The following is a 72,089-nucleotide window of genomic DNA, read 5'->3' as shown; positions in this document are numbered from 1 at the left end:
GGGCTGGGCTTTTAAAGCTGTATAGGAGTTTGCTAGGTGGAAAATGAAGAAAGGGAATTGCAAACAGAGGAAATGGCACAGACAAAAGTATGAAAGTGTGAAATAGCCTGCTGTGTTAAGGGATGTGCTGTGGGTGGAACTTAGGGTTCATGAGGGAGTGCTGGGGTGGAAGCCTGAAAGGTACTATAAGTTAGGGCTCAGTCATAGGTAGCCTTGAATGCCAGGCTAGGAACAAGGGTGCTCTCCTTATAGCTGTGAGGGGCGTATAAATAAGTATCCTTTAAATAAATATTCATTGACACTAGATGAGGTATAGTGGTTACAAGAAAACAAGACAGTCCCATTCCTACAGAGCTGGCCTGCCAGGGTGACAGCCAGATATCAACCCACATATAAATCAGGTTATTTCAGAAGTAATAAGGGTGACTACATTGGTTGGAGCGTCTGTCCTGTATACCAAAAAGGTTGCATGTTTCATCTGCAAATGGTGCGTATGGGAGGCAACCAATCAATGTTTCTCTTTCTCTCTCTCCTAACTCCCTCCCTTCCTCCCTCCCTCTAAAAATCAATAAACATATCCTTGAGTGAGGATTAAAAAAAAATGGAGAGACTGGGAAAGATCCTCATGTGGAGGGGACATTTGAATTGAGATCAAAATAAGAAGTATCTTCCCTGAAGCGTAAAGTTTCCTAGAGGAGTTTCCCAGGCAGAAGGAAAAGTTAGTTCAAAGGCCCTGAGGTGGGGATGCACCTAATATGTTCAGTGTGGCTGGAGCTGAGCAAGTAAGCTGGGAAGGGTGGGAGACACCTAGGAAGGCCTTGGGAAGGAACTAGAATTTACTGTTAGCCAGTGGGAAGCCATGTTGGTTTTAAGACCACCAAGATGGAACAAGTAGAAATAGGAAGCCAGTTGAAGAGACTCTGGTGATTTTCCTGGGCAAAGTGGATGGGGCTTGCTCTGGGCTGGCTACTCTGGAGGAAGTAGAAGTGGGTGGCTTCTTTGTTGCTCTGAAGACAGAGCTGACATGACTGATATCCAAGAATGATCTGATCACATATTTCCATTCCACATGGTTTGTGGAATTCAGCATGGAGTCTAAATTTCAAATTCAAGTGGAGAGAGCACTATTTCTCTCCAAAAAAAAATAAGGCAGATTTGCTTTTACTTATGAAGGGTTTGTCAGCATGTTACTTGCTCAGCCTGATCACCAGAGGTCATGTCCTTGACCCAGGGGCACATAGGCCACCTCAGAAGGCCTAGGTCACCAGGGGGCTGAATGGGTTAGGGCAGACTCAAACGGCAAGGCCTGGCGCTCCTGCCTATCTGGTCTTACAACATAGCTCAGCTAGAACTTATTAACCAGAAACTTGTGTCGTAATCTTTGCTTACCAGAGTGGAAATCATCCTTGTTTTCCCGAAATGGTGAAATCTCATCTCCCATGCAACAACTTACACCATCCCCATATAAGAGAAGTTGGGGATAACCCTTTCCTTGGGGGGAGTTTGCAAGGACAATTTGCCTGGTTTCTCTGTGCGGCACTTCACCGACTGGTCTGAGGGTGCTGTCAATCGGGTTGCAGGGTGGAGTGGGTGCCTGAGAGGCAGGATGGCATGGCTTGTATTAAGGACGCACATATGCTGTGGCCTGGGGTAAAATCCTCTTTCTGGCCCTTACTTGCTATGAGGCCTCAGCCATGTTTCTTTGCTTCTCTGATTTTTGGGTTCCCCATCTGTCAGATGAAGATAATAATAGTTACTACCCAATAAGAGAAAGCATCAATGTTCACAAATCAGTGAGTACAGTGCATGGTGCCCACTGGGAATTCTGGGGGCTTGGCTCCCCTAAACAGGCCAAAGCCCAGCCTCCCTTACTGACTGCTATGCAATTATAGTAGCTTCTGACTCACATGCAGTGGGCACCACAGGGTTTTGGATTGACCTTCATGCTGGCCCACAGGGCTGGGACCACAACTTATCTGCAAGTCTGGGCTGCATGGTGTCAATGGCCTGGAAGCCATGGGCATAGGCCCCTGGCTGTCCCAGATGGCTGGCAGGTCATTCCCTATTGCTTTCTTCCTCTTCAAACCTAGCTAGTTTGTCTGAGCTATTTTTAAACCTGCTGTTTCACTGCTGTTCTCTCTCTGATTCTGTCTCTGTTTCTCCTCCCAGTCTCTGCCTGTCGTGTGCAGCTCTCTCTCTGTTTCAGTCTCTCTGTCTTTGGCACCCCAGTCCCTCTTTCTCTCCTTCCTATTTCTTTCTCCCTGTTGTCTCTCCATAATGCCCTGCTATTTTTGTTTCCTTTTTACAAAGCAGAATGCCCATGTAGTTTTGCCTGTGGCTGCTCTGAGCTGGCAGTTCTTTGGCTTAGGCCCAGGACCCTCTCTGACCACGAAACTGAAGCCTGCCCACCTGGCTCTTCCTGGCCTGTCTGCTCCACAGTGTCCTGGGCAGGGGCCCTGGGATATGGAGCCCAGTGGAAGGGCTAGGGGGAAGAGAAACAGGCCAAGTGGAGACCTGGGTAATAGCAGTGGAGGTTAGGGGAGGCCTCAGGGTGGCCCTCTTTGGGGCCAGTCCTTACTGAGAGCCCCAGCCTCTAGCTTTCCAGAGTTGGGTGCTGGACCCTGGGATCTTTAAGGCATTCCATTCTGACCCCCTAGACCCATCTGTGCCTCTCTGTGGCCAACTTGCCCATCCTGGTGGACCTGGGTTCCTCTGATCTGTGTGGTGGGCTGGGTGGGGATGGCCCAGCCCTATAATCACTGGCCACAGCTATTCTGGGCTTTTCTTTGGTGCTGGTTCCCTCTTATACTCCACCCACTGGCCACTGGGATCTGGTATGGGACCCACTCTCCTGCAGGCTGTGGTCTGCCCAGGAAATGACAGGCCTTACTCAAAGGCTGTTTCTGGAAGGCTCCGAGTTATAGGCCCTAGAGTAAAGACAGGCTGAGGTTTCTTCTGTGTCACTTGGTGTTCCTCCTCCCACAATTCCAGGTGGGCACCAGCCCTTCCTCATCCCAACTTGGTCCCAAGAGGAGCTTGTTACTGGGTGATCTTGTGCCAGAGGTAACAACTCTCGGAGCCTCTACTTTTCTATCTGCAAAATGGTGAGAAATGTACCCCTCCACTCAGGGCTAGGAGATATGCTATGCCATGGTGTTACCAGCAGCTCCTAGTGGCTGCTGACACACCTAGGCCCTAGCCTGGGGCCCTCCTTACTTTAAGGGACTAGCAAACATTGCTGCCCCCTCCTGTCAGCTCAGTTTCTGATGACAGTGGCATTCCTGGGTCATGTCCAACTGCCACAGAGATCCCTGGGCCTGGCTTTATAGACAGAAGTTCAAGTCCTGGGACCACTGATGAACCCCAAGACACAGGCAGGTCCTGAACACCTCACCCCTTTTAACCACAATTCCAGAACATTAGCCATTATCAGTCTTTTCCCATTTTCCCAGTGTCCACCCATCTCCAGTCCCTGGCAACCACTAATTTACTTTGCATCTCTATGAATTTGACTACTCTAAGCACTCAATAGCACTTATGTGTTGATTTATTGATGGTAGCCATTTCAACAGAAGATACCTCATTGTAGCTTTAATTTGCATCTCTCTGATGATTAGTGATATTGGGCATTTTTTCATATGTCTCTTGGCCATCTATATGTCATCTTTCAAGAAGTGTCTTCTCAGGTCCTTTGCTAATTTTAATTGCAGTATTTGTCTTCCTTGTGTTGACTTGTATAATTCTTTATATATTTTAGAAATTAACCCCTTATCAGATGTATCATTGGTAAATATGTTTTCCCATACAGTGGGTTCCCTTTTTATTTTGTTGATGGTTTCTTTAACTGTGCAGAAGCTTTTTAGTTTGATGTAGTCCCAATTGTTTATTTTTTCCTTTGTTTCTCTTGCCGTAGGAGATATATTGACAAAAATACTGCTACATGATTTATCTGAGATTTTACTGCCTATGTTTTCTTCTTGGATTTTTATGGTTTTGTGACTTACATGTAAGTCTTTTATCCATTTTGAGTTTATTCTTGTGTATGGTATATGTTGGTGGCCTAGTTTCATTTTTTCTCATGTACCTGTCTGGTTTTTCCCAACACCAGGCTTTTATACTCTTGCCTCCTTTGACAAATATTATTTAACCATAATTGTATCGGTTGATTTCTGGAGTCTGTTCTGTTCCATTGATCTATGTGCCAGTACCCTGCTGCTTTTTGTTTATTTTTAAAATTAAATTGCATTAATTTTTTTCCATCACCATTTATTTCCTCTATGCCCTCTTCAATCTCCACCCATCTCCCTCCACCCCCAAAATCACCACACTGTTGTCCATGTTCATGAGTTTTTTTATTTAATTAAAAAATATATTTTTTCTTTATTGATTTTAGAGAGAGAGGTAGGGAGAGGGAGAGAGAGATAGAAACATCAATGAGAGAGAACATAGATTGGCCGCCTCCTGCATGCCCCTCACTCGGTATTTGGCCCACAACCTGGGCATCCCTGACCAGGAATTGAACTGGCAACCTCTTGGTACATGGGTTGATGCTCATGCCTATGTTTTCTATTAGGATTTTTATGATTTCAAGTCTAATATTTAAATCTTTAATCCATTATGAGTTTATTCCTGTGTGTGGTGTAAGAAAGTGGTCTAGTTTTATTTTTTTTGCATGTATCTGTCCAATTTTCCCAACACCATTTATTGAATAGACTATCTTTAGTTCATTGTATGTTTTTGCCTCCTTTGTCAAATATTAATAGACTGTGAAGAAATGGATTTATTTCTGGGCTCTATATTCTGATCCACTGATCTATATGTCTGTTTTTATGTCAGCACCATGCTGTTTTGATTATTATGACTTGTAGTACAGTTTGATATCAGGTAGGGTGGCTCCTCCAACTTTATTTTTCTTTCTCAAGATCACTGTTGTTTGCCATTCCATGTTTTTGTGGTTCCATACAAACTTTTGAAAAATTTGTTCTAGTTCTGTGAAATACTCCATTGGTATCTTGATAGGACTTGCGTTGAATCTGTAGATTGCTTTGGGTAGTATAAACATTTTAATTGTGTTAATTCTTACTATCCATGAACATGATATATGCTTTCACTTATTTGTATCTTCTTCATATATTCTTTCTGATTGATGTTTCAGTCTTCTTAGGATATATTCCTAGAAGTGGGATCACTGGGTCAAATGGAAGTTCAATTTTTAATTTTTTGAGGAAACACCATATTGTTTTCCATAGTGGCTGCACCAATCTGCATTCCCATCAGCAGTGTACTAGAGTTCCCTTTTCTCCACACCCTCACCAGCACTTGTTCTTTGATGATTTGTTGATTGCACCCATTCTGGCAGGTGTGAGGTGATACCTGATAGGTGTTTTAATTTGCATCTTTCTGATGATTAGTGACATTGAGCATTTCTTCATATGTCTTTTGGCCATTTGTATGTCATCTTTGGAGAAGTATCTACTTAGGTTCTCTGCCCACGTTTTAATTGGGTTTTTTGTCTTTCTTCTGTTGAGTTGTATGAGCACAATATATATTTAGGAAATTTACCCCTTATCTGATGTATCATTGGCAATTATGCTCTCCCATACAGGAGGTTCCCTTTCCATTTTGATGGTTGTTTCTTTCACTTTGCAGAAGCTTTTGAGTGTGATGTAGTCCCATGTGTTTATTTTTTCCTTTGTTTCTGTTGCCTTAGGTGATGTATCAGTGAAAATTCTGCTGTGTATAATATCTGAAATTTTGTTGGCTATATTTTCTTCTGGGAATTTTATGGGTTCATGGGTCACATTTAAGTCTTTTATTCATTTTAAGTTTATTCTTTTATATAGTGCAAGTTGATGGTCTGGTTTCATTTTTTTTCCATGTAGCTGTCCAATTTTCCCAACATCATTTATTGAAGAAGCTGTCTTTATTCCACTGTATGCTCTTGCCACCTTTGTCAAATATTAATTGAGCATAATGTCTCAGGTCAATTTCTGGGTTCTCTCTTTTGTTCCATTGATCTATATGCCTCTTCTTGTGCCAGTACCAGGATGTTTTGATTACAGTCGCTTTGTAGCATAACCTGATATCCCGTATTGTGATCCCACCTACTTTGTTCTTCTTTTTCAAGATTGCTCTGGCTATTCGAAGTCTTTTTTGGTTCCATATGAACTTCTGAAGTATTTGTTCTAGTTCTGTGATATATGTTGTTGCTATTTTGATGGGAATTGCATTGAATCTATAGATTAAATTGGGTAGTATGGACATTTTAATGATGCTAATTCTTCCATTCCAAGGTATGTGCTTCTACTTTTTAATATTTTCTTCTGTTTCTTTTTTTTTTATCCTCACCAAAGGACATTTTCCCATTCTTTATTCAGACAGAGTGGGAAGGAGAGAGAGGAAGAGAGAGAGAGAAACATTGAGATGAAAGGGACACAATGAATGTCTGCCACCCGCACGACCAACCAGGGCCGGGGACAAACTGCAACCGAGGTACATGCCCTTAGCGGGAACCGAACCTGGGTCTCTCCGGACCGCAGGCGGATGCTCTAACCGCTGAGCCAAACTGGCCAGGGCTTGTTTATCTTTTCAAAGTAGCAGCTATTTGTTTTATTGATTTTTAAATTGTTTTTGTGGTCTCTATGTCACTTATTTCTGCTCTGATCTTTACTATTTCTTTCCTTCTACTTGCTCTGGGGTTTTCTTTTTGTTTGTTTTCTAGTTCTTTAAGTTGTAAGGTTAGATAGTCAATTAGAAATTTTTCTTGTTTCTTGAGGTAGGCTTGTAGTGCTATGAACTCCCCTTTCAGGACTTGCTGTGTCCCATAGGTTTTGTGTTGTTGTGTGTTCATTCTCATTCATTTCCAGGAAGTTTTTTATTTCTTCCTTGATTTTCTTGGTAACCCATTCACTGTTCAATAACATGCTATTTAGCCTCCATGTTTTCAAATGTCTTTGCATGTTCTTGTTGCGATTGATTTCTAGTTTCATGCCACTGTGATCTGAGAAGATGCTTGATATGATTTCATTCTGCTTGAACTTTAGAGACTTAGTTTGTGTCCTAACATGTGATCTATCTTTGAGAATGTCCCATGTGCACTTGAGAAAAATGTGAATTCTGCAGTCTTGGGGTGTAATTCTCTGTAGATATCTATTAAATCCATTTGATCTAGTGCCTCATGTAGAGTCTTTGTTTCCTTGTTCATTTTTTGCCTACAGGATATATCCAGTGATGTCAGCGGGGTATTGAAGTCCCTTGCTATGATTGTATTGCTGTCCGTTTCTCCTTTGAAGTCCTCCAGATAATTTTTAATATATTTTGGTGCTCCTATATTGGGTGCATATATGTTTACCAAGGTTACATCTTCCTGTTGGATAGATCCTTTCAATATCATGTAGTGGCCTTCTTTGTGTCTAGTTATGGCCTTCATTTGAAGTCTGTTTCATCAGATTGCAATATTGCTATCCCAGCTTTTTTTCCTTTCCATTTGCTTAGAAGATTTTTTTCCATCCCTTCACTTTCAACCTATGTGAGTCTTTTGTTGTGAGGTGGGTTTCTTGTAAACACATATATATGACTCATGCTTTCTTATTCAATCAGATACTCTGTGTCTTTTTATGGGAAAATTCAATCCATTTACATTTAAGGTGATATTTGATATGTATTTATTTTTTTTCCTATTTTTGTTTATTGTGGTTCTATTTTTCTTTCTATTTCTTCTGCTAATTACAGCAGTCCTTTCAACATTTTTTGCAGTGCTATTTTTTTGCTAATATATTGCCTTAGCCTTGTTTTGTGTATTTGTCTGGGAGGCTCTTTATTTCACCTCCTATTTTGAATGATAGCCTTGCTGGATAGAGCAATCTTGGATTCAGATCATTTTTTTCATTACCTTGATTACTTCATGCCATTCCCTTCCGACCTATAGTGTTTCTGTTGAGAGGTCAGTTGATAGCCTTATGGAGGTTCTTTTGTAAGTAACCCGTTGCTTATATCTTGTTGCCTTTAGGATTCTCTCTTTGTTTTTTATTTTTGGCCTTTTAATCATTATGTGTTTTGGTGTTGGCCTGTTTGGGTTCTTACTTGGGGCTCTCTGTGCTTCTTGAACTTGAATGCCTTCTTCCTTCACCAAGGTAGGGAAGTTTTCTGTCACTGTTTCTTCTAATATATTCTCTAACCCTTGCTCATTTTCTTCTTCTTCTGGAACTCCTATGATTTGAATGTTGTTACATTTTCAGTTGTCCCACAGTTCTTTTAAACTGTCTTCCTGTTTTTTCCTTTTGGTTTTCTGATTGGTTGATTTTTCCTACCCTGTCTTCTAATTCACTGATGCAGTCCTCAGCTTCGTTTACTCTGCTGGTTATTCCTTCCAATGTGTTCTTTATTTCTGCTATGTCATTCTTCATTTCCACTTGGTTGATTTTCAGTGTTTCTATATCTTTACTCATGGTGTTGAGCTCCTTACTCATGCTGTTGAGCTTCCTCAAGATCTTTGCTCTTAACTCTACCTCTGATAACTTGCTTAATTAACTCCATTTCATTTATCTCATCTTTAGTAGAGTTCTCTTGTTCTTTCACTTGGGATTTGTGTCTTTGTTTCACCATTTTGGCGATCTCAGTGGGTTTTGAAGCCTGCCAAATTTTCCCTGTAGGTGTTGGTGTTCTGCTGTTTGTGGCTCCCTCTTCTTGGTTTGGATGAGTGTGGGAGGACCACATTAAACACCACTGTCAAGTCTTACTTTTTGGGTAGATTTGCAAGCCCAGGAAAGGTTCATGTATCCTCTAGCCTTTTGCCTGGAGGCCATTAGTCTCAGTTACTTGATGAGCCTTGGGTTGTAGCCCTCAACTGAATGAAAAATTCCCTCAGGTGTTCAAGGTAAGAGGATTTCCCAAGGGTGGGGCAGATGCTGCTTGTTAATAAGCCTCAATTTGCATTTTTCTTGCCCAGCTGGGTGAGGTTAAATCTCTGAGTGAGGAACTGTCACTTCTCCCCAGGGCTCTGGAAAGTGGCTCCCTAAGGCAGATGGCCCCTGTCCTGTGAGGGCGTGACTCAGCAAAAAATCTCAGTGCCCTGCAAATCCCAAGTCCCCCCACACAGTTCCAGTCCAGTTCTCCCTCCCTCTGCCAGAGCCCAAGGTGAGTGGCTGTAGCTAATTTAGTGCTCTCTCCCAACCCTCTGGCTGTGGAGCCAGCTTGGGATTTTAACCCCAAGGGAGCTGCTCACAACAAAACAGCTGCTGTCTGTGGGCTCCCAGCCCACCCTCTCGTGTCTCTTCAGACCTACCAGGCTCAATTCAGTGTCCTTTTTTTCTGTCCCTGGTTATATGGGTCCTCTCCAGCTGCTTTTTTGTTGCTTTTCCCCAATGATTTGTCTTTATTTTCATTGTAATTCCAGTTTAGTCCTGGGAGATGGTCTGGTTAGCTTCCATTCACTCTGCAGCCATTTTGTAATCCTCGAATTAGTATTTTTTAAAAGAAAGCCATGCTGAAACTTGTAGGAGGGGCAGAGACCTGAAATGGTTTGGTCTCACAACCACGTGTGGAAGTTAAAAATTGGTAGAGATATCTTGGCTCTGGAGTTCCCCAGTGAGGAGTATGAGGCTCCCAGCCTCACATCATGCTGTCTAGCCTGGAGCACCAGTGCCAGGAAGAAGAGTCCCCACAACATCTGGCTGTGAAAATCAGCAGGGCCTCTGTCTGGTTAGACAGCTGATGTAGATCCAGGTGTCCTTTTAAAAGGCCTGAGCACAGACTCACTCATAAATACTTGCCCTTGTTGTAATCCAGGAGAATCAACCTCACTCAGACACAAAGTAATTTTGAATATTAGGAGCTCTATTACCTGTGCAGGAACTGCAGCCAACCTACACAGAGGAGAACTGCAGCCCTGAGCTCAGGGGGAGGGTTGCTTGTATAGGACAGGTGTTATTCACGAGTTTAGCAGAGCAAGCAAGCTACGTGTACAGAAGCAGAGGCAGTTAGTGATAAGCAGGAGGGAATGGAGGTGGGAGGGAGCTGAGGCAAAAGGGAACTGGGTGAACTGGGTCAGCATACATCTATCCTGCTATTTATTCTATTATCTAAGTTCTAAAAAGTAACAAATTTGCTTAGAGGACACATTCATTTAGAGGAGTACCAGGCCAGTTGGTACTTCCACAGGTTGCCTCTGAAAGCTTCATAGATGGCCTTTTGTTTATTTAATCAGGACAAAATGATAGGAGCAGGTTATTACATTCTCCACTGGTTTTCAGGGGAATCAAATATTTGATTCTTGTTCATCTAATGGCAACCTTTGGTAATGAGAGGCCAGGACTAATAATTTTACAGAAGAGTAGTGAGCTGACATCTCAATCGAGACAATGATAATAACTTACCCTGGGTCCTAATAACACCTGAAGGGACTTGGTTTGTATATATCTTTGGATTTATCCACTGCCTAACATCCTTATTAGACCCTTGTATAGTCATAATCAGAAAAATTAGAGTCCTGATAAATGTAAGGGATCTGGCAAGGCCTGCATCATCCATTTTGCTTTTTCCACCTTCAGCCAGGAATGGTGCAGCAAGACTGGGATGCCGTTGACCTTGACAGCCATTGGTGCAGGCAGGATGACAGTGTATGGTCCCTTCCAGGCCGGAGTTAGTCCCTGGGTGGTGAATTTCTTTATTTATATAGAGTCCCCGGGCTGGAAAGGGTGTACAGGGTTCGAGGTGGGTACAAGCAGGGCATCACAGGTGTGTTTATGGATGGCCTTCTGGGCAGACTACAGGGACTGTAAGAACTGTAAGAGGGTGAAGGGGAGTAGAGTGGTCCAGTTTTCACATTTTATTTTATTTTTATTTATTTATTTTATTAATTTTTTTGTTACAGATATTTCTCCTTTTTAACCCCATTGGAACCCCCCTCCCCACCCCACCCCGGCCTCTGCCCCGGCTTAGTTGTCCATGTCCATTGGTCATGCATACATGCATATAAGTTCTGTGGTTTATCTCTTCCCACCCCACCCCCGCACCCCCTCTTCTGAGGGATGTCAGTCTGTGGCCTACTTCCATGTTTCTGGATCTACCGTATTCCTCAGACTGTTATGTTCATTATATTCCATATATAAGTGAGATCATGTGGTATTTGTCTTTTTCTGCTTGGCTTCTTTCACTTAGGATAATACTTTCCAGGTCCTTCCATGTCATCTCAAAGGATAAGAGATCTTTCTTTCTTACCGCTGCATAGTACTCCATTGTGTATATGTACCACAGCTTTTTTATCCATTCGTCTACTGGTAGACACTTGGGCTGTTTCCAGATCTTAGCTATTGTAAATAGTGCTGCTATGAACATGGGGGTACATATATTCTTCCTGATTGGTGTTTCAGGCTTCTTAGGGTATATTCCCAGCAGTGGGATCACTGGGTCAAATGGAAGTTCAATTTTTAATTTTTTGAGGTAGCACCATATTGTTTTCCATAGTGGCTGCACCAGTCTGCATTCCCACCAGCAGTGTATTAGAGTCCCCTTTTCTGCACACCCTCGCCAACACTTGTTGTTAGATGATTTGTTGATGGTGGCCATTTTGACAGGTGTGAAGTGATACCTCATTGTTGTTTTAATTTGCATCTCTCTGATGATTACTGATGTTGAGCATTTCTTCATATGTCTCTTGGCCATTTGTATGTCCTGTTTGGAGAGGTGTCTATTCAGCTCCTCTGCCCATTTTTTAATTGGGTTCTTTGTCTTCCATTTGTTGAGTTGTATGAGCACTCTATATATTTTGGAAATTAATCCCTTATCTAATACATCATTGGCAATGATGTTCTCCCATACAGTAGGTTGCCTTTCCATTTTGATGATTGATTCTTTTGCTGTGCAGAAGCTTTTTAGTTTAATGTAGTGCCATGTGTTCATTTTTTCCTTTGTTTCTGTTGCCTTAGGTAATGTATCTAAAAATTCTGCTCAGTATGATGTCCGAAATTTTGTTGCCTACATTTTCTTCTAGAATTTTTATGGATTCACGGGTCACATTTAAGTCTTTTGAGTTTATTTTTGTGTATGGTGTAAGTTGATGGTCTAGTTTCATTTTTTTGCATATAGCTGTCCAATTTTGCCAACGCCATTTATTAAAGAGGCTTTCTTTACTCCACTGTATGCTCTTGCCACCTTTGTCAAATATTAATTGAGCATATTGCTTGGGTCCATTTCTGGGTTTTCAGTTCTGTTCCACTGGTCTATATGCCTGTTCTTGTGCCAGTACCAGGCTGTTTTGATTACATTCGCTTTGTAGTATAACCTGATATCTGGTACTGTAATCCCACCTACTTTGTCCTTCTTTTTCAAAATTGTTGTGGCTATTCGGGGACTTTTTTGGTTCCATATGAACTTTTGAAGTATTTGTTCTAGTTCTGTGAAACATGTCATTGGTATTTTGATGGGGATTGCATTGAATCTATAGATTGCTTTGGGTAGTATGGACATTTTAATGATGTTAATTCTTCCAATCCATGAACAGGGTATGTGCTTCCACTTTTTTATATTGTCCTCTATTTTTTTTTTCAGTGTCTTGTAGTTTTCTGCAAATAGGTCCTTTATCTCTTTGGTTAAGGTTATTCCTAGGTATCTTAATTTTTTTGGCGCAATGGTAAATGGGATTGTTTTTTCAGTTTTTCTTTCTGTGAGTTCATCATTGGTGTACAAGAATGCTGTCTAGTTCTTGACATTAATTTTGTATCCTGCTACTGTGCCAAATTTATTTAAGTTTAGTAGATTTTTTATGAAGTCTTTATGGTTTTCTATGTATAATATCATGTCATCTGCAAATAATGACAGTTTTACTACCTCCTTTCCAATTTGGATCCCTTTTATTTTTTCCTCATGTCTGATTGCTGTGGCTAAGACTTCCAGTAGTATGTTAAACAAGAGTGGTGAAAGTGGACATCCCTGTCTTGTTACTGTTCTTAATGGAAATGTTTTTAGTTTCTGCCCATTGAGTATGATGCTGGCTGTAGGTCTTTCATATATGGCCTTCATTATGTCAAGATATGATCCCTCTATTCCCACATTGCTGAGCGTTTTTATCAGAAATGGATGCTGGATTTTGTTGAAGGCTTTTTCAGCATCTATTGATATGATCATGTGGTTTTCATTCCCCATTTTGTTTATGTGGTGTATCACATTTACTGATTTGCAAATATTGTACCAGCCTTGCATCTCTGGGATGAATCCCACTTGGTCATGGTGAATAATTTTTTTGATGTATTGCTGAATCCGATTTACTAGTATTTTGTTGAGGATTTTGGCGTCTATGTTCATCAGGGATATTGGCCTGTAGTTTTCTTTCTTCGTAGTGTCTTTCTGGTTTTGGAATTAGAATTATGCTGACCTCATAGAAAGTGTTTGGAAGTCTTCCTTCTTCTTGAATTTTTTGAAATAGTTTGAGGAGAATGGATGTTAGTTCTTTTTTGAATGTTCGGTAAAACTCCCCTGTGAAGCCATCTGGGCCTGGGCTTTTGTTTGCTTGGAGAGTCTTGATTACCTCTTGAATTTCCTTAGTTGTTATTGGTCTGTTCAAGTTTTCAATCTCTTCCCGGTCCACATTTGGGAGACTGTGTGTTTCTAGAAATTTGTCCATTTTGCTTAGGTTGTCGAATTTGTTGCCATGTAGTTGTTCATAGTAGCTTTTAACGATCTTTTGTATTTGTGTGGTGTTGGTTGTTACTTCTCCTCTTTCATTTCTGATTTTGTGTATTTGGGTTTTCTCTCTTTGTTTCTGTGTGAGTCTAGCTAAAGGTCCATCGATCTTGTTTATCTTTTCGAAAAACCCGCTCTTTGTTTCACTGATCCTTTGAATTGCTTTTTGGTCTCTATGTCATTTATTTCTGCTCTGGTCTTTACTATTTCTTTCCTTCTACTTGCTCTGGGGTTTCCTTTTTGTTTGCTTTTTAATTCTTTAAGTTGTGAGGTAAGAGAGCCAATTAGAAATTTTTCTTGTTTCTTGAAGTAGGCCTGTAGTGCTATGAACTTCCCTCTCAAAACTGCTTTTGCTGCATCCCATAGATTTTGTGTTATTGTGTGTTCATTTTCATTGGTTTCCTTGAAGTTTTTAATTTCTTTCTTGATCTCCTCAGTAACCCATTCATTGTTTAATAACATGCTATTTAGCCTCCATGTTTTGAAATGTCTTTGCATGTTCTTGTTGCAATTTATTTCTAGTTTAATGCCATTGTGATCTGAGAAGATGCTTGATATGATTTCAATCTTCTTGAACTTGTAGAAATTTAGTTTGTGTCCTATCATGTGGTCTATCTTTGAGAATGTCCCATGTGCACTTGAGAAGAATGTGAATTCAGTAGTTTTGGGGTGTAATTCTCTGTAGATATCTATTAAATCCATTTGGTCTATTGCTTCATTTAGAGTCTCTGTTTCCTTGCTAATTTTTTTGTGTTGAGGATCTATCCAGTGGTGTCAACTGGGTGTTGAAGTCCCCTGCTATGATTGTATTGCTGTCGATTTCTCCTTGGAAGTCCTCCAGAAGATTTTTAATATATTTTGGTGCTCCTATATTGGGTGCATATATGTTTATCAAGGTTATATCTTCCTGTTGGGTACATCCTTTCAATATTATGTAGTGGCCTTCTTTGTCTCTAGTTATGGCCTTCATTTTGAAATCTATTTTATCAGATATGAGTATTGCTATCCAGCTTTTTTTTGCTTTCCATTTGGTTGGAAAATTTTCTTCCATCTCTTCACTTTTAACCTATGTGAGTCTTTTGTTGTGAGGTGGGTCTCTTTTAAACAACATATCGATGAGTCATGCTTTCTTATCCAATTAGCTACTCTGTGTCTTTTTATGGGAGCATTCAAACCGTTTACATTTAAGGTGATTATTGATATGTACTTATTTATTGCCATTGTTGTTTAGTGTGGTTCTATTTTTCTTCCCATTTCTACTGCTAATTACAGCAGTTCTTTTAACCTTTCTTGTAGTGCTGGTTTTGTACTAATGTATTCCCTTAGCCTTTTTTTTTTTTTTTTGTCTGGGAAGCTCTTTATTTGATCTTCTATTTTGAATGATAGCCTTGCTGGGTAGAGTAGTCTTGGATTCAGATTCTTGTTTTTCATGACCTTGATTACTTCATGCCATTCCCTTCTGGCCTGTAGTGTTTCCTGTGAGGAGTCAGCTGCGAGCCTTATGGGGTTTCCTTTGTAGGTAACCTGTTGCTTATCTCTTGCTACTTTTAGGATTCTCTCTTTGTCTTTAATTTTTGGCATTTTAATTACTATGTGTCTTGGTGTGTGCCTGTTTGGGTTCTTTTTACTTGGGACTCTGTATGCCCCTTGAACTTGAATGCCTTCTTCCTTCACCAAATTAGGGAATTTTTCTGTCACTATTTTTTTTTAATATATTATCTATCCCTTGCTCATTTTCTTCTTCTTTGGGGACTCCTATAATGCGAATATTATTACGTTTCCAATTGTCCCACAGTTGTATTAAGCTGTCTTCCTGTTTTTTAATCGTTTTTTCCTTTTGTTTTTCTGATTGGTTGATTTTTTCTACCCTGTCTTCTAATTCACTGTTCTGGTCCTCAGCTTCCTCTACTCTGCTTTTTAAACCTTCCAATGTGTTTTTCATTTCTGATATGTCATTTTTTATCTCTTCTTGATGGTTTTTAATTTCTAATTGGCTTATTTTCAGAGTCTCTATGTCCTTACTCATGCTGTTCAGCTTCCTCAAGATCATGGCTCTGAATTCTAGCTCCGTTAACATGCCTAATTGCTCCACATTGATCTCATCTTTGGTGGAGATCTCTTGCTCTTTCATTTGGCTTCTGTTTCTGTGTTTCACCATTTTGGCTATCACTGTGGGCTTTGGAGCCTGTCATGTTCTCCCTGTGGGTGTTGGTGTTCTGCTGTTTGTGGCTCCCTCTCCTGGGTTTAGATGAGCGAGGGAGGACCCATGTTAAACACCATTGTCAAGTCTTACTTTCATGGTTAAAGTTTCTAGCCCAGGAAAGGTACTGTTATCCTCTAGCTTTTTGCCTGGAGGCTAGCAGTCGAGGTTACTTGATGAGTTTTGGGCTGTCAGTTGATTGAAAAACTCTCTCAGGTGCTCAGCATAAGGGGACTTCACGAGGGTGGGGCAGATGCTGGTTGTTAATGAGCTTCAATTAGCACTTCAATTGCCCACAGGGTGGGGTTGGATCTCTGAGTGAGAGGCTTCTGCCTTCCCCAGAGCCCTGGGAAAGAGCAGTATGGCCACCGTCCTGTGTGGCTGCCTGTCAGCAAAAGCTCTGAGTGTCCTCCAAATACCGAGTATCTCGACACAGTTCCAGTCCAGTCTGCACTTCCTCTGCCGGAGCCCAACGTGAGTGGCTGTGGCTATTTTAGCCTCTGTCCTGGCTCTGCACTGTGGAGCCACTTGGGAGGGTGCCACTCACAGCTAAGGCTGCTGCCGAGCTGCCGACCATGGGCTCCCAGCCCCCGTCTTGCACCTTCGCAAGCCTACCTGGATCGAGTCAGTGTCCATGGTTGTATGGTCCTCGCAAACTGCTTTTCTGTTGGTTTTCCCCATCGATTTGTCTGTATTATAGTAGTAATTCCAGTTTGGTTCTGGGAGACGGTCTGTGTAGCTTCCGTTCACTCCGCCACCGTTTTGGAATCCTCCTCACCAGTTTTTAAAGTCCTGTTTATGCGCTTTACCTGCCTGGAACTCTGTGGTTGGTATGCACACTGGAGCTTCTAATTTAAATTTAGTCTCTTAGAGCTATCCTGTTATATCTTTGTTATCAAGTCAGGGTCTTGTCTGATCTAAGGGTCAGGAGTAGCCTAAATCTGTTTTTCCCTTTAATATATTTTAGACTGTTCTTCTATTATTAGGGGCAAGTTCTCCCTCTCTCAGTGTCCTATTTTATTTCCTTCTTGAGTATTCCTCCACTGTCCTGTCTTCCTGTAATATGTATGTCCCTTTCTTTTATCCTTATCTTGTTATTTCTTCCCTCTCCACAATCCTTCTTCAGCTTGCTTACCCTCTATGACTTACACAATCTTTCCTCAACTTACATAGACCCTCTGCAACTTTTCTATTCCTTCCCCTGACATGAACCTGAGAGCTTGCTCAATCTATCTGCTGTCTGCACATCCCTTAGCCTTTTTTCTCCTCCTCTCTACTTAGACCTATATATTCCTGCTTCCTTCCACCTTCTCTTTTTCCCTGTGACCTTATTGGACATTTCTTGCCTCTCAGGAGTTCAGTAAGCTTGGTGTAACCTAAGTGGGTAGTCTGGTGCAGTTGGTTGACTAAAGTCTGACCTAGAGCCTCTGGGACCAATAATTTCCCAACAGGTAGTGTCTATTATTCGTTGATTTCCTTTATGACTTGTTTCTCCTTGGTTAAGTCATTTTCTGACCCAGTGTAAGTAGGAGTCAGAGGCAAACTTGGGTTTGGCATGGTGACTGATATCTGGAGAGGTCCCCACTGGTTTTAGGGCCATATGTCGAGCTTCTTTATTTGCAGCATGGTTTCCCCTTGTCTCATCAGAGAGCCTGGATTAGGGTTATGGGTTCAGCCTATTGGGCTGAAGTTACCCTATTTAATGGTACGGTCCAGAGTTATTGTTGCTGTCCCAGCATACCTGATTTCTTCCTGGACATAGTTGTTCCTGTCCGTGAACAATACCTCATCTGATTATGGCAGTGGGTCATCCCTCAGGTCTGGGCGGCCGTCTGCAGTGTCGATTGCCTCCAGGCCGTCCTGCAGAGGTTTCTCTGGGTCATCATCTGGAAGCAGGCTGGCAGGATTAATGGCCAACGTCTTGTGGAACTTTATGTGGTGGCTGGCCTGGAGTGGCAGTGGCCAGCAATTGAATGATCTCTGGAGGAGATCACGTCCGAGTAGGGGGTATGGGCATTTTGGCAGGAACAGAAACAAATGAGTCACAGTATTTTTCCTAAGGTCTATAGTCTTCTTTGAAGCCCTGTGGTAGGTTAGGGTCCTATTTGCTTGATCAAGACTGAGTCTGCTGCACCAGTGTCTACCAGGAAACTAACTAGTTTTTCCTTTATTATTTAGTATTATTCTGGGTTTCAGAGAGCTCAGTTGGAAGGAACCCTAGCCCTGTCATTTTCCTAAAGTAAGGATGGCTTTTTATTTTGTTCCTCTATACCTGACTTTGTCTTTGTCTTTTCTATCCCTAATTGGGACCTAGGCCTGTTGTCCTGACACTTCCTTATGTTTCCCTTCCTAGGGTGATCCTTTTCTATGGGCCCTGTGTCCCTTAAGGCTGTTATTATTATCTTTGCTAATTCAGCCAATTGGGCAAATAGGCCTAACAGGAGAACATGGTGAAAATTGTCTAAGGAAGCCCTTCCCCCGACAGTATGGGTCCTACTGTGGGCAGAGGAATGGGAATAGGTTTACAAAAGGATGCAGGAAAGGGGAGCGACATCCTAACATGTATGTTTACGTGGGGCAGAGTGTTTTTTAACTCTCTAAGAGCATTTTGTATCCGTGCCTGGGATCCCTATATTCAATTCCCCAAAGTTCAGAGAAGCCTGTTGGAAATTAGTTGCCATCAAACCCATTGTGGACGAAAAACCTAGGCTGGCATTTCAATGGTTAAACAGTTTGCCTGTGAGAATGTTAATAAGGCTTGCAGAGAGGGCTTGAGATCTCACCATAAAGAAGCCAGTACATCCGAATACATCCATACCATTCAGATATTGGGTCCTCCCATACATAGGGGACATAACAATTGAGGCTCTGAGAGAAGTTTTCCCTGCCAACAAGGCAGGAGAAAGCAGTAAAGAAACGTCATCTTTTATATTCCTTCATGTCAATTTTTTATCTTCTATCATTCATAAATCTTAAATCTTTATTATTTTTATAATTTTCTTTTCATAAAGCCCTTTTCAGGTGGAGACCCGAGTACATCAGAGGTATCATTTTATTTATGCTACAGTAATCATAGCTTAGATTTATTATTTTTCTTTTTATATGTAAGTACATTGTAGCATCATGAAAGAAAAAAACTTTCTTAGTTAAATCAAAAAGAGCTTGATTTTCAGGTTTCTGGGGCTTAATCATGTTCTTTCTTTAAATAATCCAAGCATGACTTTATAAACTATCTTATATTATATACCCCTTTAAAGTGAGGACTATTTGTATAACCCATAGCATTAGTAGAGACCTGTTGTAACCCAGGAGATCGACCAAACTCAGACACCGAGATGGGGTTTAATAAAAGGAGTTTATTGAGCTAAGTCCGCAGGCACCTGCAGTATGTCCCACACAGGAGTAACTGCGGCCCCGGAGAGCTAAAATGGCTCCTTTTTATAGGATCATGCAAGGGGGGTGCTACATGTAAGCAAGCATGTTACAGAAGCAGAATTTAGCAGTTAGTTAATTACCTGTTACTCAGTTTCCCAGACATCTCAAAGGTCAAGATGTTTTCAATAGATTATCCCTGGCGCCGACCCCAGGATTACTCAAGGGTTAGTTATTACCCTAGGGTTAGCGATTACTTAGTGATTAGTTAGTGAAGAATGTTCTTCAGTAAATGAGTAAACTGACAACCCCTTTGGTTGTCATGAAGGCCTCTGGGAGTTTGGGTCAATGGCACTGAGTTATAACATTCCCCACTTCTTCTGGTGAATTAATCAAATCCTTGATTTATATTAGTCATGGATTAGGGGTAAGCATTGGTAATGTTGCTGTTGGGCTAGTACCATAAGCTTAATTGATTGGACCCGCTCCTTGACAAATGCAGTGATTCTGTTAAGGATGATAGGTCTGCAGGCTAAGGCTATGAATAAGAGGATGAGCGGACCCACTAGAGCTGTGAGGAGGGCGGTCAGCCAGGGAGACCAATTGAACATACTCTCATACCATGAGGTAGAGGTATGTTCTTCTCTCTATATATCTCGTAATCGCTTTTGCAGCTCTTGCATAGATTGTCTGATGATACCTGAGTGGTTAGCATAGAAACAACAGGTCTCTCCTAGGGCAGCACAGAGGCCTCCCTGTTTGAGGAAGGCAGATCTAGACCTCTGCGATTTTGGAGGGCCACTTCGGCTAGGGAGTCAACCTGTTTTTCAAGGTATTTGACTTGGGTCTGGAGTAATTCAACATCGCGGGAAACCGTGGCTGACAGCTCACGAAGGGCAAGGTCATTCTTAATGAGGGCTGTCGCCCCTAGGGCAGTGGAGCCGGCAATACCCAGGGTAGCCAGTACAGGGATCAGAATGGGTACATGTTTCTGGAGTCTAGTATGATAGTCTGAGGCTAGAAAATGGGCTGCACCTGTGGGCCCTGCATATAGGTATACCTGGGGAACTATATAGATAACAACACAAAGATCTGAATGATTCCTGGGGCTAATGCAATGGTAGATACCTGATAAGCATGCAAACCAAGTCCCGCTAGGTGCAATCAGAGTCCATGGGGTTGAGCCTTCGGCTCGCAGAGAGGTGTTGGTCAGGCAGTTGTCCTTGTATGGCGAAGCTTGGAGGTCGAGGTTTCCAAGGATGAAGCAGGTCCCCTGTCCTTGAAGATCTCCTAGGGTGAGCTTGCTGGCTTGGGCACAGTTGGTAAGGGTTCCTTTCCCAGGTGAGTCTGAGTCACTAAAAGTTTGGTTCATGGGGGCTAGGGTACCTGTGGCATTTGCCCCAATACCAACATAGTAGGATGGTGCTGGATCTACACAGAGCCAGCAGTCTTTGGTGGTGTTAGGTTGAGAACTATTTAAGAGAGAGAAAACAGAATCTAACATGGTTAGAAGTGAGTTGCTAAAGGAATTGAGGGGGTGTGGTGTTGGCACCTGAAGGGGCCCAAAAGCTGGAGCTGTTGCCCTATTCCGCTCTCTAGAGACTGTGGGTGTTATTGGGTTGAGAATGTGGTTTGGTCCAATGGGAAGCCGTGGGGGTAGACCCCCGGCAGGGTTGGGCGGGTCCCTCCGAGAAGGAACCCAGGGAAGTCGCTGGATGGTGAATAAAGTACCAATGTCATATCCAGCGAGATATAGTCTCAATCCCCATGTTTTTCCAGTAAGCCAGGCTGAGTTTAGAGGCTGTTTTATAGTAATAGTGGTGGGGTTACAAGTTTGGTTCTTGCAAGTAGGGTCTATTCCATCTTGTCCCTTGTGGGTATGGGGTGTGGGGTCCCACAGGAGGGTTATATCATCATCATTGCCACCCCCTGGTGACCATCCAAGGGCTAGGGTCTCACAACCCCAGACCTTACAATAAAATTCTCCTGGTCCACCACATATAGTCCTCATATGCCTGGGGAATGGGTTCCCAGGACAACCATAATGCTGAGTGCTCCATAGGACATGGTTAAAGTGTCCCAGGTTACAGACTGAACTTTTACTTGCTGAGCCAAAGCGAGTTATTGGTTGGGTTGTGTGATGGGAACCAAATTCTCCGTGACAGAGGTTGTCATCGAAGAATTGTGAAAAGTCAGTCTTAAGGGTTACCTGGGAGGTTTGAAAGGTCTCATTGATGGCTAGCCTAGAGCCATCTCTAGTCCTGGTGAGGACCCAGGTATGTTTAGCTGGAATGCTTCAGAAGGTAGGGACCCACAACAAACTCAAGAGGATGCAGTAAACTTGAGTTTTAGAGGGTCTGTGGGATCCTTGAAAAGAGCCCATTTCTTTGGGTGTGCTGATCAGGGTGTGCTTTCTTTACCTGGGTGTGGTGAATCCACGGTCTCTTATTAGACACCTTAAAGGCTGTAGGGGTTGTCAGAATTACCAAGTGGGGCCCATCCCAGGTAGGTTCGAGGGTTTCCTTGTTAAACTTCTTGATCCAAATCCAGTCACCAGGCTCAATGTCCAGTGGGGGTGGTTCCGCTTCAGTGGGTTGTTTTCTTTCCTTGGCTGAGAGGCGGGCCTCTCTTCTGATTACTTCGATGGCCTGCAAAGACTTGAGAAGCCCCTGGTTAGATAATTCACCTATGTGGTCATAGTGAATCTTAGGGATAATAGGTGGTGGTCTCCCATAGATGATTTCATAAGGGTAAGGTTCTTGAGATATGGGGTGCATCGGGTGCGCAACAGAGCAAATGGCAAGAGGTTTACCCAATTATCACCAGTTTCAATCTTAAGTTTGGTAAGAGTCTCCTTAAGAGTTCTATTCATTCTCTCTACCTGACCTGAGCTTTGGGGTCTATAGGCACAATGTAATTTCCAGCCTATTCTGAGAGCTTCTGCTATTAATTTGGAAATTTTGGCTATGAAAGCTGGCCCATTGTCTGACCCCAGTACTAAGGGCAGACCAAATCTATGAATGATCCCAGTTAGGAGATGTCTGGCAACTACTTTAGCAGTCTCATGCCTTGTGGCAAAAGCCTCAGTCCATCCTGAGTAGGTGTCAACAAAAACTAGTAAGTACTTAAATCCAAATTTGCTGGTTGAAATCTCAGTAAAATCAAGTTCCCAATGCTCACCTGGTTCATGCCCTCTGATTCAGACCCCAAGTCCATGGGGTCTGGGAGGCCCTGGATTTACCTGTGCACAGGCAGAACATCGGGTAACCTCCGAAGTGGCTATAGTCTTGAGATCTGGAATATAGAAGTGTCTACTGACTAGAGAGATTAATTTTGATGTGCCTAGGTGAGTACTATAGTGGAGGTCTCTAATGAGAGCAATTCCCAAGGCTTTGGGGAGAAGTAGTCTTCCATCGGGGAGCCAGTTCCCCTTTTCTTTTTTTTTTTTCCTCACCCGAGGACATTTTTCCATTTTTTGTTCAGGTAGAGTGGGAGGGAGAGAGAGGAACAGAGAGAGAGAGAAACATCGATGTGAAGGGACACATCAAGTGGCTGCCACCCACACGACCAACCAGGGCCAGGGACAAACTGCAACCGAGTTACGTGCCCTTAGCGGGAACTGAACCCGGGTCTCTCCAGACTGCAGGCCGACGCTCTAACCGCTGAGCCAAACCAGCGAGGGCGCCAGTTCCCCTTTTCTGTTGAACAATTTAACTTCTTTCCCAGGTTGAGCTCCTCTTCATTGTAGGATGGCGAGGGGGGCAATTCCCAAAGGGGAAGAGCAGGGAGTATTTCTATAGGTTTTACCTCAGTTAGGGCAATTTGTTTAGCAGACCGGTCTGCTAGGTCATTTCCTTATTTTGTCTGACTAGGCTTGGTTTCGTGCCCTCTGCAGTGAACAATGGCTACAGCCTTAGGTTGCCAGATGGCTGCTAAGAGATTGAGTATTTCTTCTCTATTTTTAATTTCTTTCCCAGCTGATGTGAGGAGCCCCCTTTCTCGGTATAGGGCTTCATGCACATGAGCAGTTGCAAAGGCATAGCAGCTGTCAGTGTAGATGTTGACCCTCTTGCCTTTTGCCCAGTTGAGTGCCTGTGTCAGGGCAATCAGTTCTGCTTTCTGTGCAGAAGTTCCATGTGGCAAGGCCTGAGCCCAGATTACCTGTAAGTTGGTGACTACTGCTGCCCCAGCATACCGAGTTCCATCCTTGATGAAACTGCTCCCATCAGTATAGAGGTCATAGTCAGAGTTGGCTATTTGCTTGTCTTTGGGGTCCGGTCTGGTTCCCTCTATGGAGTCTAGTAACGAGTGGCAATCGTGGAGCAGTTCTCCTTGATTCCCGTCGGGGAGTAAGGTAGCCGGGTTGAGGGCAGTAGACTTGGAGAAGGTAACCTGTGGTGGGTTCAATAATAGTACCTGATTTTGGGTGAGGCGAGCGTTGGAAATCCATCTGTCAGGAGGAGACCCGAGTAAGGCTTCAGTGGTGTGGCCTCCGATGATTTGGAGGTCCTGGCCTAAGGTCAGCTTCTACACCTCCTTGACAAGGAGAGCGGTTGCAGCTATTGCTCTCATGCAGGACGGCCAGCCTGCAGCAACAGGGTCAAGCTGTTTGGAGAGATAAGCAATAGGGCGTTTCTATGGTCCCAGAGTCTGGGTTGGGACTCCTTTTGCTATGCCTTTGCGTTCTGCAATGAAAAGCTGGAAAGGTTTGGTGGTATCTGGCAAGGCAAGGGCAGGGGCTGAGGCAAGCGCCTGTTTAAGTCTTTCAAAAGCCTCTTCCTCCTTTTCAGTCCAAGTTAAATCAGGTTCCTTTCCCCCCGTACATGAATAGAGGGGTCTTGCAATTTCTGCAACCCCTAGAATCCACAGTCTGCAATATCCAACCGTGCCTAGAAATTCTCGTACCTGCCTTTTGGTGGTTGGCCTTGGGACCCCAAGGATTGCTTGGATTCTTCCTGAGGATAAGGTGCGTTTCCCTTCCTCTAAATGGTAACCCAAGTAGGTGGCTTTCTTGACACAGATTTGGGCTTTTCTCATGGATACCCGGTACCCAAGTTTGTCTAACTCAATGAGAAGGGCTCGAGTGGCAGCAAGGCATTCATCGGAGGTCTGGGCAGCTAGGAGTAGGTCATCTACATATTGGAGCAGGGTTACCTGTGGGTGGCTGTCTCGGAAGTTGAGGAGGTCCTGGCTCAGGGCTTCGTCAAAAGTGGTGGGAGAGTTCTTGAAGCCCTGAGGGAGTCTGGTCCAGGTAAGCTGTCCTGAGAAACCCCCTTCAGGGTCTGTCCATTCAAAGGCAAAGATGGGTTGGCTCTTCGCAGCAAGCGGCAGGGTGAAGAAGGCATCTTTGAGGTCCAGGACTGAGTAGTAAACCTGAGTAGGTAAAAGACTCAGGAGGGTATATGGGTTAGGCACAGTAGGGTGGATAGACTGAACCCTTTTGTTTACCTCCCGCAAATCCTGAACTGGCCTATAATATTCCATTCCTGGTTTCTTCATGGGCAACAATGGGGTATTCCAGGGGGACTGACACGGAATTAAAATGCCTGCATCTCTCAGCCTCTTAATATGTTTGGCAATCCCTTCCTTGGCCTTTTGGGGAATTGGGTATTGTCTGACTTGAATGGGAGTAGCAGTGCTGGCCAATTGCACAATGATAGGGGGCTGGTGAGAGGCTTCAGGGATCTGTATGGCTAATTTAGTCAAGACATCCTGTGAGTTACTTTCCCCAGTGGGAGGTGACGTTTCCTCTTGAAGGAGATATTCCTCAGAAAGGGGTACTGTAACCATGATAGTGGAAGGTTGTTGGTTCCCTAAGCTTAGAGTTGTGCTACTGTCTTGAAAGGTTATAGTTGCTTTCAGCTTTCGCAGCAGGTCTCTGCCAAGCAATGGGTAGGGGCAGTCGGGCATTACAAGGAAGGAGTGAGTGATAGTGCCCTTCCTGAGATCAGTGATTCTGGCCTTAGTCCATGGGTATGCTTTTGGCTTTCCTGTTGCCCCTATAATCGATGTCTTTTGGGAGGAGAGCTTTCCAGAGGCCTGCTGCAGGACCGAATAGGTGGCCCCCGTGTCGACAAGGAAGTCAGTTTGTTTTCCCTCGACTGTCAGGGTTAACATGGGTTCCTGGGGGCCTAAATTGATGGAACCCTGACCCCCCTAATCTTCCTCAGTCTCTAGGAGTAAGCATGCAGGGGTTTCTTGTGCTTTTCTTGCCATTAGCTTGGGGCAATCTTTCTTCCAGTGTCCCATAGCCTTGCAGAAGGTGCATTGATTTTTCTTAAGTTGGGATCTATCTTTAGATGGTTCCTTATTCCCCTCATAGGTGGCTAGTGGTCCCTTGTTAGGGGTTGCCAGCAAGATTCGAGACAGTTGCCTAGTTTGCTCCTTAATGGGATCCTTCCGGTTCTGAAAAACTTTCTGAGCTATTTCAAATAACTCACTTCTGTTCTTTCCCTCAAAGCCTTCTAATTTCTGCGATTTCTTTCTGATGTCTGGGGTTGACTGTGAGACGAAGGCCATGTTGACCATCCGTCTATTCCCATCTGCATCCGGGTCTAAGGGGGTATAAGTTCTGTAGGCCTCTAATATCTTTCTAAAAAGGCCATGGGAGATTCATCCTTCCCTTGCATAGTGGCTGCTACTTTTGCTAAATTGGTGGGTTTCTTAGCAGTGCCCCTTAGACCCCTGAGGAGGTTTCGGTGATAAGTGCGTAACCTCTGCATCCCCTCCCCAGTGTTTGGATCCCATTCTGGGGGTCGTTGAGGCAGTTCATCATCTCAGCCCTTGGGGCCAGCATCATCCCCGACCACAGCCTTAATTGCCTCAGCGCGTATCCACTCCCTCTCCTCTGAGGTAAACAAAGTTTGTAAGATCTGTTGACAATCATCCCAAGTGGATTGGTGGGTCCAGAATACAGACTCCAATAAACTTATCAGAGCTTGTGGTTGCTCCGAGAAAGGGGGGTTTTGTTGTTTCCAATTATATAAATTACTAGTTGAAAAAGAGACATAGATCATACGTGCCGGGCCCATAGAGCCGGGCGCGGTGGGCACCTCTCGTAATGGGAGCATCAGGACTGAGGTGTCCGGTTCCCGGGTTGGTTGATAAGGGGTGCCGTCCGTGTATGTGAGGGACTCAAAAGTCTGGCATTGTCAGCCAGGCCTGGGGCTCTTGCCTGAGGCTCATCTGAGGGTGCCATGGCCTTCCCGCCTGAGGCGTTTCCTGCATAGGGTGGGGGCATCATTACTTCTAGGAGCGATTCCTCAGGATCCCCTGGGAGGACCGGATATAACCGGGGTTTGGGTGCTTTCCCAGGGGATTCTGGTTGGCTCTCCTTGGTTGCCCCCCCCGTGGTCGCTCCTTTGGGGCTGCAACCATGATGGTATGGTTTCCTACCTTAGCTTTCATTCCCTTTTGGGGCTCCTCCCTTCCGCATTTTGTTATATAGGGAGGCTTGTCTAATACTATGTCAATCCAGACATCTATATATACCCGTTGATCTGGGTGAGGGACCCTATAAACAACCAAACGCACGGCGAAGAGGAGGTTAGGGTCAACACTCCCCTCTGAGGGCCATTCCGCCCCAAAGGTTGGCCACTCTAGTTCACATAGCGTCCTCAGGAAGCCAGGGTCTGCTGGCTTCCCATAATTACAGGACCTTTTGAGAAAATCGGAAAAGTTAGAGAGCAGACATTCAAGGGGGGTTCGTTTCCTGGATGGTCCTTGGCCCGTGGCCTCTCTCCTGAAAGTGAAACAGTTAGAGCAGAAAGAGAGGCTGAACATACAAGAACACAAAATCAGAAGACAGACAAGAACAAACACTGAGACTAGTCTCACACCCTCACGGAACACACACACCTTCAAAGTGAAGCACCTAGGCTTCCAAAATCAGAAGTCAGCGTCCTGACTCTGATTAGAGGCAGACAGTGCACGGCATCCAACCTGTACAGCCTCGCCAAATGCTCCGGAGCCAAAGACACAAAGAAACAAATGGATCGATCCACTTACCAAGACCACGTGGCGCGAAGACCCTAAGCCGAATCTGGCTGCAGTCAGAAGATCAAATTTGTAGAGACGAGGATGGAGGCACCTCGCCTTGTGCCTGAGGAGGTCGACCCCTCTTAGAGGGGGACCTCGAGGTGATCTCTCTGGGGCCTCCAAATGTTGTAACCCAGGAGATCGACCAAACTCAGACACCGAGATGGGGTTTAATAAAAGGAGTTTATTGAGCTAAGTCCGCAGGCACCTGCAGTATGTCCCACACAGGAGTAACTGCGGCCCCGGAGAGCTAAAGTGGCTCCTTTTTATAGGATTTTGTAAGGGGGGTGCTCCATGTAAGCAAGCATGTTACAGAAGCGGAATTTAGCAGTTAGTTAATTACCTGTTACTCAGTTTCCCAGACATCTCAAAGGTCAAGATGTTTTCAAATAGATTACCCCTGGCGCCAACCCCAGGATTACTCAAGGGTTAGTTATTACCCCAGGGTTAGCGATTACTTAGTGATTAGTTAGTGAAGAAATGAGTAAACTGACAACCCCTTTGGTTGTCATGAAGGCCTCTGGAAGTTTGGGTCAATGGCACTGAGTTATAACAGACCCACATATAAGAGGTATTCTATGCATCTACTAAGTGAACAAATAATCACTCTTAGTAGTGTGTATGCTCTTGCATTTGGAGTTTGTTGTCCCCTAACCCATACTCCAGTGGGGAAACAGACTGTGTTAAGCCATCTTCATTGATTTGATTTCCTTTTATAAGGAGAGAAAACAAATCTTTGAGGAATTCCAGGTCCTACTGGAATGACTCAAAATTAATTCCAGGTCAAGAAAAAGTTTCTTAAAATTCAAATCCTGGAAAGGTTGTCAAACATATTTGACCAAAAGATTATATAGTATTATTATTATTAAATAGTATTCAATTATTTATTCATTTAAAGTGACAATAACAGATGTTAAACATAAACATAGGTCAGTGAAACTTCAGTTCTTATGATTAAGAAAATGGTTCTTTAAGGAATCAAGTACTTGATTAACATAATATAAAACCATTTCAATAATATATATAATTTTTGTTTCTCAAGCAAATATTGGGAAAAAAAACCTTTTCCCTTTTAGCAGGCTGAAAAAGAACCAAATAAATTCTATATTAATTTATTTTACATTTATGTATCTTATTAAATTCATTATTTATTTTATTTATAATTTCTTTCTAAGATTTCTTTTAATACATTTTTTAACTTTCATAAACCTTTTTATCCATTCAGAAATAACCAGTTTTAGAACAATTTTCTTTTAAAGAATATGTATATATTTCCATATCTTTTTTTTTCATCAAAACCATATAATTCCTTTCTAACTTAATCTGAACTTTTAACTTTTAGAAATGTTGAATTTTTTTTCTTTTTATAAGTACAAGTAATTTACATTCCTCTGATTGGCAAATATATTCATATTTTCAATAGACATTTTTCGAATCAATACATCATTAACAGATCCAAATTCATCTTCTAGCTCTTCTGTAATAAGAAACCAAAATAGGAAAACTCAGGTTAATTAACATTTTAGTATATCCTCAGGGGGGTCCTGAAGAACTGGACAGAATTTCCTCAGGGGGCTGGGAGGAGTTAATTGTCCTTCAGGGCAGGTTGAGGCATTGTTAACAAAACTGTTTTTCCTTTTATTTGAACCTCTGGATATTGACATTTCTTAATATAATTGGGTTTGTCAGTAGTTATATCAATCCAAATATCAATACATGGCATTTGTTCTAGGTGACCAGGGCTCCTGTACATTTTTCTGATGGACTATAAATGCCAATTGCAAGTTGAAACTACCTTTGGGTGGCCAATTAACCCTACAGGCAGGCCATTCAAATTCATAGAGTACTCTCAGGAAACCAGGATCGCAGGCTTTTCATAGTCACAGGAGCACTTAAAGAAATCAGAAAAGTTATTCAGCATTCATTCAAGCGGTGTTTGGGCCTTCGAGTAGGTTTGCCCCATTCTGTAGGAAAGAAAAGTAGCCAGCACACAACAATAACAACACAAGGACAGACAATAACAGACAGTGAACGTTCACATTCATTCACACACCAGCTGAATCTGCAAGCGGATTCCCATAAGTCAGGGAATGGCGTCCCATCCCGACCAGGGTGAGGCAGTTCTGCGGCATCCAGCCTGCTGAACACCCAATACAGCTCATCGAGGAAACAACCGAAAACATATGGAAAGGGGTGGTGTTTCCCTTACCTCCAGACGTCCTGGAACAGATCCAAAAAGCTCATAGTCAAATCAAAAGCCAATTTGAGGTGAAGGATATGGAGGCTTCCTTCGCCTAGTCTGAGGACGTCTACCCCAAAGGGAAGGGGACCTCACGGTGATCTCTCTGGGGCCTCCAAATGTTGTAACCCAGGAGAATCAACCTCACTCAGACACAAAGTAATTTTGAATATTAGGAGCTCTATTACCTGTGCAGGAACTGCAGCCAACCTACACAGAGGAGAACTGCAGCCCTGAGCTCAGGGGGAGGGTTGCTTGTATAGGACAGGTGTTATTCACGAGTTTAGCAGAGCAAGCAAGCTACATGTACAGAAGCAGAGGCAGTTAGCGATAAGCAGGAGGGAATGGAGGTGGGAGGGAGCTGAGGCAAAAGGGAACTTGGTGAACTGGGTCAGCATACATCTATCCTGCTATTTATTCTATTATCTAAGTTCTAAAAAGTAACAAATTCGCTTAGAGGACACATTCATTTAGAGGAGTATCAGGCCAGTTGGTACTTCCGCAGGTTGCCTCTGAAAGCTTCATAGTTGGCCTTTTGTTTATTTAATCAGGACAAAGTGATAGGAGCAGGTTATTATAGCCCTAAGGTCAGCGAAGGGACAGCAGCTTGAAAAGCACCAAGAACATATGGGAAACAACTGAATTCTCTATCTTCTGGGTGAGGGCTGGAGGGGCAGCTCCATGTTGGCAGGCACCATTGTTACTTTGTTGAGCCCTAATCTCCACCTCACCAGCCTACATGGACAGGCTGTGCCAAATCTGAGTCTCTATCAACCTGACTGACATCACTCACCCCACTCTGGTGATTCCCTGAGATCCCACTCCACCCAACTCAGGCATCTGCCTTTTTTAGCTGCTGTTCTCATTAGCCACTGGCCTTGTCCTTGCAAACTTTCCTAAAATTTCTCAAAGGTCCACAAACTTAAAACAAGTGGTGACTGTTCTTGGCATGCCCTGTACCTCTTGCTAAGCAGTTCCAATCCTGGCACCAGTGGCAGCAAACCTCAGTTCCCAGCATAGCCTTTCCCAGGCACCTCCAAGCAAAGAACAGCTACCAACCAAAGATTACTTTGTAGCTCCTATCAGGTAGCCTTGCATGAGGCACAGGCAGCAAGTGATCTGGGAATGTGCAGGTACCCCTCACAAAGGCTCTAGAACCAACACACCCTATAGCTGAATTCAGAACACACCAGAGCACCACCTAATTAGTTCCACAAATGACATACTCAAAGGGGAACTTGGCAGGCACCAGAGCCCCACTACAGTGAATCCTGCTCCCTGTGGTCAAACCCCACACAGCTTAGCCACTGTAGTCAAGGCCGGTCCTCACAGCCAGTCAGCCTGGGGGTCACTCTCTCCCACTGATGTGCCAACGACAGTCCAGGCTCAACTACAACAGGAAGGCACACACCATTCACTCAAGGAGCACCTGGTTCAGATGACTGAAAAGACTGAACTACTGGGCCCCACAGGACACTTACTATATGAAGCCACTTCACCATAACCAGGAGATGTAGCAGATCTACCCAATACATAGAAACAAACACAGGAAGACAGCCATTACGAGGAGACAAAAAAATATGTTCCAAATGAAAGAACATAACAAAACTCATAAAATGAACTAAACACAATGGAGACAAGCAATCTACCAGATGTAGAGTTCAAAACACTGATTATAAGGATGCTCAATGATCTCAGTGAGAACTTCAACAAAAATATAGGAAACATAAAAGTGCAGATAGACAACATTAAAAAGAATTAGTCAGAACTAAAGACAATAATAACTGAAATAAAAAATACATTACAAGGAATCAAGAGCTGATTAGATGAAGGAGAGGATCAAAATAGCAGTTTGGAAGATAAGGTAGCAGAAAACATCCAATCCGAACAGCAAAAAGAATAATAAATTTTTAAAATGGGGATAGTTTAAGGGACTTCTGTGACAACATTGAGTGTAACAATATTTCATCATAGGGGTAGAAGAAGGTGAAGAGAGAGAACAAAGTATTGGAAACCTAGTTGAAGAAATAATGACTGAAAACTTCCCTAACCTGGTGAAAGAAATAGACATACAAGTCCAGGAAGTATAGAAAATCTCAAATACTATGAATCCAAAGAAGCTGACACCAAACACATCATAATGAAAATGCCAAAGGTTAAAGACAAAGATAAAATCTTAAAAGTAGCAAGAGAAAAGTAGTTAGTTACCTACAAGAGAACTCCCATAAACCTGTCAGCTGATTTCCCAATAAAAACTGCGCAGGTCAGAAGGGATTGGCATGAAATATTCAAAGTGCTGAAAAGCAAGGATCTACAACCAAGATTACTCTACCAATCGGAGCTATCATTTAGAACCATAGAAAATATAAATAGCTTCCCAGACAAGAAAAATCTAAAGGATTTCTTCACCACCAAAACAGTATTACAAAAAATGTTAATGGACTTCTTGAAAAAGAAGGAGAGAGAGGGATAGGGAGAGGGAAAGAGAGAAGGAGAACAAGAGGGAAAAGGGGAAAGAGAAAGGGAGAAGAAGAAGAGAACGGGGAAAGGGGGGAGAAGAAGAAAAAGATAAAAATATGAGTAATAAAGTGGTAATAAATACATACCAGTGAACAATTACTTTAAATATAAATAGTTCAAAATGCTCCAATCAAAGGCATAATGTGGCTGGATGGGTAAGAAAACAAGACCCATAAATATGCTGCCTGCATGAGACCTACTTCTGATCAAAAGCCCCACACAGACTGAAAGTAAAGGGATGGGAAAAGATATTTCATGAAGATGGAAACAAAGAAGAAGCTGGGGAAGGAATGCTTATATCAGACAAAATAGACTTTAAAACAAAGGCTATTACAAGAGACAAAGAAGGACCCAGCAATTCCACTTATGGGTATTTATCTGAGGAAACCCAAAACACTAAATTGAAAATACATAGGCATGCATATATTCATTACAGCATTATTTACAGTAGCCATGATATAAAAGCAACCTAAGTGTCCACCAATAGTTAATGGATAAAGAAGTGGTGAATATATATAATGGAATATGACTCAGCCATAAAAAATAACAATATCTTACCCTGGTTGGTTTGGCTTAATAGAGCATCAGCCCATGAACTGAAGGGTTTTGGGTTTGATTCCTGGTCAAAGGCACATACCTGGGTTGCGGGTTTGATCCTCAAACCCAGTAGGGTCATTTGGAAGGCAATAAATTGATGTGTCTCTAGACACATTGATGTTTCCCCTCCCTTCCACTCTATCTTAAAATGAATGCACCACATTAACAGACTAAAGGGAAAAAACACACAAGATCATCTCAACTGATGTGAAAAAGCATTTGACAAAAATTCAACACCCTTTCATGGTAAAAACACTTAAAAACAAAGAATAGAAGGAAACAATCTCAATATAATAAAAGTCATATATGAAAAACTCAAAGTGAACATCATGATCAATTGGGAAAGACTGAAGTATTTTCTTATAATATCAAAAACATGGTAACAATGTCCACTCTTAATATTTTTATTCAATATTTTAGTCAGAGTGAGGAGGCAAGTAAAATAAATAAAAGGCATCCAAACTGGAAGGAAGTAGTAAAATGATCTCTGTCTGCAGATAATATGATCTTATATGTAGAAAACACTAAACATTCCAGGAAAAAAAAACAAAACAAAACACAAAAACAAAAAACGACAACTGAAAACTAATAAATGAGTTTACCAAATTAGGAGGCTATAATTCAACACACAAAAATCAGTTGCATTTCTATATATAAACAATGAACAATCTGAAAAGAAAATCACAAAAACAATTTCTGCCCTGGCTGGTGTGGCTCATTTGGATGGAGAGTTATACATGCACCACAGGGTCATAGTTTGATTCCCCGTCAGGGCACATGGCCAGGTTGCAGATCCAATCCCCAGGAAGGGCACATAAGGAAGACAATCAATCAGTGTTCTCTCTCACATTGTTGTTTCTCTCTTTCTCTCTCCCTATTCTTTCCCCTCTCTTAAAAAAAATTAATAATAAAAAAAAGCAAAAACAATTCTATTTACAATAGCATTAAAAAGAATACTTAGGAATAAACATAACCAAGTATGTAAAAGACCAATACAATGAAAATTGCAAAACACTTCTTAAAGAAATTTAAAAAGATGTAAATGGAAACACATCCCATGTTCATGGATTAGAAGACTTAATACTGTTAAATATCAATACTACCAAAAGATCTACAGTTTTTATGCAATCTCCCAAAGACATTTTGTGCAAAAATAGAAAAACTCACCCTAATATTGCTATGGAATTTCAAGGGGCACCTAATGGCCGAAAGAACAAAATTGGAAGACTCATGCTTCCTAATATCAAAAGTTACAACAAAGCTACAATAAACCAAACAGTGTGATACTGGAATAAAAACAGAAATACACACCAATAAAATAAAATAGAAAGATTGGAAATAGCTTGGCTGGTTTGGCTCAGTAGTTAGAGTATAGGCCCACAGACTAGAGACTTCTGGGTTTGGTTCCCACTAAGGGCACATACCTCAGTTGCAGTTTGTCCTCGACACCGGTTGGGGTCCTGTGTGTGTGGGTGGCAACCGGTCAATTTGTCTCTCTCACGTTGATGTTTCTCTTTCTCTCTTCTCCCCTCTCTCCCTCCCACTCCATCTGAAGATAAATGCAAAAATGCCCTCAGGTGAGGATAAAAAAAAAGACCAGAAATAAAGCATCACATGTATATGATTTTCAACAAGGGTGCCAAGATCAAAGGTGCCAAAGACAGCGTTTTCATTGAATGGTGCCTGGAAAACTGGATATCCACATGCAAAAGAACAAAGGTTGATCCTTACCTAACACCATATACAAAAAAATAACTCAAAACAGATCAAAGACCTAAAACAACAATACTGTTAGGATAAAACACAGGACAAAATTCAATGGTTCAGGACATTGAATTTGGGAATGATTTCTTGGCTATGACATCAAAAGTACACAAATGCAAATAAATTGGATTTCATGAAAATTTTAAAAATTTGTACATCAAAAGACACTATCCACAGAGTAAAAAGGAAACCCACAGAACAGGAGAAAATATTTGTAAATATTTGGCTCAGCAGTTAGAGCATCAGCCTGCGGTCTAGAGACACCCGGGTATAGTTCCCGCTAAGGGCACATACCTCAGTTGCAGTTTGTCCCTGGCCCTGGTTGGGTTGTGCAAAAGGTAGCCACTTGATGTGTCCTTTTCATGTCAATGTTTCTCTCTGTCTATCTCTCTTCCTCTCTCTCCCTCCCACTCTATCTGAACAAAAAATGGAAAAATGTCCATACTACCCAAAGCAATCTATAGATTCAATGCAATCACCATAAAAATACCAATGACATATTTCACAGAACTAGAACAAATACTTCAAAAGTTTATGTGGAACCAAAAAGGACTCCGAATAGCCACAGCAATCTTGAAAAAGAATTTTCACCGATATATTGCCTAGGGCAAGAAAAACAAAGGGAAAAATAAACGAATGGGGCTACATCAAACTAAAAACTTCTGCACAGTGAAATAAATAACCATCAAAATGGAAAGGGAACCCACTCTATGGGAGTGCATAGCTGTCAATGATACATAAGATAAGGGGTTAATTTCCAAAATATATAGAGTGTTCATACAACTCAAGAAAAGGAAAACAAAGAACCCAATTTAAAAATGGACAGAGGTGTTTCAGGCTTCTTAGGGTATATTCCTAGAAGTGGGATCACTGGGTCAAATGGGAGTTCACTTTTTAATGTTTTGAGGTAACACCATATTGTTTTCCATAGTGGCTGCACCAGTCTGCATTCCCACCAGCAGTGCACTAGAGTCCCCTTTTCTCCACACCCTTGCCAACACTAGTTTGATGATTTGCTGATGGCGGCCATTCTGACAGGTATGAGGTGATATCTTATTGTTGTTTTAATTTGCATCTCTCTGATGATTAGTGATGTTGAGCATTTCTTCATATGTCTCTTAGCCATTTGTATGTCCTGTTTGGAGAGGTGTCTATTTAGTTACCCCCATGTTTGTAGCAGCACTATTTACAATAGCTAAGATCTGGAAACAGCCCTTAGCTGTTTGGATAGACGAATGGATAAAAAAAGCAGTGGTACATATACACAGTGAAGTACTACGCAGCTGTAAGAAATATCTCTTATCCTTTGAGACGACATGGAGGGACCTGGAAAGTATCATCGTAAGTGAAACAAGCCAAACAGAGAAAGACAAGTATCATATGATCTTATTTGTGGAATATAATGAAGATAAAAATGTGAGGAATGGGGTAGTCCCAGAGATGTGGAAGTGGGGTACAGAGTGACAATCCCCAGAAGAGGGGTGGGGTGGGGTAGAGATAAACCACAGAACTTATATGCATGTGTGCATGAAAAATGAACATGGACAACAAAGCTGAGGACAGGGCAGAGAGGGTGGGGGAGGGGGAATCAGAGGAGGAAAAAGGAGAAACATCTGTAACAAAAATTAATTAATTAATTTAAAAAATAAAATAAAAAATAAAAATGGACAGAGGAACTAAATAGATATCTCTCCATAGAGGACATACAAATGGCCGAGAGACATGTAAAGAAATGCTCAACATCAATAATCATCAGAGAGATGCAAATTAAAACAATGAGGTGTCACCTCACACCTGCCAGAATGGCTGCCAGCAACAAATCATCAAACAACAAATGCTGGAGAAGGTGTGAAGAAAAGGGGACTCGAGTATAATGCTGGTGGGAATGCAGTCCAGTGCAGCCACTATGGAAAACAGTATGGTGTTTCCTCAAAAAATTAAAAACTGATCTGCCATTTGACCTACTGATCCCACTTCTAGGAATATATCCTTAAACACCTATCAGAAAAAATATATGTACCCCTATGTTCACAGCAGCACTATTTACAATCACTAAGATCTGGAAACAGCCCAAGTGTCCATCAAGAGATGAGTGGATAAAAAAGCCATGGTACAAATATACAATAGAGTACTATACAGCTGTAAGAAAGAAAGATCTCTTATCCTTTGAGACGACATGGAGGGACCTCAAGAGTATTATGCTAAGTGAAATAAGCCAATCAGAGAAAGGAAAATACCACATAATTTTACTTATTTGTGGAATATAGTGAACAAGGTGGGCTGATGAATGAAATAGACCCAGAGAAATGAGTATAATTCTGACTGACAAACCTCAGAGGAGGGCGGCGGGGGAGAAGGCTAAGATAAACTAAAGAACTTATATGCATGTATACATAACCATTGGACATAGCCAACAATGCTGGGGGTGGGGGTAGGGAGGAGAGTGTCTGGTGGGGGAGATGAAAAATCTGTAACAAAAAAAATTAATAAAAATTGAAAAAAATAAAATAAAAATTACTAATTCAATCTCTCTACTTGTTTTAAGTCTGTTGAAGTTTTGTATTTTTTCTTGAGTCAAGTTTAGGAATTTGTGTCTTTCTTGGAATTTTCCCTTTCATATGGTTATATTATTTACTCTTGTACAGTTGTTCATATTATACTCTGATAATCCTTTCTTATTTCTATAAGGTCTGGTACTAATCCATTCCTGTTTTTACTAATTTGTGTTTTCATTTTTATTCTTGGTCAATCTAGTTAAAGATTTTCCAATTTTGGTGATTTTGTGAAGATTGTGTTATAATTACTAGTTTATTAATAAGTATCAATCATGGTTAAGAAAAATATGACTCAGAAGATCTTGAACCTTTCCTCATCTGTATTAATTACAGTATTAAAAATGTATTCATATTAATTGAATATGTTTAAGAAAATAGTTCTTAAAACACATTCTGAGTGAAGAATAAACTTAGCAAGCTGTGTTTTTGGTAGTTTTAGGAAGATTGAAAAATTTGGCACTGAGATATAGTATCTCTGCCCTCAGATGGATCCATTTTGGGAGACAGGTAAAGCTATATGTACCATGAGGAAGCATGCACACTGCTAGGGAAAGTGCAGGCTGCTGTAGGAGTTCACAGTGGGTCACTGGGGAGCCTACAGTCTAGCTGTGCCACCTCCACAACTGCCCATTTCTCTCTGGACAGACAGGTAGCTTCTTGAGCCCCTCAGGGCTCCTTGGTCATGGGGTTAGCCAGAGTGGGGTATGAGATGAGGGCTTATTGAGGTGGGTGAGGTTGGACAATCAGGCTTTTCCCAGAGGACTATGGACTGGATACCACCTTACTTCTAGTCCCCTCCTGTCTGGTACCCTCCAACTCTAGAGGGCGGGACATAGGAGCATGAGTGACACCAAGCATCCTACCCCGATGGATTAGGGGCTCTGTCAGTGCTTCCCCTCACTCCACCAAGCCCCCCCTTCAAACCTGAGGCAGGTGGAACATGAGGGAAACTGAGTCTTAGAGATGGAATAGCTGTTTCCTAGGTGAGCTGGCCAAGTCCCCCATAGCCAAAGCCATTTAATCTAGTGCAGTGATGACACCTCTCTCTTTATGCTCCACAGAATCTGAAAATGGGGCCCTAGGCTCTGGTTGGCTTAGTGGCAAGAGGAGGAATGCCCTGCAGATGCTTTATAACTTGGACCAGGTAGGTGGAGAGACCCCCCCCCCTGAAACCCCTCCCTCTGTCTCCAGATATGGGAACACGAGAGCCCCAGTGTAGACTACAATCATGGGACTGAAACTCACACTGGGCACAGAGAGGTATCCTCTGCAAATCCAGGCTGTGTTCAGAGACTAGAGTACCTGGGGATGTGACAGGGGCAAATCTTGGAGGGAAGTTGAGAGAGTTGGTGTCTCCACCCCACCTACCTGTCCATCATCCACTCAATAATAGACTGGGCCCACTCTGTGCCAGGTGCTGTTCTTTGTGTTGTGGATATGAAAGAGAGTAAAATAGACGCTAAGTCTTCCCTCAGGGAGTTAACAGTTTAGTGCGAGATAATACTTAAGTGAACCCCCAAATTTAGTACCAGCTGCAATAGGGAAACACAAAAAAGATCGGGCCTCACCTGTTCTCAGGCACTGGACCAGGTGGCTTGCTGGTCTGTGCCCCAACGACACATACATGGTCGTACCCCACTGAGAGTCACAACCCCTGGCTCACACCACACCCAAACAGCCACACTCAGAGGCACCCATTCAGGTAGTATATGTTGAGCACCTACTGTATGCAGACTGTGCTCAGGAAACTGCATCAGCCACAACCAGATAGGCTGGTTCCCTGCCCTTGGGTAGATGACAGTTCAGTAAGGAAAGACATTATCTGATCACCTCCTCCACTAAACTGTGACTGAATTGTGTCTAAAAGGGAAATATGAGGTACAATGAGAGCTCTACCAGGAGGGTCCTAGTTTAGATAGGGGAGAGGGACCCTCTCTGAGAAAGGGACATTGCAGCTGGGACCTGCAGAGGAAGAGTTAAGAAGCAAACAATAGGGGCCAAGTAGCTGGAGGTGAGCAGAAAACAGGTTTGCAAGGTGAGCCAGGGGTAGCCTGGCAGGTGGAGCAAAGAAAATAGGGAGCCATGGAGGATTTTAGACCAGGGAGAATGATCAGACTGGGTTTGGAAAGTGTTTCTGACTGCATCCCCAAGGACTGAACCAAAGAGGTATGTGGAGCTCATCTGGCCCATGTTTTTAGGGGAGGACTTTGTTCAGAGAGGATGACTGGCTTGCCCTGGGCCACACAGCAAGCCAAGGGCAGGGCAAGTTCTCATCAGACCCCCAGTTCCACTTGCTCTCCAGACTTTTGAGGAGCAGATGGGGCTGGCTCAGCCCCCTCATAGCATGAGGACCTAGTGACCTTGGGGTGTCAATGTTCTGGAAGCTTAGTACCTTGCAGCTGAAGAAATAATAGTAATAAGAGCAATCTGGACAAAAGTGCTAACTGTGTACCAGGCTCTCTAGTTTTGTGAACTCATTTAGACCCTGCAAGGTGGGGATGTTGTTATCCCTGTTCACAGATGAGAAAACTGAGGCACAGGGAGGCTAAGGACCCTGAGAAGGTCACAGAGGTCACAGGGACTAGAGCCAGGCTAAGGATCCAAATAGCTGAGTCTAGCCTGGCTGGGAGGGATGAGGGTGTTGCTGCTGGATGCAGCTCCAGACCAACAAGCACAGCTCTGGCCTCTGAGTCCAAAGGGACCCAAGCTGGACCTTTCCTATCAGAGAGCTCTAGACCATTCATTTCCTCTAAGCCTCAGTGTTCTAACCTCTAAAATGGAGACAGCATTGAGTATATGGGTATTCATGGGGCTGCTAACAACAGAAAAGCCAACTGAAACTACAGTAAGCTGTTAGGACAGTCAGTGTGCACTCCCCAAGATACTCAAGAGACCAGCACTCGCTGGATAGCAGCAACACTCTGCCCACAAACATCCTGTGGATGTTGGCTTCTGCCATAGCCTTGTTGCCTCATGACTGTGAGATGAATGCCAGGGCCCTGACATCTCCTCACAGGATATCATCCCAAGTAGAAGTGGGGAAGGGAGAGGTAAAGGATTTTCTTCCTTCAGGAACCCTCACTTTTTCTCCTGAAGGAAATTCTTTCTTGGGAGCCATCCAACAAACTTCTCCTTGAATCTCCTTGGCCAGAACTAGGCCACATGCCCCTCTTGGGACCCATCACTTTAATAAAGATGTGACTGGTTCCTCCCTGAGGTTGGGTGCATGGCCTAACATAGTTGGAGTCTGCTGGCAAGGAAGGAGGGAGACTGAGAGGTGGGTGGATGGCCAACATTCCCCACCACGACAAACATCTTGGGTTGTCTGGAAGCTGAAAACAGATCTTCTCTGTAGGGTGCCTGGTTACAATTCTCTCCTGGTGTCCACGTGGAGCCAGGCTCCTGAGGCCAATCCTATAAGTCACAGGGTGGGAATGCAATCCTTTAAGTGTCCCCAGGCATGGCTGAACTTGACAGCTACCACCACAATGAGATATTTGAAAAAGTGATATAAGCACGATATGGTATTCTATCCTACCAAAGAAGGTACAGTGAAGAGCACCTCTCCTTCCACAGTTACCCCTGGAAGCCAGTTCCCTGTGAGTCCTTCTAGACATGTTCTGGTCATGTATGTAGCATCAAAGGCTCTATCATGTAGTTATGTTTCTTTTGCAAAATCTCACCTACAGGTACATATGTCCTCGCTTTATCTATTTTAACTTTTCATTTTGAAAGATTCAAACATATGCAGAAGTAGAGATGAACACTCACATTCCCATCACCCCATCTGAACAATGATCAAATCCTGTCCAGTCTTGTTTCTTCCTGTCCACACCCCACCCCTACCATAAAATTCACTCTTTTAAAGTATACAGTGGTTTTAGTACATTAACAAGGCTGTACAACCATCACCACCATCTAATTTCAGAACATTTTCATCATTCCAAAAAGAAATCTGGTACCCATTAGCAGGTACTCCCCATTTTCTCCACCCTCAGCCCTGACAACCACCAATTTACTTTCTGTCTCTATGGATCTATTATGGACATTTTATATAAATGGAATTATACACATGGCCTTTTATGTCTGGCTTCGTTTACTTAGTGTGCATAATGTTTTCAAGTTTTATGCATATTTTAGCATGTATCAGAACTTCATTCCTTTTTATGACTGAATAATATTCCATTGTGTGGATAGACCACATATATACTATTTATTCACCAGTTGATAGATATTTGGGTTGTTTTCACTCTTTGGCTACTATGAATAATGTTGCTGTAAACATTGGTGTACAAGTTTTTGTTACCTTAGGTATATACCTAGGAGTGGAATCACTAGATCATATGTTGACTTTTTTTGAGGAGCTGTCAAACTGCTTTCCACAGTATCTATACCATTTACATTCTCACTAGAAATGAAAGAAGGTTCCACTTTCCCACATCCTCATTAATACTTATTGTCTTATTATCTAAAGGCTTTTAATGTAATTTTTACAAATTAAAAACACTTTCTTTTAAGAACTCTTAGACATTAAAACCACCAAGGAAAAGGGTAGGGGGTTAGAGGGTTAGTCTTGGAGGTGAAGACCATGTTTAGGGCAGAAAGGACTTGAAGAATGCATGGACTTGAAGGTATGGCTGAAGAAGTATACAAAGGGCTGGGTCCAGGTGTACTCTTACTACTACCTAATTCATAGAGTTGTAAAGGGTATAGCAAGGTGTCTGGCACACAGTAAGTGCCAGATTAATGCTATTTCACAGAGGAGAATCAGGCTCAAAGAGGGCAGGCTTCCTGCCCAAGTACTGAGATTAGAATTTGTTGGAGGGGTGGGGAGAACTGGGTGAGATGAAGAAATCAAGACCCAAAGGAACATGCCAATTCATAAATATAGAATTAGCTAATTTTATTATTAAACAAAAAATATCCTAATAGCCTGAAAGTGGCTGCATTTTTCAAATCTATTTATATAAAATTAAAGCTATAATTATTTTTTATTCCATATCATCATGAGTTTTTTTTGCTCTTTCTTTTTTAATCCTTGCCTGAGGATATTTTCTAATGAATTTTCAGATAGAGTGAGAGGGAGGAAGAGAGAGAGAGAGAGAAATATCGATGTGAGAAAGACACATTGATAGGCTGACTTCCATATGACCCTGACAAGGGCTGGGGATTGAACTGCAACTAAGGTATGTGCCCTTGACTGGAATTAAACTCGCAACTCTTTGGTTCATGGGACAATGCTCTAAAGGCTGAGCCAAACTGGCCAGGACTGTTTTTATTTTATTTATTTTTTTCAATTAAAAATATTTAATGTCAAAATTATTGCAGGTGTCCCCTTTACCATCTTTGCCTACCTCCACCTACCCTTACCTGCCCCTCCCTTGGCCTTCACCAAATTAATCTATGTCCACAAGGTATTCATATATGTTGTTCAACTAATCCATTTACCTTTGTTCTCTGGTCACACCCTCCTCAAAAAATTATAAATGGAACTGCCTTTTGACCCAGTGATCCCACTGTTAAGAATATACCCTAAGTTTTTTGGAAATGGATAGTGGCGGACAGGACAAGATGGAGGGTGAGTGTGTGAGAGAGTGAGCCAGTGTGTGAGAGAGTGTGAGTGGACATGAAGGTGGACGACCAAACCCAAGCAGTGCAGAGCCACAAAGCAGAAAGTTTCTGTGCTGTGGACCGGAGCAGTCAGCTACCATAGTAACCGGTCCTTCGGGGTGCTTCTCCATGTGCTGTGGGGAGGTCCCACCATTTTGGAAGATCCAGGGTCTTCCCTGAGAGGAGGCAGTGGGAGCGGCTAGGGCCCAGCAACCTGAGCCCACCAGCACACCTGGCACCATCAGACCAGTGGACACTCTGTGTCAACACAGACCAGTGCACAGTAGTGGAGCTCCCAAGGTGCAAGTCGCAGAAGCCGCAGACAACCAGGAGCCCAGCACCATTCTCTGCACTAGCAGCCCATCAGAGTAGAGATATACCCCCAGCAACAGAGGCTGGGGAGCAGACATCCATCCCCAGGCAACAGAAGCACAGAGCATCAGCTGAGATTTATTCCCAAAAACTACAGCAAAAGCTGAGCAGAAGTTGAGCCCCATGGGGCAGCAGCACTCCCCAGCTGCCAGCAGCGGGACCTGGGGCTCCACAGAAGCCTGTGCAGTCCAGTAGCCCACAAGAGCAGTGGGAAGCCGGAGCCCAAGAGAGACTGGTGTGATTCAGCTGCCCACCCACGGGAACTGCAGGGTGCTGGGGCACCAGAGAGGCCTGTGCGACCCAACAAGGACTGTGTATTCCAGTTACCCACTGGACCTGTGGAGTGCTGAAACACCAGAGACACCTGCGTGACCCAGCAGGGACTGTGCCATCTAGTTACCTGTGGGACCTGCGGGGTGCTGAAGCACCAGAGAGGCTTGAGTGACCCAGGAGGGACTGTTCCATCCAATTACTCATGGGACCTGTGTGGTGCTGAAGCACCAGAGAGGACTGTGTGACCCAGCAGGGACTGTGCTATCCTGTTACCCATGGGACCTGCAGGGTGCAGAAGCACCTGAGGGGCCTGTGTGAACCAGCAGCCCATAACATAGACATCTAGAGCCTGGTCCCCAAAAGGACTGTGCAATCCAGTTTCCTGCAGGATCTGCAGGGTGCAGGGGCACCAGAAAGGCCTGTGCGACCCAGCCATGCACAAGATAGGCTTAGAGGATGTGAAAATGGAGGTGGAGTGAATAGAAGCTACGCAGATGATCTCCCAGACCAAATGGGAATTACAACTAAAATAAAGACAAATCCTCAGAAAAAAGCAACAGAAAAGCAGCAGGACAGGACCATATAACCAGGAACACTGGTAGGATCTGTGGAGGCGCCAGAGGGTGGCAGGCTGGGAGGCCACGGGTGGCAGCAGTCTTAGCTGTGAGCAGTGCCCTTGGAGAATAAAGACCAAGCCTGTTCCACAGCTCAGAGAGCCAGGACAGACCACTAAAATAGCCAGAGACACTCACCTGGAGGCTATGGCAGAGTGAGGGAAGACTGGGCTGGAACTCTGTGGGGACAACCAAGATTTGGATGGCACTCAGAGTTTTTCTGAGTTGTGCCACAAAGGACAGTGTCCAGTGTGCTCCTTCCCAGAGGAGTGGGGAAAAGCAACAGCCCCGCCCCCCTCAGAGATTCAGACTTTCCCAGGTGAGGCAAAGAAATGCAAATTGAGGCTCATTAACAACCAGCATCTATCCCACTCTCTGGAAATCCTCTTATGAAGAACACCAGGGCTACATTCCAAGGCACTGAGTAACTAAGACTACTAGCCACCAGGAAAAAGTCAGATGATAACTAAACCTTTCCTGGGCTTGCAAATCTACCCAGGAAAGTATGACTTGACAGTGGTGTTTAAGTGGGCCCATCCAGGCTCATCCAAACCCAGTAGAGGGAGCCACAAACAGCAAAACTCCAACACCCACAGGGAAAATTTGGCAGGCTCCAAAACCCACCGAGATAGCCAAAATGGTGAAACACAGACACAAATCCCAAGTGAAAGAAAAAGAGAACTCTGTCGAAGATGAGATCAATGAAATGCAGCTAAGCAAATTATCAGAGGTAGAGTTCAGAGCCATGATCTTGAGGAAGCTCAAAGCATGAGTAAGGACATCAGCACCATGAGTAAAGATATAGAAACATTGAAAACCAACCAAATGAAAATGAAGAATGACATAGCAGAAATTAAGAACACACTGGAAGGACTAACCAGCAGAGTAGAGGAAGTGGAGGACTGGATCAGTGAATTAGAAGACAGGGTAGAAAAAATCAACCAATCAGAAAAGCAAAAGGAAAAAACATTTAACAAAGAGGAACACAGCTTAAGAGAACTTTGGGACAACTGGAAATGTAATAACATTTGCATCATAGGAGTACGCAAAGAGGAAGAAAATGGGCATGGGTTAGAGAATATATTTGAAGAAATAGTGACAGAAAACATTACTGACTTGGTGAAGGAAGAAGGCATTCAAGTTCAAGAAGCACAGAGAACCCCAAGTAAGAAGAACCCAAACAGGCCCACATAGTAATAAAATGCCAAGAATTAAAGACAAAGACAGAATCCTAAAGGCAGCAAGAGGTAAGCAACAGGTTACCTACAAAGAAAACTCTATAAGGCTCTCAATAGAAACACTACAGGCCAGAAGAGAGTGGCATGAAGTAATCAAGGTCATGAAAAACAAGTATCTGAATCCAAGACTACTCTGTCCAGCAAGGCTATAATTCAACATAGAAAGTCAAATAAACAGCTTTCCAGACCAAAAAAAAAAGGCTACGGGAATATGTTAACACCAAACCAGCACTGCAAGATATGATAAAAAGACTGCTGTCATTAGTAGAAGAAATACAAAGAAAAATAGAACCACACTAAACAAAAATGGCAAAAAATAGGTACATATCAATTATGACCTTAAATGTGAATCATTTGAATGCTCTGACAAAAAGACACAGAGTAGCTGACTTCATAACAAAGCATGACTCACATATATGTTGTTTAAAAGAGACCCACCTCACAACAAAAGACTCACATAGGTTGAAAGTGAAGGGATGGAAAAAAATCTTTCAAGCAACCAAAAGAAAAAAAAACTGGGGTAGCAATATTCATGTCTGATAAAGTAGATTTCAAAATGAAGGCCATTACTAGAGACAATGAACGCCACTACATAATATTGAAAGGATCTATCCAACAGGAAGATATAACCTTGGTAAACATATATGCATCCAATATACGATCCCATACATATATTAAAAAGCTTCTGGGACTTCAAAGGAGAAATCAACAACAACACAATCATAGCAGGGGACTTCAACACCCCGATGACATCACCGAATAGATCATCTAGACAAAAAACTAAAAAGGAAACACAGACTCTAAATGAAATGCTAGATCAAATAGATTTTATAGATATCTACATAGAATTACACCCCAAATCTGCAGAATTCACATTCTTCTCAAGTGCACATGGGATATCCTCAAAGATAGACCACGTTAGGGCAGAAACTAACTCTCTACAAGTTCAAGAAGATTGAAATCATATCAAGCATCTTCTCAGATCACAATAGCATGAAATGAGAAATCAATTCCAGCAAGAACATGAAAAGACATTTGAAAACATGGAGGCTAAGTAGCATGTTATTGTACAATGAATGGGTTACCAAAAAGACCAAGGAAGATATTAAAAACTTCCTGGAATCCAATGAAAATGAGGACACACAACACAAAATCTATGGGATGCAGTGAAAGCAGTTCTGAGAGGGAAGTTCATAGCACTACAGGCCTACCTCAAGAAGCACGAGGAAGTTGTAATAGACTATCTAACCTCACAACTTAAAGAACTATAAAGCAAACAAAAACAAAACCTCAGAGCAAGTAGAAGGAAGAAAATAGTAAAGATCAGAGCAGAAATAAACAAAATGGAGAACAAATAAACAATTCAAAGGCTCAATGAAACAAAGAGCTGGTTCTTTGAAAAGATAAACAAGATTGATGGATTATTAGCTAGGTTCACAAGAAACACAGAGAACCCAAATACACAAAATCAGATTTGAAAGAGGAGAAATAATAACTGACACCACAAAAATAAAAAGGATCATTAACAAATATTATGAACAATTATATGGCAACAAATTCGACAATCTAAGCAAAATGGACAAATTTCTAGAAACACATAGTTTCCCAACATTGAACCGGGAAGAGATAGAAAACTTGAACAGATCAATAACAACTAAGGAAATTGAAGAGGTAATCAAGACTCTTGCAGCAAACAAAGCCCAGGACCAAACAGGTTCATAGAGGAATTTTACTGAACATTCAAAGAACTAATACCCATTCTCCTCAAGCTATTTCAAAAAAATTCAAGAAGAAGGAAGACTTCCAAACTTGTTTTATGAGTCCAGCATAATTCTAACTCCAAAACCAGAAAAAGACATTACAAATAAAGAAAACTACAGTGATACCTCAGTTCTCGAACATAATTCGTTCCAGGAGGACGGTCGAGAACCAAATTGTTCGAGAACCGAAGCAATGAAACCCAATAGGAAATAATGGAAACTGGATTAATTCATTCCAAGCCCCAGAAAATGCCTATTTACTGGCCTAATTTGTATATAATATGTAGAAAAACATAAGTCTCAACAAGAAATAAAAGTGTACAGTATGTCTAAGGGTTAAATTCAGTGTAAAGCGTGACTCTCTCCACAAAGCGTGACTCTCTCCACAAAGCGTGACTCTCTCTCTGCACTCACACTGATGACGCAAGCAAGGCGCGCTGGGCCGAATGAATGCCATTCGGCTCAACTCGGCTCATCTCGGAAGTTCGAGTTCCAAATATTTGTTCGGATTCCAAGACAAAAGTTTCTCGAATCTCCTGGTCGAATACCGATTTGGTCGAAAGTCAAGGCGTTCGGGAACCGAGGTATCACTGTATAGACCAATATCCCTGATGAACTTAGATGCCAAAATCCTGAACAAAATACTAGCAATCGACTCCACCAATACATCAAAAAGTCATTCACCAGGACCAAGTGGGATTCATCCCAAGGATGCTGGCTGGTACAATATTTGCAAATCAATAAATGTGATACACCACATAAACAAAATGAAATATAAAAATCATATGATCATATCAATAGACACTAAAAAAGCATTAGACAAAATCCAGCACCCATTTTTGATAAAAACACTTAGCAATCTGGGAATAGAGGGATCATATCTTGACATAATAAAGGCCATATATGAAAGATGTGATATCTTTCTACAGCCAACGTCATACTCAATGGGCAAAAATTAAAAGCATTTCCCTTAAGAACAAAAACAAGACAAGGATGCCCGCTTTTGCCATTCTTACTTAACATAGTACTGGAAGTCTTAGCCACAGCAATCAGACAGGAAGATAAAATAAAAGGGATCCAAACTGGAAAGGAGGAAGCGAAACTGTCATTATTCATAGATGACATGATACTATACATAGAAAACCCCAAAGATTCCATAAAAAATTTACTAGATTTAATAAATGAATTTGGCAACATAGCAGGATACAAAATTAAGATCAAGAAATTGATGGCATTCTTATACACCAATGATGAACTCACAGAAAGAGAAACTGAAAAAACAATCCCATTTACCATTGTGGCAAAAAAATTTAAGATACCTAGGAATAAACTTAACTGAAGATGTAAGGACCTATTTGCAGAACACTACAGGACATTGAAAAAAGAAATTGAGGAAAATATGAAAAGTGGAAGCACATACATTGTTCATGGATTGGAAGAATTAACATCATTAAAATGTCCATACTACTCAAAGCAATCTATAAATTCAATGCAATCCCCATCAAAATACCAACGACATACTTCACAGAACTACAACAAAGACTACCAAAGTTCATATGGAACCAAAAAAGACCCTGAATAGCCACAGCAATGTTGAAAAAGAAGGACAAAGTAGGTGAAATCACAATACCAGATATCATGTTATACTACAAAGCTACTGTAAATAAAACAGCTTGGTACTAGCAGAAGAACAGGCATATAGACCAGTGGAACAGAACAGAGAACCCAGAAATGGACTCAAGATATTATGCTCAATTAATATTTGACAAAGGTGGCAAGAACAAACAATGGAGTAAAGACAGTCTCCTTAATAAATGGTGTTGGGAAAACTGGACAGCTACATGCAAAAAAAAAAAAAGTGAAACTAGGCCATCACCTTACACCATACACAAGAATAAACTAAAAATTGATAAAAGATTTAAATGTGACTTATAAATCCATAAATATCCCACAAGAAACTGTAGGCAACAAAATTTCAGACATCATACCCAGCAGAATTTTCACTAATGCATCACCTTAGGCCACAGAAACAAAGGAGAAAGATACAATCATCAAAATGGAAAGGAAACCCACTGTATGGAACAGCATAATTGGCAATGATATATCAGATAAGGGGTTAATTTCCAATATATATAGAGTGCTCATACAACTCAACAAAAGGAAGACAAAGTACCCAATTAAAAAATGGGCAGAGGAACTAAATAGATACCTCTTCAAACAGTCAAACAGGACATACAAATGGCTAAGAGACATATGAAGAAATATTCAACATCACTAATCATCAGAGAGATGCAAATTAAAATAACAATGAGATATCACCTCACACCTGTCAGAATGGCTGCCATCAACAAATCATCAAATAACAAGTGTTGGTGAGGGTGTGGAGAAAAGGGGATTCTAGTATATTGCTGGTGGGAATGCACTGGTGCAGCCACTATGGAAAACAATATGGTGCTACCTCAAAAAATTAAAAATTAAACTTCCATTTGACCCAGTGATCCCACTTGCAGGAATATACCCTAAGAAACCTAAAACACCAATCAGAAAGAATTTATGTACCCCTATATTTGTAGCAGCACTATTTACAATTGCTAAGATCTGGAAACAGCCCAAATGTCTATCAGTAGATGAATGGCTAAAAAACGGTGGTACATATACACAATGGAGTACTATGCAGCTGTAAGAAACAAAGATCTCTTATCCTTTGAGACAACATGGAGGGAACTGGAAAGTATTATCCTAAGTGAAACAAGCCACACAGCAAATGACAAGTGTCATATTATCTCACTTATCTGTGGAATATTATGAATATAACAGCCTGAGGAATGGGGTAGTCCCAGAATCGTGGAAGTGGTATACAGACGGACATTTCCCAGAAGACAAGGTGGTGGGGGAGAGATAAACCACAGAACGTATATGCATGTGTGCATGAACAATGGACATGGACAACAAAGCTGGGGATAGGCCGGGGAGGGAGGGATTGAGGGGAATTAGAGGGGGAAAAAGGAAAAACATCTGTGACAAAAAGAAATAAATTAATTAATAAAAAAAAGACGCAGAGTAGCTGATTGGATAAAAAAGCATGACTATATATGTTGTTTATAAGAGACCCACCTCAAAAGAAAAGACTCACATAGATGGTAAGTGAAGGGATGGGAAAAAAGTCTTCCAAGCAACTGGAAAGGAAAAAAGAGCTGGCGTAGTAATACTCATACCCAATAAAATAGACTTCAAAAAAGGGTCATAACTAGAGATAAAGAAGGCCACTTTATAATATTGAAAGGATCTATCTAACAGGAAGATATAATCTTGGTAAACATATATGCACCCAATATAGCAACACCATAATATATTTTTTAAACTTCTGGAGGACTTCAAAAGACAAATCAACCACAATAAAATCAAGCAGGGTACTTCATCACCCCCCTTGACATCATGGGATAGATCTAGACAAAAAATTAACAAGAAAAGAGAGACTCTAAATGAGGAACTAGATCAAATGGATTTAATAGATACCTACAGAGAATTACACTCCAAAACTGCTGAGTTCACATTCTTCTCAAGTTCACCTGGGACATTCTCAATGATAGACTACATGTTAGGGCAGAAACTAAGTCTCTACAAGTTTAAGAAGACTGAAATCACATCAAGCATCTTCTCAGACCACAATGTCATGAAACTAGAAATCAATTACAACAAAAAAAAGCAAAAACATTTAAACACATAGAGGCTAAATAGCATCTAATTAAACAAGGAATGGGTTACCAAAGAGATCAAAAAATAAATTAAAACTTCCAGGAAACCAATGAAAATGAACACACAACACCACAAAATCTATGGCACACAGTGAAACCAGTCCTGAGAGGGAAGTTCATAGCACTACAGGCCTACTTCAAGAAACAAGAAAAATTTATTATTGACTATATAACCCAAAAACTTAAAGAGCTATAAAGTAAACAAAAAGGATATCCCAGAGCAAAGAGAAGGAAAGAAATAATAAAGATCAGAGCAGAGATAAATGATAGAGAGGCTAAAAAAGTAATTGAAAAGGTCAATGAAACAAAGAGTTGATTCTGTGAAAGGATAAACAAGATTGATGGACCCTTAGCTACTAACCAAGAAACAAAGAGGGAAAACCCAAATGAACAAAATCAGAAACAAAAGAGGAGAAGCAACAACTGACACCACAGAAATACAAAGGATCGTTAACGAATACTATGAACAATTATATGCCAACAAATTAGACAATCTAAGTGAAATGGACAAATTTCTAGAAACACAGTATCACAAAACTGAACCAGAAAGAGAAAGAAAACTTGAATAGACCAATAACAACTAAGGACATTGAAGATGTAATTCAGAATCTCCCAGCGATCAAAAGCCAGGGCCCAGACAGCTTCACTGGGGAGTTTTACCGAACATTTAAAGAAGCACTAACACCCATTCTCCTCAAACTATTCCAAAAATTTAAAGAACAAGGAAGACTTCCAAATATGTTATATGAGGCCAGCATAATTCTAATTCCAAAACCAGGAAAAGAAACTACAAAGAAAGAAAACTACAGGCCAGTATCCCTGATGAAGATAGATGCCAAAATTCTTAACAAAATAGTAGCAAATAAGATCCAGCAATACATTAAAACAATTATTCTCCATGACCAAGTGAGATTCACCCCAGGGATGCAAGGCTGGTACCATATTCCCAAATCAATAAAGTTGATAAACCACATGAACAAATAAAAGATAAAACCATATGATCATATCAGTAGGTGCTGAAAAAGTATTTGACAATATCCAGCACCCATTTCTGATAAAAATGCTCAGAAATGTGGGAACAGAGTGATCATATCTCGACATAATAAAGGCCATATATGAAAAAACTACAGCCAACATCATACTCAATGGGCAAAAACTAAAAGCATTTCCCTTAAGAACAGGAACAAGACAGGGATGGCCACTTTCATTATTCTTATTTAATATAGTACTGGAAGTCTTAGCCACAGCAATTAGACACAAAGAAAAAATAAAAGAGATCCAAATTAGAACGAAGGAAGTAAAATTGTCATTATTTGCAGATGACATGATATTATACATAGAAAACCCTAAACACTCCATCAAAAATCTACTAGATTTAATATATGAATTTGGCAAGGTAGCAGGATACAATTAACATCAAGAAATTGATGCCATTCTTTTACACCAATAATGAACTCACAGAAAGAGAAACAAAACAAAACAAAAAAATCCCATTTACCATTGTGGCAAAATAATTAAGATACCTAGGAATAAACATAAACAAAGAAGTAAAGGACCTATTTTTAGATAATTATAGGACCTTGACAAAAGAAATCGAGCAAGATATAAAAAAATATAAGAAAATACCTTGTTCATGGATTGGAAGAGTCAACATCATTAAAATGTTCATATGACCCAAAGCAATTTATAGATTCAATACAATTCTCATTAAAATATCAATGATATATATCACAGAACTAGAACAAATACTCAAAAGTTTATATAGAACCAAAAATGACCCCAAAAAGCCATAGCAATCTTGAAAAAGAAGAACAAAGTAGCAGGGATCACAATACTGGTTATCAGGTTATACTACAAATCCTTTATACTAAAAACAGCCTGGTACTGACAGAAAAACAGGCATATAGATTAATGGACAGAACAAAAAACCCGGAAATTGACCCAGGACATTATGCTCAATTAATATTTGACAAAGTGGCAAGAGCATACAATGCAGTAAAGAGAGCCTCTTTAATAAATGGCATTGGGAAAATTGGGCAGCTACATGTAAAGAAATGAAAGTAGACCACCAAGTTACACCATACACAAGAATAAACTCAAAATGAATAAAAGACTTAAATGTGACTCGTGAATCCATAAAAATCCTAGAAGAAAATGTAGGTAACAAAATTTCTGACATCACACACAGCATAATTTTCACTGATACAAAGTCTAAGGCAAGAGAAACAAAAGAAAAAATTAATACATGGGACTACATCAAACTATAAAGTTTCTGAACAGCAAAGAAGCAAGCACCAAAATGGAAAGGGAACCCACTATGTGGGAGAGCATAATTGCTTATGATAAATCAGAGGAGGGGTTAATTGCCAAGATACATAGAATACTCATACAACTCAACAAAAGGAAGACAAGGAACCCAATTAAGAAATGGACAGAGGGCCCTGGCCAGTTTGGCTCAGCGGTTAGAGCGTCGGCCTGCAGTCCTGAGAGACCCGGGTTCGGTTCCCGCTAAGGGCACATACCTCGGTTGCAGTTTGTCCCCGGCCCTGGTCGGTTGTGCAGGTGGCAGCCACTCGATGTGTCCCTTTCACATCGATGTTTCTCTCTCTCTCTCTGTTCCTCTCTCTCCCTCCCACTCTACCTGAACAAAAAAATGGAAAAATGTCCTCCGGTGAGGATTAAAAAAAAAAAAAAAAAGAAATGGACAGAGGAACAGATGGCAGCGAACAGGACCAGAGGGAGAGTGAGTGTGTGAGAGAGTGAGCTAGTGTGTGAGAGAGAGTGAGTGGACGTGAATGTCGATGGCCAAACTCATGCAGTGTAGAGACGAGGAGCAGAAGGTTCCTGTGCTGTGGACAGGAGCAGCCAGCTACTGCGATAAGCAGCTCTTTAGGGCGCTTCTCCCTGTGCCATGGGGAGGTTCCACCATTTTGAAAGATCCAGGGTCTTCCCTGGGAGGAGGCAATGGGAGTGGCCAGGGCTCAGCAACCTGAGCCCACCAGTGCACCTGGCACCATCGGACCTGTGGACACTCTGTATCAACATAGACTAGTGCACAGTAGTGGAGCTGCCAAAGTGCTGGTTGTGGAAGGCTGGGAACCCAGCACCATCCCCCACAGGAGCAGCCCAATAGAGATATACCCCCAGCAACAGAGGCTGGGGAGCGGTCATCCATCCCCAGGCCACAGAAGCACAGACCAGCAGCTGAGAACCATCCCCAAAAACTACAGCAAAGGCTGAGCAGGAGTTGAGCTCAATGGAGCAGCAGCACTCCCCAGCCACCAGTGGCAGGACCTGGGGCTCCAAGAGGCCTGTGCGACACCAGTGGCCCACAAGAGTAGTGGGAAGCCGGAGCCTGAGAGGGACTGGTACAATCCAGGTCCCTGCCCATGGGACCTGCAAGGTGTGGGGGCACCAGAGAGGCCTGTGCAACCCAGAAGCCCACAAGATAGGCGTAGAGTGGGGTTTCCAAAGGAACTGTGTGATTCAGCTGCCCACGGTACAGGCAGGGAGTGCAGCTCCAACAGAGCCTGAGCTATACAGCTATAGGTGGCACCAGTGACCAGCTGGGAACTCAGCTCCAGAGGGGCCCACATGATCCAGCAGCAGCACCTATCAGGACACACCAGTACCAGCCCCCAGTAGTCAATCCTCCAGGATCCACAGCAGGGAAGAGGCAACACGCAACAAAACAGTCTGGGAGGCACCGTAGCCTTATTTGATATACAGTGCACTACATACACATCCAAACATCCCTCAGCAGATCTAGAACTACCAGATGACTAAAATGAGGAGACAAAGAAACAACACCCAAAGGATAGAAAAAGAGGAATCATGAGAAAAGGAACTACAAGAAATTGAAGATAGCAACTTGTCAGATAAAGAATTTAAAGCAATGATTTTAATGATTGCAAACAACTTAAGAATTATGAAGAGCTCCCTGGGAACTACTTCAGCTTAAAAAAGAGATAGATGCTATGCATAAAAATCAAGAGGATATAAAGAATGACATAGCTGTTATGAAAAATACCTTAGAAGGGTTCAATAGTAGATCAGAAGAAGCTGAAGATCGATTCAGCGACTTAGAAGACCATGTAGAGAAAAACCCTCAAATAGAGCAGCAAATGGGAAAAAATTTAAAAAGCAGGAGGAAAGTTTAAGGGAACTGTGGGACAATACAAAATGCAACAACATTTGCATTATAGGGATACTGGAAGGACAAGAATCAGAGAAAGGAATAAGAGAAACTGTTTTCAGAAATAATGATAGAAAACTTATCTAAACTAGTGAAGGACAAAGTCACACAAGTCCAGGAAACACAGAAAGTTCCAAGCAAGGTGAACCCCAGAAGACCCACAGCCAGAAACATTATAATAAAAGTGGCAAACATTGAAGACAAAGAAAGAATATTAAAGGAAGCAAGAGAGAGACAGAAGGTCTCCCTCTACAAGGGAGCTCCCATTAGACTGTCAGCTGATTTCTCAATAGAAACGATGCAAGCCAGAAGGGAGTGGTATGAAGTGTACAAAGTAATGCAAGGCAAGGTTCTGAATCCAAGACTACTCTATCCAGCAAGGATATAATTCAAAATTGAAGGAGAAATAAAGAGCTTTACAGATGAAAAAAAAAAAAAAGCTAAAGGAATTTACCACTACCAAACCAGCACTGCAAGAAATGCTGAAGGGACTGTTGTAAGAAGAAGAAGAGGGTGGGGGCACAGGCATAAAATTAAGATGGCAACTAATAACTATCTATCAATAATTACCTTAAATGTTAATGGCTTAAATGCTCCAATCAAAAGACATAGGGTAGCTGATTGGATAAGAAAACACAACCCATATATATGCTGTCTACAAGAGACCCACTTCACAACAAAAGACACACAGGATGAAAGTGAATGGATGGAAAAAAATTTTCCAAACAAATGGAAACAAAAAAAAAGCTGGCATAGCAATATTCATATCTGACAAGATAGACTTCAAAACAAGGGCCATAATAATAGACAGAGAATGTCACCACATAATAATAAAAGGAGCAATCCAAGAAGAGGATATAACTCTGATAAACATATATGCACCAAATACAGGAGCACCAAAATATATTTAAAAATTTCTGGAGGACTTCAAGGGAGAGATCAATAGCAATACGATCATAGTGGATGACTTTAACATGCCACTGACAACACTGGATAGATCTTCTAGACAAAAAATTAACATGGACATAGAGTTCTTACAAGACAAACTAGATCAGTTGGACTTAACTGATATTTAGAGAACATTTCATACCAAAGCTGCAGAATATAACTTCTTCTCAAGTGCACATGGATCATTGTCAAAGATAGACCAAATTGTAGGACACAAAGCAAGTCTCTACAAATTAAAGAAAATTGAAATCATATCAAGCATCTTCTCAGATCACAGTGGCATGAAACTAGAACTCAAATACATTACAAGCACACAAAACCATTCAAACACTTGGAGGCTAAATAGCATGTTATTAAACAATGAATGGGTTACTAATGAGATCAAGGAAGAAATTAAAAACTTTCTGGAAACCAACAAAAACAAACACACCACAACACAGAATCTATGGGACACAGTGAAAGCAGTCCTGAAAGGGAAGTTCATAGCACTACAGGCCTACCTCAAGAAACAAGAAAAATTCCTAATTTACTTTCTAACTCTACAACTTAAAGAAGTAGAAAGTAAACAAAAAGATAAACCCAGAGTTAGTAAGAGAAAGAAAATAGTAAAGGTCAGAGCAGAAAAAAACAACATAGCGACTAAAAAACTATTCAAAAGATCAATGAAACAAAAAGCTGGTTCTTTGAAATAATAAACAAGATCAATGGACCTTTAGCGAGACTCACCAAGAAACAATAAGAGAGAAACCAAATAAATAAAATCAAAAGTGAAAGAGGAGAAGTAACAAGTGACGCCACAGAAATACAAATATACTATGAACAATTATATGCCTACAAATTGGACAATCTAGGAGAAATGGACAAATTTCTAGAAACACACAGCCTCCCAAAAATGAACCAGGAAGAGATAGAAAACTTGAACAAACTAATAACAACAACAAAAAAAAATCGAAGATATAATCAGGAAATTCCATCAAACAAAAGCCCAGGCCCAGGTGGCTTCACGGGGCAATTTTACCGAACATTCAAAGAAGATCTAATACCCATTCTCCTCAAACTATTCCAAAAAAACCAAGAGGATGTAACACTTCCAAACTTGTTTTATGAGGCCAGCATAATCCTAATTCCAAAGCCGGATAGAGACACTACAAAGAAAGAAAACTACAGGCCAATATCCCTGATGAACACAGATGCCAAAATCTTTAACAAAATATTAGCAAATCGAATCCAGCAATACATAAAAAAAATTATTCATCAGGACCAAGTGGGCTTCACCACAGGCATGCAGGGATGGTACAATATTCACAAATCAACCACATAAACAAAAGGAAAGATAAAAAAAAAAAAAAAAAAAACATGTGATCGTATCAATAGATGCTGAAAAAGCATTTGAAAAAAATCCGGCACCTATTTCTGATAAAAACGCTCAGCAATGTGGGACTAGAGGAATCATATCTCAACATAATAAAGTCCATATATGAAAAACCTACAGCCAACATCATACTCAATGGTCAAAAACTAAAAGCATTTCCCTTAAGGACAGGAACAAGACAGGGATGTTCACTTTCATCACTCTTATTTAACACAGTACTGGAGGTCTTAGCCACAGTGCTTAGACATGAAGAAAAAATAATTGGGATCCAAATTGAAAAGGAGAAAGTAAAACTGTCATTATTTGCAGATGACATGATATTGCACATAGAGGACCCTAAAGACTCCATCAAAAATCTACTAGATTTAATGAATTTGGCAAAGTACCAGGATACAAAATTAACGTCAAGAAATCAATGACATTCTTATACACCAATGATAAATTCACAGAAAGAGAAACTAAAAAGACATTCCCGTTTACCATCGCAGCAAAAAATTAAGATACCTAAGAATAAACTTAACCAAAGAAGTAAAAGACCTCTTTACAGAAAACTACAAGTCATTGAAAAAAGAAATATAGGAAGATATAAAAAAGTATAAATATATACCTTGTTCATGGATTGGAAGAATTAACATCATTAAAATGTCCATACTGCCCAAAACAATCTATAAATGCAATGCAATCCCCATCAAAATACCAACAACATAGTTCACAGAACTAGGAAAAAAAACTTCAAAAGTTTATATGGAACCAAAAAAGACCCCAAATACCACAGAAATCTTGAAAAAGAAGAACAAAGTAGGAGAGGGATCACATTACCAGATTTCAGGTTATACTACAAAGCCACTGTAATCAAAACAGCCTGGTAATGGCACAAGAACAGGCAGATAGATCAATAGAACAAAAGAGAGAACACAAAAATTGAACCATGGAAATATGCTCAATTAATATTTGGCAAAGGTGGCAAGAGCATACAGTAGAGTCTAGATAGTCTCTTCAATAAATGGTGTTGGGAAAATTAGACAGCTACCTCAAAAAAATGTAGCTAGAACACCAATTTATACCATACACGAGAATAAACTCAAAATGGATAAAAGACTTAAATGTAATTCGTGAATCCATAAAAATTCTAGAAGAAAATGTAGGCAACAAAATCTCAGACATCATATGCAGCAGAATTTTCACTGATACAACACCGAAGGCAACAGAAACAAAGGAGAAAATGAACACATGGGACTACATCAAACTAAAAAGCTTTTGCACAGCAAAAGAAACAACCATGAGAACAGAAATAAATCCTACTATGAGAGACCATAGTCGCCAATGATTCACCAGATAAGGGGTTAATTCCCAAAATATACAGAGTGTTCATACAACTCAACAAAAGGAAGACAAAGAACCCAATTAAAAAATGGGCAGAGGAGCTGAATAGACACCTCTCCAAACAGGACATACAAATGGCCAAGAGACATATGAAGAAATGCTCAACATTACTAATCATCAGAGAGATGCAAATTAAAACAACATTGAGATATCGCCTCACACCTGTCAGAATGGCCGCCATCAACAAATCATCACACAAGTGTTGGTGAGGGTGTGGAGAAAAGGGGACTCCAGTACACTGCTGATGGGAATGCAGACTGGTGCAGCCACTGTGGAAAACACTAATGTGTTACCTCAAAAAATTAAAAATTGAACTGCCATTTGACCCCAGTGATCCCACTTCTAGGTATATACCCTAGGAAGCCTGAAACACCGAAATATATATACTTCTATGTTTGTAGCAACACTATTTACAGCTAAGTGCTGGAAACAACCCAAGTGTCTATCAGTGGATGAGTGGATTAAAAAGATGTGGTACATGTACACAATGGAATACTATGCAGCTGTAAGAAAGAAAGATCTCTTATCCTTTGAGATGGCATGGAAAGACCTGGAGAAAATTATGCTAAGTGAAACAAGCCAAGCAGAGTAAGACAAATATCGTATGATCTCACTTATTTGTGGAATATAATAAACCAAACAAACTGCTGAACAAAATTAACCTAGAGACTTGGAGGTGGGGTACAGCCTGACAAGCCTCAGAGGAGGGGGATTTGTGGGGGGAAGAGATAAACCACAGAACTTGTATGTATGCATGACCAATGAATATAGACAACAAAACTGGGAATAGGGCGTGGGGGAAGGGGAGGAGGGTGTCAATGGGGGAAAAATGAGAAAGATCTGTAACAAAAACAAACTAATAAATAAAAAAATTTTTTTAAAAATGGGCAGAGGACCTAAATAGACATCTCTCCAAAAAGGACATACAAATGGCCAAGAGACATATACAAAATTGCTCAACGTCACTAATCAACAGAGAGATGCAAATTTAAACAACTATGAGTTATCACCTCACACCTGTCTGAATGACCACCAGCAACAAATCATCAGACACCAAGTGCTGATGATGGTGTGGAGAAAAGGGGACTCGAGTATACTGCTGATGGGAATGCAGACTGGTGCAGCCACTATGGAAAACAATATGGTATTTCCTCAAAACATTAAAAATTGATTTGCCATTTAACCCAGTGACCCAGTTCTAGGAATATACCCTAAGAAGCCAGAAACACCAATCAGAAAGAATATATGTACCCCCATGTTCATAGCAGCACTATTTACAATAGCTAAGATCTGGAAACAGCCCAAGAGTCCCTCAGTAAATGAGTGGATAAAAAAAGCCATGGTACATATACACAATGGAGTACTATGCAGCTGTAAGAAAGAAATATCTCTTATCCTTTGAGACGATATGGAAAGATCTGGAGAGTATTATCCTAAGCGAAACAAGCCAATCAGAGAGAGACAGATATCACATTATCTCGCTTATCTGTGGAATATAATGAACAAAATAAGCTGAGGAACAAAATGACCCAGAGTCATGCAAGTGCGGTACAGGCTGACAAACCTCAGAAGAGGTGGATGTGGGGGAAGGGAAGAGATAAACCGCGGGACTTTTATGCATGTACGTGTAAACAAGAACATAGACAATAAAGCTGGGGTGGGAGATGTGGGATTTGGAAGAGGGTATTAATGGGGGGATAAAAGAGAAACATCTGTAACGAAAATAAATACATACATTTAAAAAAAATAAATAAAAAGTTATCATAAGAAAAAATAATTGAACTGCCATTTGACCCAGTGATCCCACCTCTAGGAACATATCCTAAGAAGCCTGAAATACCAATCAGAAAGAATATATATACTCTATCTTCATAGCAGCATTATTTACAATTGCTAAGATCTGGAAAGAGCCCAAATGTCCATCAATAAATGAGTGGATAAAAAAGCTGTGGAACATATACACAGTGGAACACTGTGCAGCTGTAAGAGAGATCTCTTATCCTTTGAAATGACATGAAGGCACTTGGAGAATATAAGCAAAATAAGCCAAGCAGAGAAAAATACCACATGATCTCACTTAATTGTGGAATATTATGAACAAAATAGACCTGGGGACATGGAAAGGAATATAGTTCAGTCTGGCCGGTGTGGCTCAGTGGTTGAGCATCGACCCATGCACCAAGAGGTCGCGGGTTTGATTCCTTGTCAGAACACATGCCCAAGTTGTGGCCGCAAGCCCCAGTGGGGGCATGCAGGAGGCTGCCAATCAATGTTTCTCATTGATGTTTCTATCTCTTGCTTCCTCTCACTACCTCTCTCTCTCAAATCGATAAAGGGAAAAAATATTTTTTTAAAAAAGGAGTATAGTTCAGATAGACAAACCTCAGAGGAGGGGGGCAGGAGGGAAGAATGAGATAAACCAAAGAACTTATATACACATATGCGTAAATCATGGACATAGACAACAGTGCTTGGGAGGGGAGGGATTGGGAGGAAGGTGTCTAATAGGGAAAAAGGAGAAACAGCTATAATGAAAATAAATTAATAAAAATTGACCCCTCCAAAAAATCAGTATTAATGATGATAAAAGCACCAGCCTCAATAAAAACATTAAAAGACAAACAAACAAAAAGAAAAAACATACACACACATAAATACTAGAACATTGTGAGACCAACTGGGTTAGGAGAGAGGGGAAAAAGGTAGAATATGAAAGCAAAGAAGGCAGAGACCAGAAATAGGGTAAGTATAAAAAATAAAAGGTATAAAATAATGTCTGAAATAATAATTATTATTTTAGAAAGTAATAATGCTAAATTGAATAAAATATAAAATAGTAAAGTAAAAAACGGGAAAAGAAAACAAGAAAAATATTGAATTAAAAATTAAAAACACACACACCAAAACAACTATAGCAACAACAAAAACCTTGGATGTGCTCTTTATGTAGCTCACTGGATTTTGCTCTGATGTTGTTGGATCTGACCCCTTGGGTGTGGGTCCCTGTCCTCTTGGGAAGTTCTCTCGTGCAGGCCAATGTGAACTGCTGTCCCTGTCTGGCCCTGGGCCTTCTGACTGAAGCCCTGCAGGGCAGGATCCCAGATAGTCCTATGGGCAAGACTTCCCTAGCCCAGAGGCTGGGTCACTTTTGAAGTTCACCACTTGTATTTGTTCTGGGCTGCTTTTCCTTCTGCTATGGCACTGGGCTCCAGGGGGTACCAGGTCCTGTCAGGGTGGTTTAAACAGATTTGTGTTAGGGGTGGTACCTGTAGCTGTAGGAGGGGCAGGCAGTCTCTTCCTCTCCTTCCAATGCCTTAGCTCTGCCTAGTTTGCTGGTACCTTTTGGTCACCACCCCAAGTAGGGGAGAATAGAAAAAAAGGAGAAAGAAAGAAAAAGAAAAAGAATGCCCTGCTTGGTTCTTTAATATTTCAGCATGGCCTTCTCTAGCTGGATGGGGCTTCTGCCCAGGCTCCCTCCCCGCCAGACATCAGAACCTCCAGTGTTGCTAGGCCCTGCTTCTTGGTGCTTCTAGCCTAGAGCTGTGCCATGGGTGGGGAAAGGGGTGCCTCTTCACTTGAGATGGGGAGGAACTGTGCCTCTTTCCACGGGCACTCTGGCTAGCCCCCAAAGTTTTTTCAGTGAATGCCCAGCCCCTCAGACTTACTACTGTGTGATATGCTCAGATCCCTCCTCAGGTGTGCCTTTCTATTTTGTGGCCTCTTCAGCTCCCACAGTCAGGGCAAGCTTTCCAGGCTGGTGGGGCAACCATGCACTAGCTTTTTCCCTGAGGTAGTACTGAGTCTCCCTGGTGGGCTGAAATCACTTCAGATTCCCACCATCCGATGATAAGTGGGTTCCCTTTCCCTTCTCTGTTGCTCTGTTTGTGAATCTCTGTGTGGGGCTGAGTCCCCCCACACCCAGTGGGCAGGAGCTGCACGCCTGCACCTTTCCTCCATCTTCCCAGCCACTCCGCGCAGCTGTGCAAGTTTGCTCACTCACTTCGTGTCTTCTTCTGTCTCCTCTCCATGTTCCCCACTTGCAGTATTTCCAATCAGCTATTTTTAGATGGTTTTTCAAGTTGATTGCTCTGCATTTTAGCCTCAAGTCTGGTCCTGTGTTTGGAGCAAGCAGATGGAACTTCTTTAGGCTTCAGCCATATTGTCTCCCTGCAAAAAGCTACCATTCTTATACACTATAGTACTTCTAGTAAGCAGCACTCAATTTTCTCCCATGGTGAGTACTCTGAAGTCATACTTCTTTATCAGTCTTACTCTGACCCTGTCATATTTGTTATCAGAACCTCCTCAGTCCTGAGTGTCCAACAAGTGACTAGTCACATTGTTCTACATGCCTCTGCAAAGTTAGATTCATCCTCCCTCCCCCCCCCCCCACCACACACACACACACACACACACACCAATCAGATCCAGGACAAATGCCTGGGCCCCAAATCATACATTGATCTGTGGCAGCACTGGGATTCCAGTCCAGGTACCCTACCTGCTGCAGGGACCTGGTTCACATGTGTCACTGAGCTGCCATACCAGGCAGCAGCCCTGACCCGATCCCTGTTGTCCACAGGGTCCCAGCTTGGCCCTGGCTGAGGTGCACCGGCAGCGGCGCAATCTACTGCGACATGCCTGCAGCCACCACACACGCAGACAGCGCCTGCTGCAGCCTGAGGACCTGCGGCATGTGCTGGTGGATGATACACACGGCCTGCTCTATTGCTATATACCTAAGGTGGCCTGCACCAACTGGAAGCGGGTGCTGCTGGCAATGAGCAGCCTCACCAGCCAAGACCCCCAAGCCATCCCCGCGCATGAGGCGCATGCGCCAGGCCGCCTGCCCTCTCTGGCTGACTTCAGCCCCACGGAGATCAACTGGCGCCTACGCGACTACCTGGCTTTCCTCTTCGTGCGTGAGCCCTTTGAGCGCCTGGCCTCGGCCTACCAAAACAAGTTCAAGAGGCCCTACAGCGCAGCCTTCCAGCGGCATTATGGCACGCGCATTGTGCGGCGCCTGAGGCCGCACCCACACCCAGATGCGCTGGCCCGTGGCCACGACGTACGCTTTGCTGAGTTCCTGGCTTACCTGCTGGATCCCCGTACGCGCCGCAACGAACCTTTCAATGAGCACTGGGAGCGCGCCCATGCACTCTGCCACCCGTGCCGCCTGCGCTATGATGTAGTGGGCAAGTTCGAGACCCTGGCGGAGGATGCGGCCTTCGTGCTGGGCCTGGTGGGTGTACCTGGCTTGCACTTCCCTGCGCCACCGCCCCGGGCCAAGGCAGCCACAACCCACCACCAGGCCATGCGCCTCTTTCAGGACATCAGCCCCTTCTATCAGCGGCGCCTCTTCGACCTCTACAAGATGGACTTCCTGCTCTTCAACTACTCTACCCCTTCCTACCTGCGGCTGCACTAGCTTGCAGTGCCCCTAAAGGGCCTGGTACACTGCAAAGGCTCCAAGACCAGAGATGGGGGCCCAGAGAATGGGAGTTTCTGACGGGCCCAGGGGACCTCACCCTGACAACCACTGCATTAGGCCGACATTACACCTGGCTGGGTTTGGGTGCAGCTCACCTCAGGTGCTATACAACTGTGTGCCTACCACCTGTCCTGCCTGTCTCTTGATACTTGCTTCTTCTAACTGCTCTGGCTGGCAGGTAGTTACCCAGGATCCTGGAGTGGATGAGGATTGGATAACAGCATTTTAAATTGCAAAGAGGCCATTTTTGTCAGCTCCGTCTCTGAACCTGTCCATAGTGCAACAGAGCAGAATGCTGGCTCAAGATGGCCTGTGCTCATCCCAGTACCCTCCCCATCCCACCTGCTCTGGTAAGGACAGCCCTGGACAAAGAGAGATGTCCTCCACTGCAGGACTCAAGCTTGGGACATCCTTGTCTATGGGCATGGCACAGGAACCAGCTTTGAGCTGCCTTCACTCTGCCCATTACAGAGTAGGGCCACTTCCTGTTGCTGACCTGGCCTTGGCCCTACCCTTGATTTTAGTCTGTCCGGAAGTTAGGCTGCTTAGGTTGCCTCTGTATGTCCATAGAGCCCAGGGTGCAATATGAGGACAGGTTTTATAGGACCTTGGTGATCTGGGAGCTCATGTTATTGAAATAAATGCGTTTTGGTATTTTCTGACAGTTTAGAGTGTCTCCACTTCATTTTGCCAGTTGTTCTGGGGCATGGCGCTATCTGATTTTGGCATCTCACTAAGTCTCTGAGCCTCAGTTTCCACAGCTGCCAAATGGCCTAAGAATGCCAGGTGGTTATGAGAATCAGATAAGAGAGATGGAGAGCCTGGATTACCTTCATAGCAGCACAGAAGTGTGAGGGTGTACATGTGGAGTGGGATATGAAGGGAGTGCATCATGTGAGGGGATTGCTAAATTGTAGGGTCGGGGGAAACAGTAACAACTTGGGAGAAATCTAATCTTTGCCTGGGCCGAAGATTAAAGCCCAAACTATCTCAGAGAAGCCCTCTGTCTTGGACTCTTTCCCGTGTGTGTGTGTGTGTATGTATGTGTGTGTGTATGTGTGTGTGTGTGTGTGTGTGTGTTTTACAGCATGTGTTGGGCACATGGCAATGAGGACCCACCTTTTCAGCTTTGGGGAGACAGCCTGCCATGGGGGGTCCCTTATGAGAGACTGAAAGTCTCCTTAGTGAATGGTTGACTACATGGTGTCCTTTCTCAGTGTCCTTGAGTGATAAAAATTCCAGAACTTTGGGAAGAATAGGTCAGGGTATGCTTAAGGTTATGAAAAACAGGAATTAGAACACAACTGAGGAAGGGCAACTTGGCAGGGATGAGGCCAAACCAGCTGTGGTGCCTCCACACCCGTGAGTGCCATGCGGGCCTCTGGGGACTGGACTGGCCAGGGACCAGCAGCTTAGCCACATTCATGCCCCAGACCTTGCTAATGCTGTTTCCCTACTTACCATGCTCTTCTTCCCCATACTGGTCCTTGGTTCTTTCCTCAGGAGCCTGCCCGAGGCCATCAGAAGCTCCCTCATGCTTTGTCCATAGGTCCTCCCAGTGTGGGTCAACAGCAGCCAACTCCTGTGGACCTGGGAAGCCTCGCCCAAGTGGAGGGATGTATAAAGGTCTGGACAGTTACCAGGACAACATGGACCACAGCTCTACCATGCTGAGCTAGGCTTAAAGAGGGAGAGGCTGGGGCTGTCGACGCACTCAGGGGCTGCCATCTTTCTTACAAGCCCCTGTTACTCATGTACTCCTTCAGATGCTGTGCACACACAATGACTGTTACATGCCTCTTTATGGTTGGTTGTTGTGCATCTGCTTCAATGACGCATCTTTGTTCCAAGTTCACTCAGCACCCACATGGCCTCTGCTGTGTCTTGTTTGCTGAAAGTTAACCCCTATCCAGATGTCACATCCCCAGGTGCATCGCAATTCGAAGTCAGCCTTTGCCATCATACCATCAGCTGTCATCCTCTTAGAGACTCCTGCATGCTGTTGCTTGTCACACACACTCGCACTCTGTTATTTTATTTTATTTTATTTTTATCCTCACCCGAGGACATCCTTCCATTTTTTGTACAGATAGAATGGGAGGGAGAGAGAGGAAGGGAGAGAGAGTGAGAAACATCGACGTGAAGGGACACATCGAGTGGCTGCCACCCGCATGACCAACCAGGACCGGGGACAAACTGCAACCGAAGTACATGCCCTTAGCGGGAACCGAACCTGGGTCTCTCCGGACCGCAGGCCGACGCTCCAACTCGCACTCTGTTATTGAGGGCAGGCCCTTCAATGCTCCCATACCCCCACTGGAAATCTGTGCTCTCTGAGTTTGCATGCACTCAATGCCACACATTTAGCTGTACTCCCACCACACAGCCCTCACCTCTGCTGTGAGTGCATGGCCTGCAGCCCAGGCCTGTGCATACTGGAAGCACTTCTTGCTGCTCATCTCACTAGTCTTGGGGCATTACTTCTGCTCTGGCCCTCCTCTGACTTGTTTCCTCTCTGGCTGACACCAGAATGTGTCTGTCATCACAGATCACAGATTGACTGTGGTCTGGTTAGGTCATGGGATGACTTGAAAAAGATAGAGTCTCACAAAAAGAGCTGGACAAGATATGAGGGCACCTAGGTGGGCTCATAATCTGGCACCCCCTTCAGACCGGTTATTTTTCTATTAAAACCAGTTCCTAAAGAGATTAAGAGCATGTACTGAAGGTAGCACTCAATTGTCTTATATTTTCCAATGTTTCAGTCTCTCAGAACTGGGTAGTACTGGTCAGCACCCTTCCCAAGATGGAAATGACACTGGTGGATCGGGTTACAAAGACTTGTTTAAGACAACTTTCAGTGATTTTTTCTTTTTATGGCTTTTTTTTTTTTTTTTTTTTTGGTCAGGAAAATGTCAGATTTTTGTAGGTATGGTGTTCATTTGTTTTCATTTATTTTGTTTTGTTTTTCCATTTTATTTTGCGGTTTTGTCATACAGGCAACTTCCTGGGAGGCATAGTTCCATGGTTTAAAATTTTGCTAAAATAAATTCCCTGGTTCTTTGTAACAACACTACTTCATGCCTTATTTAGTTTCAGAATTGCAGCCAATTGCATCTGCTGGTTTCTGCAACTGGCTGGATGACCACAGAATAAAGGCAAGGCTCAAGGCTGCTCAGATTGTGTCACCAAAACACTCTGACAGGTCAGTAGGCTCAGGTCTCAGGGTGCTGCCTTTTTCAGTGATGCTATAGCTGTTTTACTAGGATAAAGGTGTAACTGCCTGTAGCAAAGGCTCAATAATGGCAACTTCAACCAGGTGGTTTCTCTTGTCCAGAGAAAGATGGTCAGAACTGGTAGAAAGGTTGTTCCATGGAGCCACTGCGGGGGGGGGGGGGGGGGGGGGGATAAGCCCTTTCTCTCCTATTGCTTCCCTACCCCTAGGACATAGCCCTCTTCCTTGCCATCCAGGAGAGTGAGCAATTCACTTTTGTAGAAGGCTGGTTGACCCCTAACCACCTGTTCTTCTTTTTTTTTTTTTAATTTTTAAATACTCACCTGAGGATAAGTTTATTAATTTTTAGAGAGAGAGTAAAGTAATGGAGAGAGAGAGAGAAGCATTGATGTGAGAAACATTGATTGGTTGCCTCCCGTACATGCCCGACCATGGATCAAACTGGCAACCTAGGTAGGTACCTTAACTAGAAATCTAATCTGCAACTTTTTGGTGTATGGGATGACACTCCAATCAACTGAGCTACCCAGCCAGAATTGTTCTTTAGGAGGCTTCAACCATGCGCTGATTCATGTTTTGCTGTAACTATACTCATGGCATGAGGTCAATTGAGGGTCAGGTTGGCCACTCTTAAACACCTGGTCAACACACCCATGTTGCTACATAGGCCCCAGGATTATTTCTGATGTTTATAAAATAATTTTGCATAAATAATACTGTTAAGCCAATCCTTTGTTGTCAAATTTTGACATTATTGCCTTTTAATTAATTTATTTTTTTTGAGGACATTGTGTACACACAAACACTCAAAACACAGCAGGGCCAAAACAGGTAATTCTGAGAAGGCAAGCCAAGTGCAGCCCTTTAGGCAGTGCAGAGACCCCACCCTCGGCTTTTGTAATTTTGGTACATCCACCAACCACCTAAACTACAGTAGAATTAGAAGGCCCCCAAATACCTGGAGGCTTATCATGTATAAAATGCAGCTGGAACCTGGGGTCAGGGCTCAGCCTTTGGAGATGACTTCGCTGGGACAGCACCAATGCATATTAAACAGTCCTTTTCTAATCCTCCGAGTGCATGTAGCCTGTCTCTTCCTGCTGACCAAATTTCTGCCACAACATTTTGGTGTGTTGGCTGGGAAGCTGACAGCTGTGCTGGCCCCTTGAGTCACCATTGTTGGATGCCAGTGGGAAGGAGCCACTAATTTTGGGCCCCTACAATGGAAAGAAAAGTGTGCCACTGGTGATTTTACTAGACTCTGACCCCAACTGGGTCTGACTGTAGTCAGCCACTGCTGTGCTCCAACAGATTCCAGGGAGGATAGAAAAGTCTGCTAGTACGTCAGATTGGTAAGTGTCTTCGGAGACCCAGGACCAAATTCAGGCCTACCTCTAAGGTGGAAGGGGAGCTTGATCACCTCCCAAGCAGCAAAGATGCTGCACAGAATAGGGAATTCCTGAGTGGAAGTTTAAATTCTGTGTGTTTGTGTGTGTGAGTGACCATGCTCCACAATGCCTGTTATGGAGCCTGCATAAGTTCCAACCTGCACATCCGTGGTGACCCCATAGGGCTAAGGGCAGTACAGGTTCTTGGGGGCATTTGTCTCCACCTGCAAACCTGATCTGAATCAGGGGCTCATACTGACCTGCCAATGCCAAGAAGCGCCTAAATCCCCATGAGAGGAGCAGCCCGGTGGATGAAAGAAGAGTATTCCTCCTGCTTGTCTCATTTACTGGGAGGTTTGCTTGACCATCTTAGATATCATTATGGGGGAAAGTTCCTCTAAACCCACTGTTCTGGAATCTATAATAAATAATTTTATATCCCTGGTCAGTTTTGCTCAGTGGTTAAAGCGTTGGCCTTCAGACCAATGAGTCACAGTTTCAATTCCAGCCAAGAACACGTAGCTCCGTTGTGGTTCATCCCCAGCCCTGGTCAGGTGGTGTGGGAGGCAACAAGTCTGATGATAAATAGAAAAGTATCCTTGGGTGAGGAATAAAAAAAAAAAAAAAAAGAATTTTATAACGCGGTTCTCAGGAGATTTTGGGGTCAAATTGACCCCCGAAAAATTGCACACCCTCTGTGAATTAGAATGGCCCACCTTTGGTGTGGAATAGCCCTCTGAAGTCACCATTGATGCCCCCACAGTCCTGGCCATGTATAGGGCAGTCACTGGAGACTTCGGCCATCCCACCAATTTCCCTACATAGACCAGTGGTTGGAGATAGCCCAAACAGGTCTGCTTGGGTCTGATTCTGTGCTACTAGTCAGGGACAGTGCAAGGTCCTTGTGGCACAAGGTAAAAGAAAGACTTCATGGCAAATTAAGCGGCCTCCTATTACAAGAGGATTCAGAAGAGACCCTCCACTGTCACCACCATATGCCCCATTACCTAAGGATAGGGAACCTCACCTGCCTGACAGCCCACCTCCATCTGTCTCACCCCCACAACTGGCCAACATGTCGCCAAAGCCAGGGTCACTGAATCCAGTGGAAAGATGTGTCAGGTCAGTGACCCAGGGACCAAAACCCCCAGCAGCAATGCAATTACCACTGCAGGAGACAAGGGGTCCACAGATAATGGTTCTTGATGGGACCCTACAAGAGGGGGGAGCAGTCTTCTAGACTCATCACCCTACCTGGGTTGACTGTAGCAGATTGTCACAGAAGCCAGAAAGTGGCTCCAGACCCAGGCACCAACTGGACATCTAGACATAGAAGCCTGGGCATGAGAGGCCTTACTTGATGAGGAACCCTCAGCGAGACCCGCAGACACAGAGATGGGAGAGGGCAGAAGAGAGACAGGCAAAGGCAAAGAGGTGAAGCCAGAGTTTAGTGTGGACAGAGAGAGGCCAGAGAAGCTGCAGGAGACAGATGCAGGGAGAGACAAAAGACACAGAAGAGGAGGGTTTGCAGGAGCTGGGCCACTAGGCACCTCTCCCAAGCCAAGGGTCAAGTTTTCTCCATCTTGTTGGAAGGTCCCCAGCCCCTCTAAAACTCTGCCTCTGACCCTGGAGCTAGTCTGAGCACCAGGCTGCAGAGGGGAGCTTTCCACAAAGCCAGCGTGTGAAGGATGCGATGCCCAGACAGCCTCAGTTCCTCCCAGCCTTAGCACCCTGCATGTCCCAGCCAGACCCACATCCCAGGAGGGGCTGAATGGGCAGCTGGCTGAGGAGAGCCCAACCCCACCCGCTGCTCCCCACTATGACTTTTCCTGGGTTGGTGTGGCTGCCCCTGCTGCTGCTGGCCTTCCTCCTCCACTCAGCCTGACTGGTGTGGCTCAATGGATTGAGCATCTCCCCATGGACTGCAGGTCCATGATTGATTCCCATTCAGGGCACATGCCTAGGCTGTGGTCCCAGTCCTCAGTGGGGGGCATGCAGGAGGTGAAAAAATGAGTGCCCCAACCGCCAGAAGGAAAACTGGGAACTTCTGCTTCACCAAGCCGCTACCAGCCAGACTTAGGTTTCAAGATCACCCAAGGCAAACAAGTGTTAGGGGCCGAAAGGAAACAGGCAGTCTGTGCTATTCCAGTTCCCTCTTCCATCGACAAAGTCGAGAATTCCTGGGAGCAGCAGGGTTCTGTCGAATATGGATGCCCAGATTTTCAGAACTGGCAAAACCCTTATATAAGGCCCTGAAAGGAGAAGAATAGGTGCCCATTGTTTGGGACCGTGATTAAGAAAGCATTTACCAAGCTCATAGAGACACCAGCCTTGGGACTCCCGGATGTTACCGGGAGTCTTAACCCAGGAATTTGGACCTTGGCAGAGACCGGTAGCTTACCTTTCAAAGCAAATTGACCTGATTGTGGCAGGCTGGCCAGCCCCCTCCCCCCAGGAGGAGGAGATGGTGTTTCCCGAGAAACTCAGAGGCAGCATCCTGTCTGGTTTGGACAATCCTGCTAGGCTGTGGTACTGTTGGCCTTTGGAGAGACACTGCTGCAAGAGCTGGAGCAAGACTCAAGTGTGCGGGTTGAGGGGCTGATAGTGCAGTACCTGGGCCAGGCACCTGAGCTGCTGAGTGGGGTGGAGCTGGGCATCTACCTCACTGGCACCATCTACCTCAATGGAGATCCAGAGTTGGTGGCATCTCTGCCCTGGGATGAGGGAGGAACTCCTAACTCTGCATGGGGACCTGGGGCTCAATCCAGTGCCAGAAGAGCCCCACCAGTGGCCAGGGCCGCATGTGTAGCATCAAGACTCCTCCTTGGAACCCCATGCCCAGCCCACAAAGAGCCAAGTGCTTTGCTTCCCTTAGTAGATTCATGGAGCCCCTGTTGGTGGCAGATGACAAGATGATAGCATTTCACAGTGCAAGGCTGAAGCGCTATTTGCTCACACTCATGGTGGCTGCAGCCAAGGCCTCAAGCATCTGAGCATTCCCAACCCTGTCAGCTTGGTGGTGACATGGCTAGTGGTGCTAGGACCTGGAGAGGAAGGGCTCCAGGTGGGACTCAGTGCTGCCCAGACCCTGCACAGCTTATGTGCTTGGCAGTGGGGACTCAACACCTCTGAGGACTCGGACTCAGATCACTTTGCTGTTTACCCATCAGGACCTGTGTGGGGTCTCTACCTGTGACACCCTGGGCATGGCCGACATGGGCACTATGTATGGCCGACATGGGCACTATGTGTGACCCAGCTCAGAGCTGTGCCTGGTCTGAACAGGCCTGGGATAAACCTAGTCATGACATGGCTCCTATAATGGCTCACATGGATTCCAAGGAGCCCTGGTCCCCCTGAAGTGCCTGCTTCATCAAGGACTTCCTGGACAATGGCTATGGGCACTGTCTTTTAGGCAAGCCAGAGGTTCCCTTGCACCTGCCTGTGATTTTCCCTGGCAAAGACTATGACACAGAACTATGGGCCCTGGTGAG

The 72,089-nt window shown here is 42.9% G+C and overlaps 1 protein-coding gene across 1 annotated transcript; it reads left to right on the top strand.

Annotated features, from left to right (window-relative positions):
* Window positions 1-37,994: 37,994 nt before the first annotated feature.
* Window positions 37,995-63,909, top strand: CHST13 (carbohydrate sulfotransferase 13). Its single transcript, XM_036245940.1, has 2 exons — window positions 37,995-38,105; window positions 63,064-63,909. The coding sequence occupies exons 1-2, from the start codon at window positions 37,995-37,997 to the stop codon at window positions 63,907-63,909; spliced, it is 957 nt and encodes a 318-aa protein (XP_036101833.1).
* Window positions 63,910-72,089: the final 8,180 nt, after the last annotated feature.

This window comes from Molossus molossus, unplaced genomic scaffold (assembly GCF_014108415.1).
Source record: "Molossus molossus isolate mMolMol1 unplaced genomic scaffold, mMolMol1.p scaffold_m16_p_6, whole genome shotgun sequence".
Classification (NCBI taxonomy): domain Eukaryota; kingdom Metazoa; phylum Chordata; class Mammalia; order Chiroptera; family Molossidae; genus Molossus; species Molossus molossus.
This window is presented reverse-complemented; position numbering and strand designations above follow the sequence as displayed.

Coding starts and splice junctions, on each gene's coding strand:
- CHST13 (XM_036245940.1), top strand. CDS start 37,995: ATGACACCTCTCTCTTTATGCTCCACAGAATCTGAAAATGGGGCCCTA. Junction 38,106..63,063: donor TGCTTTATAACTTGGACCAG/GTAGGTGGAGAG, acceptor TGTTGTCCACAG/GGTCCCAGCTTGGCCCTGGC.